Source organism: Pygocentrus nattereri, chromosome 16, assembly GCF_015220715.1.
Source record: "Pygocentrus nattereri isolate fPygNat1 chromosome 16, fPygNat1.pri, whole genome shotgun sequence".
NCBI classification, from domain to species: Eukaryota; Metazoa; Chordata; class Actinopteri; order Characiformes; family Serrasalmidae; genus Pygocentrus; species Pygocentrus nattereri.
In genome coordinates, this window is record NC_051226.1 from 17,809,175 (window position 1) to 17,870,122 (window position 60,948).

General features: G+C 40.8%; 7 protein-coding genes across 7 annotated transcripts in view; 6 read left to right on the forward strand and 1 right to left on the reverse strand.

The window, feature by feature from the left end:
* st14b (ST14 transmembrane serine protease matriptase b) overlaps positions 1 to 2,897 on the reverse strand; it is a 16,874-nt gene extending 13,977 nt beyond the window's left edge. The window contains exons 1-5 of the mRNA XM_017698505.2: positions 2,517 to 2,897; positions 999 to 1,152; positions 777 to 907; positions 582 to 652; positions 266 to 456 (exon numbers count right to left, since the gene is read on the reverse strand). Of these exons, the coding sequence (XP_017553994.1) occupies positions 266 to 456; positions 582 to 652; positions 777 to 907; positions 999 to 1,152; positions 2,517 to 2,561 (592 nt within the window). The 5' untranslated portion in view covers positions 2,562 to 2,897. The remainder of the gene's footprint in view (positions 1 to 265; positions 457 to 581; positions 653 to 776; positions 908 to 998; positions 1,153 to 2,516) is intronic.
* Positions 2,898 to 6,657: 3,760 nt separating this feature from the next.
* Positions 6,658 to 7,629, forward strand: LOC108427897 (odorant receptor 131-2-like). Its single transcript, XM_017698485.1, has one exon. It carries the CDS (start codon positions 6,658 to 6,660, stop codon positions 7,627 to 7,629), a length of 972 nt encoding a protein of 323 aa, XP_017553974.1.
* Positions 7,630 to 12,993: 5,364 nt separating this feature from the next.
* Positions 12,994 to 13,959, forward strand: LOC108427898 (odorant receptor 131-2-like). The gene has a single exon (XM_017698486.1). It carries the CDS (start codon positions 12,994 to 12,996, stop codon positions 13,957 to 13,959), a length of 966 nt encoding a protein of 321 aa, XP_017553975.1.
* Positions 13,960 to 19,743: 5,784 nt separating this feature from the next.
* LOC108427900 (odorant receptor 131-2-like) lies at positions 19,744 to 20,706 on the forward strand. The gene has a single exon (XM_017698487.1). It carries the CDS (start codon positions 19,744 to 19,746, stop codon positions 20,704 to 20,706), a length of 963 nt encoding a protein of 320 aa, XP_017553976.1.
* Positions 20,707 to 30,372: 9,666 nt separating this feature from the next.
* LOC108427901 (odorant receptor 131-2-like) lies at positions 30,373 to 31,326 on the forward strand. Its single transcript, XM_017698488.1, has one exon. The coding sequence runs from the start codon at positions 30,373 to 30,375 to the stop codon at positions 31,324 to 31,326; it is 954 nt and encodes a 317-aa protein (XP_017553977.1).
* Positions 31,327 to 38,615: 7,289 nt separating this feature from the next.
* Positions 38,616 to 47,475, forward strand: LOC108427902 (odorant receptor 131-2-like). Its single transcript, XM_017698489.2, has 2 exons — positions 38,616 to 39,557; positions 47,437 to 47,475. Exons 1-2 carry the CDS (start codon positions 38,616 to 38,618, stop codon positions 47,473 to 47,475), a joined length of 981 nt encoding a protein of 326 aa, XP_017553978.2.
* Positions 47,476 to 56,310: 8,835 nt separating this feature from the next.
* LOC108427918 (odorant receptor 131-2-like) lies at positions 56,311 to 58,559 on the forward strand. Its single transcript, XM_017698506.2, has one exon. The coding sequence runs from the start codon at positions 56,504 to 56,506 to the stop codon at positions 57,455 to 57,457; it is 954 nt and encodes a 317-aa protein (XP_017553995.1). The 5' UTR covers positions 56,311 to 56,503; the 3' UTR covers positions 57,458 to 58,559.
* Positions 58,560 to 60,948: the final 2,389 nt, after the last annotated feature.

Consider the following 60,948-nt stretch of genomic DNA (forward strand, 5'->3'; position numbering starts at 1 on the left):
AAATTGTGATACAAGCTTTAGGAACCTCAAGACATCATGTTGTTGATAACCAGGGTGTTGCCAGGCTTTTCAAATCAGATCTTTAATCACTTTCATAGGTGGTCCCAGATTGCATACATATCTGATATGTAATCGTGTAACCTTAAACTTTAATGAGAATGGTTGGATTATTGGAATTTGTGTTTTTTCACTGCACATACATGCAGCATCCACATAGAGAAAGCAGCTAACTTGAAACCTAATTGCCAGTAAATGCCTTAGGTACCTCCAGACATTATGTTGTCAATAATCAGGATGTTGCCAGGTTTACGGCCCAGACTCAACCTCATGCGGCCTTGCTTGTGCCCCACAGCTTCCTCAATGGAGTTGATGGCCTCTTCCACAGCAGATGACTGAGTCACTGGCACACTGAACTCCGAGAGGTAGTAGGCGATGACATTGTTATCACTGGATTCACTGAAAAGGACAGCAACATTTTGTTACTATTATGACATTTGAAACAGACAATGGAAAAATGCTTAGAAGGAGCTAGAACCAGGTGAATGCCAAATAATAACTGACTCTGAATTTAATTTCCTTACCTGAAGGCTTGAACACTGGACTTGACATAATATCTGGACAGTACTGGGGAATGACTGTATATAACTTTCATCTGAAAGACAAGCGCTTGAAACTTAGAATTATGCTAAGGCAAGTTACTCTGGTACATGATTATAATTACAGGCCTAATAAAAAAGCAAAGCATCGGAATAAAATGTGACAGATAACTAACTCACTTGCTCTGAGACACGGAAGGCCAGCTCTTTGAACTGCTCACTGTTAGAGTTCTCATAATTATCTGAGAATATCTGATTGGAGATCGTCATGGAACCACTGATAACCTTCTTTACTCTGCTGTCTGTCCTTACTACATGAGACAAAAATAAGCATTATTATAAGCTATGTATGAGGAAAAAAATCGGCATTTATTCTGTGGAGTATCAGGTCAGAGTACTCACAATGGAAGTGCCACACTAGCAATCCAATGGTTAGCGCAAGGACTGCTGCTAATATGACCACAACAATCACTATGATGGTTCTGCATGGCAGGTTCTTCTTCTCCATCTTCTTACCCTCAGGTGAAGGGAGAAAAATCTCTGATGGGTCATCATCCTACAGATGTGTCAGAACAGCAAGTGAAATAAGCAAGAACTAAAAAAAACTTTATATGTATATATATATATATATATATATATATAATGTAACAGTATTATGTCAAATTAGTTATTTAACTTCTTAGGTGAGAATTTTGAACATTGCTGTGCAATCACTACATAAACACATAAGCAGTGTGTGAAATCAGAGGTCATTTATAATGTACATAAAGACACAACTATGTCTTCATACTAATGCAAATGGATGCTAATTAACATAATGTCATATACAGCATAATAAGGCACTATGTTCTGAGTCCACGCACGTCCTCCACACCTTTTGAGAAGGCCTTTGGTATGTGAGTTATGAGTCAGTCCTTCAAGTTCAAGATTAAGGCTATTCTGTTGTAAACACCATTGCTTTATATCATATATATCAAAGTAATGAGACAAAATCCACCATTTTTTTCAAAATGTCTGAATAATGCAATTATCAAGATGTAAACAAAGTCATTCAGAGTAGTTTGTTATGGAATGCTCCTACCTCCTACTATTTTTGCCTCTAAAAGCTATAACACAGAAAGTGCTTATGTGAAATAGTTCTGAATATGCTGCCTGATGACTAAGATATTGTTTCATAGTTTTGAACAGTCATCCCTTTAATAACAAGCTTACGTTCCAGTGCTGTGTGTGTGCTGGATGCTATGTATAAATCTATATTACAGAAACTTGACAGTGATGCCATTATAACTGATTCAGTAAACAACCTGAATCACATCAGTTATTCAGCCAATTAGTTTCAACAGTTTAAACTACCTTTTTGTCCAAAATCAAAACAGAGCGAATTATTACACGATACATGTATATGTAGTTTACTATTTAGAAGTGTTTAGATTGTAATAGAATCTGATTTTTCCTACTGTGGAAAGCTAGAACCACTGGAGGCCTTAGGAATATAATCTACAACTAAACTTAGAGTTAAAATACATTTAGAGGGATAAAAATACACCTTAGAAACATATGAATGAAGGGCCATAAAAAAGCAAGTCTGTTTAAAAATCTATGTGTGAAATAATCACAGTGTTCACAATCAATCAGCCACTGAAAAAACAGGTTTAAGTCAATTATGTACTAAGTCAAAAAACAGTACTAGTCCGGTCTTGATACTGCTCTCCAATAACCGTCGGTTGTTAACCTAAAGAGTATACTGTAGACCCCACAATGCTCCCCAACCAACTCTCATATCACAACAACGAACACTTCCACAGTGTAGTCTGAAAATGGGCGTATGGCTTGATAATATTAAGGACTTTAACCTCTACACGCCTTGCCTTCACACGACATGGAGACGGAGTTATGTGTAAGGGACATCACGAATCATACCGGAGGTTTCGGGCTGTTTTGGCCTCCATTCCTCAGCGGCTCCATGTTACTGCCAGGTTGCGGAGACTTTAGGATCCTGTAGCCCGGTACGCCTCAGGCTAGCCGTGTTCTCGGCTTCACAGCGCCATCGAGGCTGTACCGCCGAACTGTGTGCTGGGTGTGCCGTTTAGCCAAGTCCAAACCCAAGTTACTAAACCACTATCACACCTGCTGAAGGAGGGCCTTTAGTCTGTACTGCCGAGGTCAGTCGTCTCATTCACAGGAACTATTTTATGTGGTAAAACACTTTGCTACAAACTCGGGTACAGCAAAGAGCAAAAAGCTAAAAGAGTAGTAGCAGCTACAGGTGGCTCTAGAATAACCTGTAGAACAGGACACTTCCTGAAGCACACCTGCAGGAGAAAGAAGGTGAAAGGCGGGGAAGGCGAGGAGACGTGCCATAAAAGCATGAACCGTTAAAATCAGATGTGTGTAGAGTGGCCTAAACTCACACTCGGATAAAAGTCTTGTTACTTCATTGAAATACTGGGTCCAATGCTGACTTCATTTACAAACGATAACTTGAGTATAAGTGAAAACATGTACCAAAGAAATAAATAGTACAGGAAACAAACGCAGTTCTTGTGATGTACTCTCGGTGTAAAACAAAATAAACACATGAATACATGATAAAGCTCAAAAATCAGACAACTGCCAGTTGCCAAGCAGCACAGATCATGTCACCAACATACCATAATGAAAGTAAACAACTTTACAACTAAATGATTAGATTACCTTTCTCACAAATATACTTGATTAGTAAAAGTATTAATATTTTATGTGCAAATACTCATGAATAATCATGAACAGTGGGACATTATAACACCTTTGTAATGCTCTCATTAAGCCTCAACAAGTCAGTAGTTGGTAATCAACTGACTGCTCATTACTACTTTATAAAGCAATAATTAAACATTTTCCAGAGCACCTATTTTTGTATGATACATCAAAATGTATATATATATGTGTATATACGCGTCATAACCAATTTAGGTGTTCATTATTAAGCTTTATGCAGCCAACAGCTGGTAAGTACCTTAACAGCAACTTAACTGGCTGCCCATTACATTATTAAGCAGTAACTAGGGAGGATAAAGTGTTTGTAATGCTCTTATCAAGCTTTTATAAGAAACCTGTAGGTTCTCATCCTTTGCCCTTCACTACGCTATGTCTCTGAGTTACACATTCTTATGTGTGTACAATACAAATGTCCAAGCAAGAACAAGAAGCTCACATTCTGTTATTCAATCTCCCTTAAAGACACCCCACCCATCCCCCTATCCCACCACAAAAAACATTCACCCACACACACTCAGGCACACACATCCATAGAGAAAGGACTCAGGGTCAAAGGTCCTGACTAACTGTGCTTGCATTCACCCCCTCAAACCATCAACCTTCCGGTTTCCCATGTTTACAGTGAGTAGTCAAAAGCTCAAGCCTGAATGTCCATCAGAAGTACACTTAATGCTCTTGTGTGGAAAGTGAAGCAAACAGACAGCTGTAGAGTAAACATGTTTTTGTTAAATGAGCTTAGCAAAACACACTGGGGAGCATTTAAAAAACACCCCAAAGCATCAGTGTTGAGGCATTAATTATTCAAAGCCTGTCTTGTCTTATGACTTTTTATGGCACATGTCATTATGAAGCAGATAAACAAAGGTCCTCTGTGGAAAAGCCATGACAGTGCAAAGGGGTTTGGTGCCATGGAGCTCTTTCAAAGTTGCTGGAACTTTAACAGGAGACATAGGCTGGCTGACTACACCATTACTCAATGTTGCCTGAGATTTGTTTTCCATATTATTGCAGCTTTGTTTCTCGCTTTAAGTGCATGTACAGGCAGGTTCTATCTCTCCTTGCTTTCCTAACTTCATGTCCACAGAGTCTGAATACATCATAGATTATGTCCCAAAAGAAACTGTGTTTTCACATCAATGACAGGATTAAACACATGATGGACAGAGGATGCATAAATGATTCATGAATGTAGTAATGAGGGCACCAGGGGACAAGGTTGGAGGGACTGCTGATGCACCTGCACCCCAGAGCTTTTGTCTGCCTGTCTTAACTTTACTGACTAACTATTAGGATTCTGTCTCAGGCCTATACTTTAGTCCCTCTGTATGTTGTGTCTTTATATCTGTATTATTAGAAATATATAAATATTAAGAAAAGAAATTGAGTGCTGAATGTAATAAGAAATTCTTCAGTCCTTTTCAGCATAAATAAATGAGCATTTCAGTTCTGAAATATTGGAGCATTGGTGTAATGACAAAGCATTTCATAAAAAACACTAGAGCTCATTTTTAATTATTCTGAATTACATAAAACACAAAATACCAATTAGACAATTACAATAACATACTACAATGGCAACACTGAAATACTTTACATTTTCTCTGTAACACATTCTTTGGAGATTGAAGAGATGAAGCCAATCTTTCACACACCAGAATGAAACTAAAGTAAATCCAGCACAGGCAACCGCTTTGTTTAGAAATTGCAGGCTGAACAATGTAATAGATAAGTGATATATTCAGGTGATTTATGGAGAAGAGTTTTGTTACATGCTAACGTCTTACACTAAGAGAAGGCCATCCACTCTGTGAACACTGGAAAATGGCAGCATACATATTTTCAGCAACAAAAAACCTAATAACTCAATTAAAAAGAGCAACAAGGTCTTACAGTGTCCACAAATTACAGTTCACAAATCTGAAAGCAACAGTGCCTCTAGAACCTTTTAAATAGCCTGGCTTTCATATTAGAACTAGAGTGAAACAATCTAATCAAGTTAAATCATTTAAATCAAATATGTCCAGTGATATTTCTTTGCATGGCATGATAGACATCAGAATGGGAATAATACAGTTGTACAACTGTATATATTGAAATATTTTTTAAGTTTTTGTTGATTTTCAGCTTTTGAAATAGGAGATATGAGGTTTTGTTCTGACAGCAGCTATATATATATACACAAATATATATATATATATATATATATATATATATATATATATATATATATATACACAAATGAAAATTTCCATCAAATAAATTCCAAGATATGTAAAGCGGAAATTCAGTTTGCAGACACATTCAGTGTCCCTGCCCTCTAAAGCAAATATTGCTGTGGCACAACATAAATTTGGTTTCATTTGTATTTTAACCTTTACTGGCATCAAACCAGTAACTGACAGTGGATTTAGCTGCAAGTAACAGCACAGTGCAGCTGTGCTAGAGGCCTTTGAAATGTCAATAAAAAGGGCTGCAAAATGCAAAATTCTCCAAAGCAGAAGTCATATTTTTTACAGCTAGAGAGAAGGCAGAGACAGAGCTAAGACCAGCCCTGACTAGTAGGTGCTAGTCAATCCAAGGAAGATCATTCTTTCAATGGAAATTACTGGAGAATTTTTTCTCCAAATGTTTGCACAGGCCACATTTTCTGTTTTTTCCACTCTGTTACATTCAACAAATAAACAGTAACTGTGTATTAAACTGTGCAGAATTGTGTTCTCTATATAGCATATATTAACTTAACTGTATTATTCCCATTTCAATATCTTTCACGCCATGCAAAAAAAAAAAAATCAATAATAGTCCCATAAAAAATAAAAAATATAGCTTCTAATAGTAAATAATCAAATAATTTAGGCTGGCATCAGTGTAATTAAAAAACTAAGAAAAGCAAAAAGGGCTCCTTGGCAGCACACACACACACACACACACACACATACATGCATGCACTTGTCACATGCATGTCATTCCCCTAAAGAGAAAATGACCCACCCTCTCAAGGCTACATAAGTCCAGGAGTTGGAGGGCTCCTCTCTGTATAGTGGAGAACCACATGCTGCAGCACATGGAAGCATAACAGTCTGTGGCATTTATTCAAACTACAGTGCAGGCATGTCTCTTCAGTCTTCCTTTCCTCTCTTTCTTCTTTTGAATGCAGTTTTTCAAAATATTATTAAATTAATATGTTACTATATACAACTTATATGTTGCAGTCAAATAAGTAAAACACTTGCTGCAGTGCAACTAATTTTGGGGTGATTTGTCATGTGATCTATTGAGACGTACATTTATTTTTCCACAGCGCATGGCGGAGATCAACAACACCAATGACAAGCAGCTGTTTACCTACGAACAGGTCTACAAAGTGGACTTTGATGCTGCCACTGGGTCTAAGATTGCAGTGGTGGTCCTGATGTCTGTGTTCTTTGTCTATATAAATGGCATCATGCTTTTTGCTCTAAGGAGCAAGCCTATATTCCATGAGACGCCTCGGTACATTCTGTTTGCCCACATGTTATTCAATGACTCTGTGCTGCTGCTAGTCACGACTGTAATGTATGCTATGTCTCTTGCTCTTCTTCATATGGCTAAAGGAATCTGCTGGCTGTTAGTCCTGATTTCCTCCTGCACTTTCCAGAATGCACCTCTGACACTGGCTGTGATGTCTCTGGAGCGCTATGTGGCTATCTGTTACCCTCTGAGGCACTCCACTATTGCCACTCAGAAAAACACTGCTATTGCTATAGGAATTCTTTGGTTCCTCAGCTCCCTGAACTTTGTGATAGACATCATATATGAATTCATCACTGATTCCAACCAACTAGTTAAAATCACATTTTGCACAAGAGAAAAACTTTTCATGGCCAAGTGGCAGGCTGACAAGGCTCAAGGATTTGAGATTCTTTATTTTCTCTCAGTGACTGTGATCATCATCTTCACCTACATCAGCATTATGGTCGCAGCCAGGTCTGTGTCCTCCAATAAAGACTCTGCTAAAAAAGCCCACAAGACTGTGCTGCTGCACCTCATTCAGTTGGGCCTGTGTCTCACCTCTTTTCTATATGGCACCATAGAGAGAACACTTTATATGATAAGTGGCAGCAGTAGCTCTCTGTTTATACATCTGCGATATCTGAACTTTCTTATTGTCCTGATCTTGCCCCGCTGCCTGAGCCCTCTCATCTATGGACTGAGAGACGATGCCATACGGCATTTATTCAAATATTATTTCTGCTATGCAACTAGCAAAGTAAAACCTGCAGTCAATGTGTTTTGACTAAAGTGCACAACCAGAATACCAGCTGCCAGCAAGTGACTCACAAATGACTATTCAACTGTGTACAAATACTAGATAAAAAGGGAAACTGTGCTGGAAATTAAAGCAGTTTTAAATTGTTATTTCAATGGTGCCCTCAATAGCTATGCATACTTCCACACAAATACAGTTGGGCAAAGGACAAAACAATGCAAAGTGTCTTAGGAAGGTGTTGGGCTTCCTTGAGCCACCAGAACATCTTCAGAATGCCTTGGCATAGCCCAGAGGTGCACAGCTGAGGTCCTGGTGTGACAGTGTCCAGCACAGCTTGGAGGCTTCACTGATAAAACACACCCATTAAGCTGGCAATTAAGCTGAGTATAATCGGGTGTGTTATACAGATACTACTGTGTAAAAGAGCTCACTATAGGGTCGGGAATTCAGACCTGTACATTTCTATTGGTGAATGTCACACATTCACACACCTATTTGTGAAGAATATTGTGAATAATGATTCATCTGATCATATCAGTTTGTCCACGTCTTTGTAGACCAGTGTCTTTGGTTTTTAAAGCTCTGAAGTCTTAAATATGCATTCATCTTTGTAAGGAGGGGTTTATGCATGGAAGCAACAATATAATATATTTTTCCTAAGTAGATGCTGATGGACTGTTTTTGCTGACACAGTCTGATCACTGTAGCTCCTCTGTTTTTCCTTATGTATTGCACTAATGCACAAGCGTCACAATAATTTAATTTCAAACCTATTTACTGATGCCTTTCCCATAGATCTAAATGCGGGTGTCATTTTAATCCTTGCTCCTAATGAAACACTAGCCAGTTGAGTGGTCTTTGTGACTGAAGCTCAGATCTCAGTAATGAACCCCTTTTCCAGCACATGTTTAGATACATTTGTATTTGTGAATTTTTATATGTAAGAAAGTAAACAAAATGATGTTCAACTCAAAGGTAAAGCTTACTTGGTGTTCTTCTGCTGAATTTCCCATCACCAAGAAAAATTAACATAAAATGAATTAACATCTGAAGATGAAGGCAAATACCACATTTCTTAGATCTTTACATTTTTACAGTTTTAGATACTGAATGTAAAAAAGCATGCTGACTTCTCTTTCACTGTCATCACATTAAAGATCAAGTGTTACTCATTTTGTCACTGGTGACACTCTGCCATGACTCATGACACTCTGCCATGGATCAAATTGACCCAGTGCTTCTCAAAACAGTCCTAGGCCCCACCAGATGGTCTATATTTTTTGCTGTAGCTTAGCTTCTAACCCACCTGAACCAACTGTGGCTGGCAGCAGGCCCACCATACCAGTCAGACCTGTTTTTTGGCATGGCAGTCGAAGACAGCTCTCCAAAGTGCTGACTTGAGCTATCAAATTTCAGCACCTCCGGCTGTGGACAGCTGGCAACAGTGTGGTCTCAGGGGTAGCTCCTGGAATTCCACATGCCTGGCTGCTGCTGATGACATAGCTGGGTTCGCCCACCCAGACAGAGTTTTTGCCATAAAAGTCTCACTCTCTCTCTCTCTCTCTCTCTGTCTCCCACTCTCCATAATCACATTAGATCAAGCTGAACCCTGGACCACATTATCCTAGCTGTGAGATCCCTGCACGTACTTCTGAAACCAATATTCCCTGACTGAAGAGATGGCCCTACTTCCCTTGGAGGCATCTAGACTTCAGAAGACATTAGTTTTTTCAAACTTTGACACACTGTTAAATAAAGAGCGTACTGAGTCTGTGGTCTCCCTCCACTGTGACTGCTCCCACGCAACCCATTAAGTGATAACAGTGAATGCCGAGTACAGATGTTGAAGCAAAAATGTGAGCTGCCTGCTGGCATGAGGACTGGTTTAATAACTGTTACAAGTTTTATGTACCTACACTCAGTGACCATTTTATGAGGTAAGCCAACTATCTGTACACTTTGTATGTTTTTACACATGCAGTTTCACTGGGATTAAAATAGTTCAGATAAATGTCCAGTCAACATCCATTCAACTAAGCACTATCTTTCAGGTGAATCAGCTAACAAATTCATAAATACTACTCAGTGTTTACCTCATGTAGGCCCAGCATCCTGTGACACTAATTGTTTCTGCGAAAAAAGGTTGTGGAAGAGCAGAGACACAATATCATTGCACAACACTAACTGTCCACTGTGATGTTTTTAAACAACAACTGAAACTTTTGATCTGTGAAATAAAATTAAAATGAAATTTGACTAGTGATAAATAACTCTCAACTTCTTTTCCCCACTCACTTTCTAAAATAGCTTTGTCCTCTTTTTTCCAGTGGGGTCTTGAATGTCTTCAATTGTCACTTCAGCACTGAATTTATCTTCACAATCTCAAAACAGCTATCATGTCCTTGGTGAAAAAGAGAAACACTGATGCTTCTGTATTAGTAACAATAGACTTTTCACTAAAATACAAAATATTGTTAAAATACTAGAGTAGGCAAACATTTGTTATTTAAATTTGGCTCTTGAGCCCACCATAGCAGTGAAGCAGCTCTTCTCAAGTACTAAATGATCTGAGAGTTTTAAGAGATTCACATTAAATAAATATTCAAATATATAAATATTCATTTTTATGGTTCTTCTTGCACAGTCCTTAACGCAGTTGGTTTTATTCAACCAGCTCCATAACTGGGTACTCTCTGAATCTGTTTTTAGAATGGTTTAGATCTTACTTAAGTAATTGAGAAAACTACATAACACTGGATGAATGTGCTTTGATGCTCCACTTGTGGAGTCCCACAGGGATTAATGTTGCTATTGCTTTCCTTGCTATTCAATTTATATATATTTTCATTTGCTGAAGTAATTATCAGTACAATATTAGTTTTAGTAACAAACTCTGAGCACATAGCAAAGAGCTATAGTTACTCATTTTCAGTTCTCATGCATGTGAAGCCCAGCATTAAGTTACTCATTGCTGTATTTTCTTTGTTTTTGTTCACTTGTAGTTGACCCAACATCAGGATCTTTGAACCTGAAAACTTTAACCATTTATCTATGATAGACAAGTTCCATGCAATTGATAATTGACATCTTACATTGATTCGCACTATAAATATAACTACTAGTAGCTAATGATCTTGACATTTTAAAAAATAATATGCATGTTATTTTTGCAAATAATCAATCAAAAATATTTGTAAAACATATTAAAACATTTTAAAATTATCTTTGATAAAACATCTGTATTGTAACAAATTTTTGCTGTTATAAATACAGAAGACACTAGCTGATCCTATTTTTAAAGTGGATATTTTTTTAAGTGGATTATTTAGGCTAAAATTTCTGCCCTGAATATATATTTTTTTTATCTGTTTATTTGTTTTGTTATGTACATGAGTGCAAAAATAGGTTTGACAAGTGAGGGGACAGGTTCAAAGATCGTCTTCTGTACTCATATTGTTTTCATAATTTGCAAGGGTACATTTTGGTTTTGATAATGGCCTCTAGTAGAGATGGGCAATATAACAATACTTTATTATTATAATGATACATTTTGTCAACAATATGCTTTTCTGAATGTACTCTGGATAACGTGAATACTGAACACTGAGCAAGTGCATGCTTTGCATAGTTAGTGCTGTTTAACTTTTTAGGGCAGCAAAGTATGTGGAATATTGCTAGTAAGTCAAGTCCCACAGAGTTTTTGATAGCTTTTTAAATGTGGCACTACTAGGCGCTACCCTTAGCCTATGCTATAGCCTGGAGATTTAAACATAAGACTCAGTAAACAAAGTCTGACTACAAAATAACACAACTGCTCTCAGGTCTGTTTATCAGTATACTATGGTCTGCACTATCAAAGGTAGTAGAAAGGTTGAACATCAAAGGATTGCTTTTTCCTTTCTGAGTTTGAGCTCATTAGCTATCAGCAGTACAGTTTCTGTAATCTGACTAGATGTGAATCTTGACTGATGTCATTACTGATGAGTAAAAATATTTAGCTGCTTAAGTATTCAATTTACTAAGACAAAAAATATTTTCTATTTCTGCATAAGAAATGTGTGTTGTCCTAAAATTGCTCATGACCAAGGGTTCCAAATGATTTGTCTTCAGTAATGGACTGAAAGCTGCAAATCTGAGTGGAACTGGAAAGCTATTAGTTTATAGTAAGCAAACTACTACATGCAACAAAGAGCAGGACAAGCAAAAACCCTTAGAAACAGATATTTGGACCAAACCTAATAGTTCAGAGTATCCACTGACATCTTGGGGAAAAGGTACACAGGACAAAATGTTTTGGGTTCAGAAGATTTTTGAATCATAATTTTTTGAAAGCCACTAATGTACTTCATGAGAATGTAAATGTTCAAACCAGAAAACAAAATTTGGCCTTTGCTATGAATTAAAGCAGAATCTGGAATCTGGAATTTGATCTTACTACCACTGCTATGATATAATCAATTTTGTTGCTGCCATGGTGCACATCCAGTGTCTCAGCTGATTAACATTATTTATACATTTATATCTCCTTTAAACACTGATATCAGAAGCTCATAATAATTTATATACATTCTTTATTTATCATCTCTCCACTCTTTTCTGTTCTACCCTTATATGCTCCCTTTGATCCAAATCTTCCAGACTAAAAATAAAATAAAAACAGAGTTTAAGCCCAGTGTTTGTTACAGCATGGATAACTTGCAAAGTAATTCTGTGAACCCACCATTAATATTGAGGTGTAAATTCCCATTTTGGAGCAACATATCGTTGCTGTCGGAAGAAAACCTCATATCTCCATTTTTGCTGTTTTTCAGTTTTTGACATAATGTGAAAATGCCTGTTGCCCTTTACATTGTATGAAAATTTCACGATGAATGCATCAAAACAAACAGGCGAGAGTTGGAAAAAAGTCTGGTTCCATCGACTTACTAAGAACTTTTTCCTGGCCAGCTAAGCGACCCTGTGTTTGTCCCACTGCCACATACTGTATGGGGGAACTTCTTTTGTTATATATTTTATTTTGTTATAGTTGGTTCAAAAAATGATTACAACAATAACAATAATCAGTTTATATTATTATAACATTTTCTACACTTTACAACTTCCTTCAGTTTACACCCCCCCCCCCAAATTGCATAATTCATTATGCCTTCTGGTATCGTGACATGATGTCATGGACAATTTAAAAGACCAGTAGACAACCACCCTGATGATGGGTGCTGGAATGGCTGCTGTTGTCTTTTACTGGACATAACAGATTTAAGAATGTACATGACATGAACATCTACATTATTTTTTTCTGTTCTGTGAATAGGTGCCGGCATTTTGTGGTGTTTCATTCTGTACTGTGTGAATTCCTGTATGAATTATATAAACTAATTATTTTTACAGCTCATGGCAGTTTCTAATGAAAGCACAGTTGAGGTTGTGTTCATACATCAACAAATGTTTACTCTTGTGTTAAATGAGAAAACTATAACAAAATATGTTGTTGTGATGTTGCTGCCTTCATTTTTTATATATGTGAATGGTGTAATGCTCTTTGCTCTTAGGAGTAAGCGTGTTTTTAAAGAGTCTCCACGCTACATTCTTTTTGCTCACATGCTTTTTACTGACTCAGTTCATCTGTTTTTCTCATCTATGCTGTATTGTTTTGCTCTGGTCTTACTTAAAGTAGTCACAGCTGGCTGTGCCATTATAGTTTTTGTTTCAGGAACAACTTTCTTTATCGCACCTTTAAACCTGGCTGTGATGTCATTAGAGCGTTATGTGGCCATACACTTTCCTTTAAGACACACAGAAATAGCCACTCGGAAAAGGACTTATATTGCTATTATATTAATCTGGTGTATTAGCTCTATAAATGTCATGTTTGACGTTTTACTTGGAGTAGTAATGGATCGTAACTTTTTAACCTCACTGGTGTTTTGCACAAGGGAGAGGCTCTTCATAAAACCATGGCAACTTGATGTATACTATGGCTTTAATACATTTTACCTTGTGTCAGTGACGCTGATCATCATCTTCACCTACATCAGCATTATGATCACAGCCAGGTCTGTGTCCTCCAATAAAGACTCTGCTAAGAAAGCTTACAGGACTGTGCTGCTGCACTTCATTCAGCTATGCTTGTGTCTCACTGCGTTTCTCTACAGCACCATAGAGCGAGCTGCGGCCATGCTGGGGAGCACCACTCTCTTCTTGGATCTGCGCTACTTGAGTTATTTGTTTATCCTGGTTCTGCCCCGCTGCCTGAGCCCACTCATCTATGGGCTGAGAGACGAGGCCTTGAGACCCTTGTTTATTTACTATTTCCATTATGGCAAAGGCAAAATTAGGCCAGTTGTCAATGTACAGTGAATTTAGTCGCATGCTTAAGCAAATATTAGCATGTCTGATGACATCATTAAAGTTCATTAAACTGAAATAAATAAAGAACAAATGCATTTAATTCATGTAATGAATTAAATGCATTTGTAATTCATGTAATTCACATGTCTCCCTTGATTGTGATTTTGGTTCAGCTGTGTCAGACACAACGAGACCTACAGAAATATATAAAAAAATTAAATGACAGGATTAGATATGATAATTGAAATATAATAATTACATAAATATATACACACACCTGAGAAAGTTTGCACTAAAAAGCTGTTTATCTGGGCAGTGAGTGTTTATTTGCTCAGAAAAAAACAACAATTAGGATAAACACACAAAATTAGTTGTTTTGCATTTGTCATGGTTTTAATTTCAAAGGTCTTCTTATGACTTGCCCGCTATTAATTGTTATAATTATTATCCAAAACTTGGTTTGACTCAGTGGCTCATTATGTTAAATCATGTGTGCTGCATCACAAATCTATGTGATGATTAAAGTGGTAAGGTGGAATAAATTTAAATGGTAAGGGTTGCGTCAGGAAGGGCATTTGGCGTAAAACTTGTACCAAAACTATCATGCGGATCACAAATACGATTGCCATACCGGATCGGTCGAGGCCCGGGTTAACAACGACCGCCTCCGGTGCTGTTGACCAGCAGGGTGCCGGTGGAAATTGGACTACTGTAAGTCGAAGACCATCAAAGAGGAGAGGAGGAAGGCGGGTTAGAAGACAGTGAGAGAGAAGGAAAGGCAGGAGTGTGGAGGTTAGAGTAGGGACTCTGAACATAGGGACAATGACTGGTAAAGGCAGAGAGCTTGCAGACATGATGGAGAGAAGGAAGGTAGATATTCTGTGTGTCCAGGAGACCAGATGGAAAGGAAGCAAGGCCAGGAACAGTGGAGGTGGATTCAAACTGTTCTATCATGGTGTAGAGAGGAAGAGAAATGGAGTAGGGATAATCCTAAAGGGAAAGGTGTTCTGCATGTAAAGAAAGTGTCAGACAGGATCATGAGCCTGAAGTAGGAGGTTGATGGTGTGATTTTGAATGTGGTCAGTTCATATGCACCACAGGTTGGTTGTCAGTTAGAGGTGAAAGAGGAATTTTGGAGTAAGATGGATGAAGTGTTGATAGGATGCCAAGAGAGGAACTGTGGTACTGTATGAGGAAGTCAGGTGTAGCTGAAAAGTATGCTAGGGTGGTGCAGAACATGAATGAGGATAGTGAGACAGTGGTGAGGTGTGCAGTTGGAGTGACAAACGGTTTCAAGGTGAAGGTAGGGTTACATCAGGGATCAGCTTTGAGCCCCTTCTTGTTTGCAATGGTGATGGAAAGGTTGACAGATGAGGTCAGGCAGGAGGCTCCATGGACCATGATGTTTGCAGATGACATTGTAATCTGTGGTGAGAGTAGAGAGCAGATGGAAGAGAATCTGGAGAGGTGGAGGTTTACACTGGAGAGGAGAGGAATGAAGGTCAGTAGAGACAAGACGGAACACATGTGTGTGAATGAGAGGGAGGCAAGTGGAAAGGTGAAGATGGACGTAAAGGATGACTTCAAATATCTAGATATATATCTATATCTAAAACCATCCAGAGCAATGGACAGTACAGAAAAGAGGTGAAGAAGAGGGTGCAGGCAGGATGGAGTGGGTGGAGACAGATGTCAGGGCTGATGTGTGACAGAAGGATAGCAGCAAGAGTGAAAGGGAAGGTTTACAAGACAGTAGTGCGTCCTGCTATGATGTATGGTTTGGAGACTGTGGCTCTGTCTAAAAGACAGGAGGCTGAGCTGGAGGTGGCGGAGATGAAGATGCTGAGATTTTCGTTGGGAGTGACAAGGATGGACAAGATTAGAAATGAGCAGATCAGAGGGACAGTGAAGGTGGAGCAGTTTGGAGATAAAGCCAGAGAGGCCAGGTTGAGATGGTTTGGACATGTGTTGAGGAGGAATAGTGGGTATATTGGTCAAAGAATGTTGGAGATGGAGCTGCCGGGTAGAAGGAGAAGAGGTAGACCTCAGAGAAGGTTTATGGATGTAGTGAAGGTGGACATGGAGATGGTTGGTGTAAAAGTAGAGGAGGCAGTGGATAGGGCAAGATGGAGGCAGATGATCCGCTGTGGCGACCCCTAAAGGGAGCAGCTGTAAGAAGAAGAAGAAGAAGAAGAAGAAGATGTTCCGTTTTTGTTATTTGTACTAATAACTAATTTTCCTGTATTAGATTAACCCAGCATGTGTTTTGTCCAATAGTGACTTAGGTGTGTGAATATGTAAATATCTTAGGTCTGAATATGTAGGAGCCAGATTTCAGTTTAAATTTATTTTCCTTGAGAGATGCTTATTTTAATTTAGATTCAATGGCCTTTCACTCAAGGCTCTTATTTTGACACTTGCCACATGATACATACATCATTGCTTAAACATGGACGCTGGGAATAAACATTTTTTTACCACTTATGCTTAACCTTCTACAAATTCACCTTCATTTGTCATTTTGGAAACTTTGTACATTTGGAATCTGCACTTCAGAAACTTTTTGGTTACTTTGAACCTTTAAGCAATTTTGATTAAACCACTGTGTAATGCCTGTCCGTGTTAATGTTAATGTTAATGTGTCATACTAATGAGAAGATCTACATTCTCATATAAAGAACCTTGTGAGACATACTAAGTCATAATTAGAAGATATTGTGTCATAATTATGAAATTCTCTCATTATAAACAGACATTTCATTATTATTAGATTGCATAGACTGTATGTTAGAAATTTTGCCAGAAATAACCAGGCCTATTCTGTCAATAATAACTCCTCTCTTAGCCTTGGATACAAAAGTTTTAAACTAGCAGCAATTAGACCGCTGATTAAAACAGTTAAGCTCAATCTCTTTCTGCCCAATTGCAGTTTTGATGACATACAAAGCAAAGTGGACAGTCACAAACAACATATTCTTTTTCTATGAAGCTTCAGTCTTTATCAGTTCTGGCAGATGTACAGTAGCCTGTGTACTTCTAATGTGCTCACTCTTTACAGTGAAAGAACAAGATGTATCTTTGGGCCAACTGTTGGAGAGTTGGCCGTATCGTACCAGAGATAGACATGCCTCCTGTGACAACCAAGGGTGACAACAATTCCCACAAGCGCTGCTACACTTAAAGGCATGTTAATTACCTTCACACTTGAGGAAAAGGCACAAACAATGCTTGATACTACGCTTCTCTTTGTCTCTAGTGACGAAGTTGATTCCATGGTGCGCTTGTGCACTTGTGATCAAAACATAAACATTTCTTGTGTTATGAGTGAGAGAGAGAGAGAGAGAGAGAGAGAGAGAGAGTTTGTGTTAATCTCAAATGATCAGAAGTCTGTGTGTAGGTGTGCCAATCAGTCCTGAATGCCATTTCTGGGTTGTGTACACGTGCAGAACCTGCTTTCCATACTTAAGCATTTTATCTTTAAAATCTTCTAAAATCTATTTTTACAGCACGCCCATGAATGTTGCACAATGCATATCAGACTGAATGCTTGAATTCAACAGACTGAGAATATCCTGAGATCCAGCCATTTCTTTTTAACCTCTGTAGAATACGATAATTTTGTAGCTGAACTTAAAAGGCCATTTATGTTACTTTCTTAGAACACTACCTGTTTCGCATAATGTAATACACATTGTTTTGAAAGCCTTACACCAACAAAAAAAATCTGACCACATGACACATATGGCAATCTTTGTCACAATACAAACAACACAAAATGCACTGAACAACCACTTTAGATTTGCAAATCATAAAGTTTCTACCACACTAAATCGCATATGATGTAGAGAACTGTAAAATAGAAGGAAATATGCAGCAATACAGCGTTACAGAATGTGGAGTGTACACAAATTGTTCTTAAAAAGTACGAACCATAACCGTGTTTGCGTTTACATTAGTTCCAGCTTTCACCACTTAACACTGGGCAAAATCAGTGTACTCAACAAAGATGCTTCACAACAGACTTCATCAAACATCTTCACCACAACTGAACAGAGATGCAGCACTAATAAGCCAGTGTGGAAACCTTGGAGTTGGCTGAAGTGCCACCAAGTGCCAGTGCTGAGAAGGTAGGTAACTGGGCCCAGTTAATGAGTGATATGGAAAAGAAGGGGCCAGTATAAGGCTATTTTGTTGTGCTTGTGAGGGCTTTGGACCCAAAACCAGTCTGAGACAGTAATGCTTGGCACCATGTCTGGTTTTGACTGGTGAAAATGCAGTTTTATCTGCCTCTGCCAGCAGTTAACCAAGGCTCTGATTGTACAGGAAAGCATGAATGCTGTTGAGGGCTTGTCAGCCTCAGGGTGGTGAAACACAGTGTGAATATAGAAGACGTCCTCTTTAGCAAGGTAGGCATTGAATTCTGCAGAGGCCATTTGAGGGTTGTTGTCTGGTGTGGTATCTTAGGGAGCATGAGAAAAGAGAGTCCAGAAAGTTAATGAAGACCTGGTAAATCACCTACCATTTGTGGCAGGTCATAGATGGCCACCAAAAAGCAGTGGTGGTGGGGCACTCTATGTGTGTCCTTATATGCAAACATCACAAATGCAAGTGTATTTGTAGTTTGAAGGAATAGTAATGAATCTGGGACACATTTGGGGTGAGGGCCTGTATTTCCTGGTTCTGTATGTACCTCTGTAACTACTAATTTCACCTATGATATATGTAACCAGTAATTTCTCTTATATTTATGATTCATATAGCCAGTTGCACTACTTGTATCCTCATGATATATATATCATGTCACTGGTCTTTGGGTACAAGTAAGGTAACAAATCAGCTACTCCTTACACTCTGTGTATCTTGTTTATCTCTACCGAAGCCTATAACTTTTGTAAGCACTGAATGGAGGCTAATTTACATTATTTTGACTAACTACTTATCGGAAGTGGAACAAATAGTAACAAATAATATTTACTCTCATTATCATACTCAATGAAATTTTTCCTTGTAATGGTACTATTTGGAGTTAAAGTTTAATACTCTGAGTTAATTTAGTACCTTATACTAACCTATTCAAATTAAGTATAGCAAACATTAGATAACTAGTTAACATTAGCTAGATTAGTCATTAGCTAAAATTAGCTAACTGTATAGGCTCATATTCATCTGGTTATCTTATGCTACTGAATAAAAAAACTACACAGCCTTTCAGGGATTCTAAACTACTTTATTGGTAACAGATATACTAGGAAGACTTATAGAATCAACTAACCATGAAATCCATGTAGTTTATGTAAACCTTTTTCCTTGTACAGTTCACAGAAAGTTGTGTAATGTAACCAATGTATGTATGTATGTATGCATGTAACCAAGTCTACCCAGAAGCATTTTTAGGTTGTTATTGTGGATATACAAAGAAGTACCAGTGAGATACATGGAAGTGATGAGCAACAGGAGAGGGGTGGTCAGGAGAGGGGTTTGATTGCCATTTCCCTGCTATTATGTCATCATCTCACACTCTGTATCCCAGGATGCTGTGATGTCACTGTGGAATATAAAAGATACAGAAATCCTTGTTGTCACACAGAGTTTGAAGACCTCAAATGATAACTTCTTTAACTTGTTTCACTCATGAGGGATGATTTGTGGGAGATAGACACAAACTCATTGGAGACTTACATAAACTGGCTTGAATATAACAATTTCTTTCTGGTTGTACATTTAGTGCTTACAGTGCCTTCTATAACTTTCAAATGTCTTCTCTGTTGATGAATTAGCTTTGCTTGAAATTCAATGGCAGGCATTAATGTAAGCACAGTAGATGCTTTTATTTTTCAGTCCTTCAGTAAAGTGGAACTGGATGGAGGGAGTATCACTAAGTTGGTGGTAGCAACACTGCTAACTCTGTTATTTGTACATGTAAACTGTGTCATGCTGTATGCTCTTATGAGTAAGCGTGTTTTTAAAGAATCTCCACGCTACATTCTCTTTGCCCACATGCTTTTCAATGACTCTGTACATCTCATTCTGACTTCTTTATTGTTTCTCTTTGCCTTTGCCTTCCTCAAGCTGGCCAAAGCTGTTTGTTCACTCCTCATCTTTTTCAGTACTGCAACATTTCGCATTGCACCTTTAAACCTGGCTGTGATGTCAATGGAGCGTTATGTGGCCATATGCTTTCCTCTAAGACACGCAGAAATAGCCACTCAGAAAAGGACTTGGGTTGCCATCAGCTTTATTTGGTTCTTTGGCTCTGTGAACATTTTGAGTGACATAATTTTTGCAGCAGTAATGGATCCTAACTTCTTCTATGTACAGATGTATTGTACTCGTGAGCAGATCTTCATAAAACCATGGCAGCTTGATATGTACAATGGCTTCAACGCATTTTACTTTGTGTCAGTAACAGTGATCATCATCTTCACTTACATTAGCATTGTGATCACAGCCAGGTCCATGTCCTCCAATAAAGACTCTGATAAGAAAGCCCACAGGACTGTGCTCCTGCACCTCATTCAGCTGGGCCTGTGTCTCAACTCTTTGCTGTATGGCACGCTTGAGAGAGCACTTGTAATGACAAGTAATAACAACTTTATTATTTTACACATACGCTATCTGAATTATATATGTGTCCTGATCCTGCCCCGTTGCCTGAGCCCTCTTATCTATGGGCTGAGAGATGAGGCTGTGCGACCCTTATTCACAAATTACTTCTGTTATTGCTCAAAAAAGTTCCACACTACAGTGAATATGTAGGTAAAATATTTTATTTCTGTGAATATATTATTTTATGCAAGCCTTTATTGGATTATATGTAATACTCATGAAATGTCTGTTTATCCTGGGGTGTTAAAGTGTAGCAATTTTTTAAAGCTAAGTTATTTAATTATTTGTTTGTAAGAAAGCAAAGCATATCTTTTCAGGTTAGCTTTCTAGAACAACCTTGAGCTACCTGGACTGTTGAAAATAGTTTTTCAGTTCTTAATCGCCAATCTTGAAGCCTTGAAGAACACTCCATCAATGTTAAAGAAGAATGAAATTGTTCAGAAAAAGCAGGAAAGTCTTGTGGACAATTAGAAAAGATACCATAGACTTATGTGGCTGCAGTTTATAAATATATTCATTTTGATTCATGTGTATGTTCAATTATGAGTTATATACAATGCACTTTAACTTTGTTGTGTGCTGAGGTGATGAAGTCTATTCTATGTTCTTCATGTGATTTCATGAAAGTGTTATCAAGGAAGAAAATAGATTTTAAAGGTTGAGGGCCATTTGACTTCACTTTTAACTCAAGGCTTGAGCTGTGCTAATATTACATAATGCAATTCCCAAACTCCCAATTTGTAACAGGATGTAGCCATAATTATGACAGTAATTTCTTACTCTGTGGAATTGAGGTGGAGGTTGATATAAATATATTACTTATAAATACGTCCAGTGAAATTAAATATGTGCATATAATTACTTTTGGTATATAATTACTTTGGCTGTCACTGTAGCATCTTGTTGTTTTTATTTATTTATTTATTTGGCTTTGCTAAATAGATGCTGTAGTAAAATTTCATTGAACAATTGAAATGACAGGCAAAAATGAAACAATCAGGACAACCCAATTCTCCTTTTAAAATGGTTTTAATGAATGATTTTTGTGGCTATTCTCAACTTACTGAGATCTTGTTTTTATGACATTACGTGCACGTTCACCTGCCTTCAAATTTAGGATCATCAGGACGTATACTAATATACTGGTGATATGACATCAAACACGTGACACGTTAAACTCTCTCCTATAAAAGTATCCAGCTATTCAAAACAAGATCAGTAACACAATTTTCCTATTCATCTGGCAGTCAATTGGAAACCACGGTAAATTCTGAAAGACAACCACAAACGTGACATTTATTTTTTTATATTCTCCTTGTGAAGAATCTTCAGTCTTCTACATGTGTGAAAAACAGTGGCTCCATTTAATTTTTTTTTTAAAACTTGCCCTTGCCCACTTTGACTCACCACTTGGGTGTGTGTCACACCTATGTTACATAAGTGGCCACTCACGGCAGAATGTGAGTAAAGGACAGCAAGGAGCACACTATTTAAACCGATTGCACTTACCCATGAAACAAGTCCAGTCACTCCAACAAAGCAGGAGGTCACCTGATGAAGTGTTTGAAGGAGAATGTACCTGTGCAAGATCTTTGTGACACAGAAAATCCTAAGCAAGAGAGTACAGATTTGACCGTTTTTAAATATATAAACTAGTGAGTTCTGCCACCCTTAGCTGTTAATTTCCATTTTTGACACATTTCCATGACTCCTCATATCAAAACTGCATACATGTTTTAGTGAATGTTGGGAATACCTCTTCTGTGGTGTCTGGAGAGCTACGCTGATACTACCCAGGTCGTCTCTTCTAGCCAGTTTAGTTTAGCTAAAGGGATCCAAACACCACAGCGCATGTCTGATTCAACTAACAGCTCTTCACACATACAGATGATAAAAACTGATATCAGGGAGAGTAAAGTTGCAAAATCAGTACAGGATCAGTCCTAGTGACTGTTTAGCAGCCCAAGAAAGTCACAGACCAATCTCTTGCGTTGTAAATATCCCCACGTGATGCTACTCAGCCAATCAGATCTGTGCATTACGATGAGCACTGAGACTCGAGGAGTGACGAACACACAGGGGAGGAACGAGGAGGGAAACAGCAGTCAGAGAAGAAAGTGAGTCAGATTATTTTACATGCCGTGCTCTAAAAGAGAAAACTGGTAATAAATGTTGTTGAAATATTACTGAATTGGACTTGAATTTGACATTCAGTTGTTGGCTGTACATGATGTTCATATAACAACTAGGCAACTTCGGTAAACAGTATATGGCACTGAATCATGATGCAAGTTAGACATAATGATGTTTTGGACCTTTGCTTGAGGAAATTCTCCAACTGGACCTTATTGAATTTTAATTAAATACCCCTGTTCTAGACACTCGTTTGTGTAGTTTGCCTCAGTATTTCCTCAGAGAACCATTTGGCTCAATAGTGGAAAAGAGGTCAGTGACTGCAGGCCAACAAGCAGGAGAAAAAAGAGGTAGTACTTTACACACAACACTACCACTTGTTGGTTTACCATGAAAGCTTTGGCCTGACTCTACTGTAACATAGGAACTGGAGCCAGACACTCTGACTTATGTTATATAAATGTTTTTAAAAAATCTATTACAGTACATAACATGTTACAAATTAGGTTTTAGGTTTTAAGTATGCAGTAATGCAGAACATTTATAACCTTGAGAGAACATAGAAAACAAATAAATAAAGTGGAGTCAAGGAGGAGGCAAGTGTTTATTTGTAAAAATATTAGGCATATACATTACCCGTATTCATTCAGCCCAATGTGGTTAAATGATTTAGGGTTCTTCATTGGATGTGACAATAGTACAAAAAGCAGAGATTAATAAAACAATATACAGTAAGTTGTAAAGCCAATTTAAGAACTACTAAGATAAATAAGATACTATTTAAGTTAAGAACTTTGAGCAGCTTTATCTGCAGGGCTGGAGTGTAAAAAAGTTGATTGTTTAATAGAGAAAGAAGTTGCCAGTTAGAAAAAAGGGATTGTCACAATGTGGAGTGTTTCCTTGGACAGCCTGAAAATTGTTTTAAGTTTAGTATAGGATTCCATAGGTCTGGAGGCCTATGTACTGCAAGAACTCTTTGAGTGCTTCCTAAGCACATTTAAGTGTGTTGAAATGTTAAATACATGAAAACATGAAGTTTGGTTTTCCAGTTCTGGTTCTTAATTGATTTTAATCTGTTCAGAAAAACTGTCCTTAAAGGTACAACATAATTGTTAAATGGGTGCAATTTTCCTGCATTGAATTACATTTATTCTCGTAACGGTACATCAGTACATTTTCCCTTGTAACAGCACTTTTTAAGTAGAATTAAATCATGGCACTTTTCATTTTACTTGAATTAATTTCTATTGAAGTAGTTTTACTTTGCTACTTTACTTTGTAATAGTGTTACAGCGTAAAACTGAATATCCTTTTCAGCTCATAAAACAAAATGAACAAATCTTAGTTTAATTTAAAAGATTCAGTTCTGAAAGCCAGGCAAGAAAAAGAGCAGCTCCAATCAAGAGACAGAAAGAACATTACCAGCACACATGAACATATTTTGTTCAAACTGTCATCTTTATTTGTTTTCAAATTCCATCCATCCATCCATCCATCCATTATCTTCCGCTTCTCCGGGGTTCGGGTCGCGGGGGCAGCATCCTAAGCAATGAAGCCCAGACCTCCCTTTCCCCAGCCACTTCCACCAGCTCTCCAAGGGGGATTCCGAGGCGCTCCCAGGCCAGCTGGGCGATATAGTCGCGCCAGCGTGTCCTGGGCCTTCCCCGGGGTCTCCTCCCAGGTGGACTCGCCTGTGACACCTCCCGAGGGAGGCGTCCAGGAGGCATCCTAACCAGATGCCCGAACCACCTCAGCTGGCTCCTCTCGACGTGAAGAAGCAGCGGCTCTACTCCGAGTCCCTCCCGGATGACTAAACTTCTCACCCTATCTCTAAGGGAGAGTCCAGACACCCTGCGGAGGAAACTCATTTCGGCCGCTTGTATTCGCGATCTTATTCTTTCGGTCATTACCCAAAGCTCATGAATATAGGTGAGGGTGGGAACGTAGATCGACCGGTAAATCGAGAGCCTTGCCTTATGGCTCAGCTCTTTCTTTACCACAACAGACCGGTAAAGAGCCCGCATCACTGCTGACCCAGCACCAATCCGCCTGTCAATCTCCCGCTCCCTTGTACCATCACTCGTGAACAAGACCCCGAGATACTTGAACTCCTCCACTTGAGGCAAGAGCCAGAGAGGGCTCTCCACCCTTTTCCGCCTGAGAACCATGGTCTCGGATTTAGAGGTACTGATTCTCATCCCAGCCGCTTCACACTCGGCTGCAAACCGATCCAGCGAAAGCTGAAGTCGCGGCCTGATGTCCCCAATAGGACCACATCATCTGCAAACAGCAGCGATGTGACCCTGAGGTCACCAAACCGGACACCCTCCATCCGTTGTCTGCGCCTAGAAATTCTATCCATAAAAATTATGAATAGAATTGGTGACAAAGGGCAGCCCTGACGGAGTCCAACTCTCACTGGGAACAAGTCTGGCTTACTGCCAGCTATGCGAACCAAACTCCAGCTTTGTTTGTACAGGGCCTGAATGGCTCGTAGCAAAGAGCCATGTACCCCGTACTCCCGAAGCACCTCCCACAGAATACCCCGGGGAACACAGTCGAATGCCTTCTCCAGATCCACAAAGCACATGTGGACTGGTTGGGAAAACTCCCATGAACCCTCCAGAATCCTGGAGAGGGTGAAGAGCTGGTCCAGTGTTCCACGACCAGGGCGGAACCCGCACTGTTGCTCCTGGATCCGAGGTTCGACTATAAGCTGGACTCTCTTCTCCAGTACCCCTGCATAAACCTTGCCAGGGAGGCTGAGGAGTGTGATTCCCCTGTAGTTGGAACACACCCTCCGGTCCCCTTTTTTAAAAAGAGGCACCACCACCCCACTCTGCCAATCCAGTGGCACCGCCCCCGATGTCCACGCAATGTTGAAAAGGCGTGTCAGCCAAGACAGCCCCACAACATCCAGAGCCTTGAGGAACTCAGGGCGGATCTCATCCACCCCTGGAGCCTTGCCACCAAGGAGCTTCTTAACTACCTTAGCGACTTCGGCCTCAGTAATGGACAAGCCTATTCCCGTGTCCCCAGACTCTGCCTCCTCACTGGAGAACATGTTGGTGGGATTGAGAAGGTCCTCAAAGTATTCCTTCCACCGCCCAATGACGTCTTCAGTCGAAGTCAGCAGCACACCATCTCCACTATATACAGTGCTAGTGGCACACTGCTTTCCCCTTCTGAGTCGCCTGACGGTTTGCCAGAATCTTTTCGGAGCCGACTTAAAGTCACTTTCCAAGGCCTCACCAAACTCCTCCCATACACGGGTTTTTGCCTTGGCGACTACTGAAGCTGCAGATCGCTTGGCCTGTCGATACCTGCCAGCTGCCTCTGGTGTCCCAAAGGCCAACCATGCCCGGTAGGACTCCTTCTTCAGCTTGACGGCATCTCTCACCTGGGGTGTCCACCACCGGGTTCGAGGATTACCGCCCCGACAGGCACCAACTACCTTACGGCCACAGCTACAGTCAGCCGCTTCAGCAATGGAGGAACGGAACATGGCCCATTCTGAGTCAATGTCCCCCACCTCCCCCGATATCTGGTCAAAGTTCTGACAGAGGTGTGAGTTGAAGATCAATCTGACAGGTTCTTCTGCTAGACGTTCCCAGCAAACCCTCACTATACGTTTGGGCTTGCCTGGTCTGACCGGCATCTTCCCCCACCACCTGATCCAACTCACCACCAGGTGGTGATCAGTTGACAGCTCAGCTCCTCTCTTTACCCGAGTGTCCAAAACACATGGCCGCAAGTCCGATGACACGACTACAAAGTCAATCATTGAACTGCGGCCTAGGGTGTCCTGGTGCCATGTGCACTTATGGACATCCTTGTGTTCAAGCATGGTGTTCGTGATGGACAAACTGTGGTTTGCGCAGAAGTCCAAAAACTGAACACCACTCGGGTTCAGATCAGAGAGGCCATTCCTCCCAATCACACCCCTCCAGGTCTCACTGTCATTGCCCACGTGAGCGTTGAAGTCCCCCAGTAGGACAATAGAGTCTCCAGGAGGAGCACTTTCAAGCACCCTTCCCAAGGACTCTAAGAAGGCTGGGTACTCTGAACTGCTGTTCGGTGCATAAGCACAGACAACAGTCAGGACCCGTTCCCCAACCCGAAGGCATAGGGAAGCTACCCTCTCGTCCACCGGAGAAAACCCCAACATACAGGCACCGAGTCGAGGGGCTATGAGAAAGCCCACACCTGCCCGCCGCCTCTCACCATGGGCAACTCCAGAAAAGAATAAAGTCCAGCCCCTCTCAAGGAGATTGGACCCAGAGCCCAAGCTGTGTGTTGAGGTGAGCCCGACTATATCTAGCCGGTATCTCTCAACCTCGCGCACCAACTCAGGCTCCTTCCCCGCCAGTGAGGTAACGTTCCAAGTTCCAAAAGCCAGTTTCAGCAACCGAGGATCAGAACACCAAGGCCCACGCCTTCGGACACTGCCCGATCCACAACGCACCGAATCCCTACTACTGCCCCTCCCATTGGTGGTGGGTCGATGGGAGCGGGGACTCATGTAACTCCTTTGGGCTGGGCCCAGCCGGGCACCATGAGTAAATGCCCGGCCACCAGACGCTCGCTGGCGAGCCCCTCCCCCAGGCCTGGCTCCAGGGTGGGGCCCCGGTAACCCTGTTCCAGGCAGGGTACACAAGTCCCGTTTTTGTGTCTTCATAGGGGTTATTATGGATCACACTTTGTCTGACCTGTCACCTAGGACCAGTTTGCCATGGGAGACCCTACCAGGAGCTTTTGCTCCAGACAACATAGCTCCTAAGATCATTCAAGCACGCAAACCCCTCCACCACGATAAGGTGGTGATCCAAGGAGAGGTTGTTTTCAAATTAAGTAATGAAAATGACATTTCACCTCCGCATTTAACCCATCCGTGAAGTGAAACACCACATACACTCTAGAGAGCACACACACACTAGGGTGCAGTGACCACACTTGCCCAGAGCAGTGGGCAGCCCAATCCGCAGTGCCTGGGGAGCAGTTGGGGGTTAGGTGTCTTGCTCAAGGACACCTCAGTCATGTGCTGTTGGCCCTGGGGAACGAACCGGCAACCTTCCGGTCACGAGGTTGGTTCCCTAACCTCCAGCCCATGACTGCCCCCCATGTGATGTGGTTGCATACACTTTGTTATAAGTGTTGGTTAGCTATTTTAGTTAACATACACTATATTGCCAAAAGTATTCAGTCACCCATTCCAATCATTGAAGTCAGGTGTTCCAATCACTTCCATAGCCACAGGTATGTAAAACCAAGCACCTAGGCATGCAGACTGCTTCTACAAACATTTGTGGAAAAATGGGTAACTCTCAGGAGCTCAGTGAATTCCAGCATGGTACCGAGATAGGATACCTGTGCAACAAGTCCAGTTGTGAAATTTCTTCACTACTAAATATTCCACAGTCAACTGTCAGTGGATTTATAACAAAGTGGAAATGATTGGGAATGACAGCAACTCTGCCATGAAGTGGTAGTCCACATAAAATGATAGAGCAGGGTCAGCAGATGCTGAGGTGCATAGTGCAGAGAGATTGCCAACTTTCTGCAGCGTCAATTGTCAACCATACTTCATGTGGCCTTCAGATTAGCTCAAGAACAGTGTAGAGAGCTTCACGGAATGGGTTTCCATGGCCGAGCAGCCGTAACCAAGCCCTACTTCACCAAATTCAATTCAAATGCAATTCAAAGTGCTGAATGCAGTGATGTAAAGCACCGCCACTGGACTCTAGAGGTGTGGAGACTTCTTCTCTGGAGTGACAAATCACGCTTCTCCATCTGGCAATGCAATGGATGAGTCTTGGTTTGGCAATTGCCAGGAGAATGGTACTTGACTGACTGCATTGTGCCAAGTGTAAAGCTTGGTGGAGGGGGCTGTAGGGTTGTTTTTCAGGAGTTGGGCTCGCCCTCTTAGTTCCAGTGAAAGGAACTCCAACTTTGTGGGAACAGTTTGGGGACGGCCTTCCTGTTCCAACATGACTGTGCACCAGTGCACAAAGCAAGGTCCATAAAGACATGGATGAGTGAGTTTGGTGTAGAAGAACTTGACTAGCCTGCACAGAGTCCTGACCTCAACCCGATAACACACCTTTGGGATGAATTAGAGCAAAGTGTGAGCCAGGCCTTCTCATCAAACATCAAAACAAGTTATACGTAAGCTTCCTGTCTGTCTCTTGGCCCTGGGTCTCGAAGCAGGCCTGCTTTTCCCTCTGGAAAAACAGGAGAGCCAGCTGTTGGGTCTACCGCAAAAGGAAGAGCGCTTAAACAATTTCTCCAAACAGTGAGGACTGCATGGCGATATTTGTCCATTTGTTGACACACTGGTTTGGTATGACTGGCTCTCTACCTTGAATGTGACCCTCAACCATGCCCCCTTCTCCACAAGCTGTTACTTTACTTTAGAGTCTGTCTTTACACACTATGCAATGATTTTAAAATAGTTAATAAATATTGATGGCATTTCTTCTAAAGATGTTTTATGTGTTCTTAATAGTGAAGAGATGTAAAGTGCAAATTTTAATTACATGTCTGTGATTTATTACATTATAGAAAAATTGTTATATTATCATGGTCTACAAGTGTATTTTACAAACAAAACAATTTAGAATTTTAGAAACACAGGGCTTAAATACAACAGGGATAACAAGGGACAGGTGGAAAACAGGTGCAGACAATTAGGGGAGGAGTAACCAAACAAGGGGCAGGACTTGAAAACCAAAACAAAGGCACATGGCTTACCAAAACAAAGGAGCACATGGAGTAGTAGGAGGAGCCAACCGTGACAGGTGTGTTTACCTCACTTTGTTATATCACCTTTCATTTTAATCTCATTTTTTTAATTGTAATTTGGGTCTGACTGTCAAAGAGTCAGTAACATTTCTCAATGTGAGCAGAGCCTCCTGCACTGCCAGCATTAGTTGTTTGTTCATTAGCGTAGCAGCTACACTCAGCTTACGTCACCAGGTATCAGCAGGTATTGCATCTTGATATTGATGATTTTTACAAATACAAGTAAATGAGCATAGTATCAGCCCAATGCCAGTATTGGTATCTATGCATCCCTACCATATATTTAACACAGTAGCATGACAGTTTCTTATTCAATGCCATCTGAGGGCTTGAAAGTCACACACATTCAACAGTGGTTTCCATCCCTTCACTGCATGGACTGAGATTCCTCTGCATTTCCTAAATATTTTCACAATATTATGTATTGTAGATGGTGAAAGACCTACATTAACAACAATCAACAAACAGGACATATAAAGGGAGTATGAGAAAGCAAATGAGAAGGCAGGTTTGTGTGTGTGTGTGTGTGTGTGTGTGTGTGTGTGTGTGTGTGTGTGTGAGAGAGAGAGAGAGAGAGAGAGAGAATGATGCTCACTCTACTTCTCTCATGTGATGTCACTGTACAGTATATAAGTCACAGATATCTGTATCGCTGCTCTAAGCTTGAAGGTTTCACAAGGTGTAACTTCTCTTCTTTAACCAATCAGAGATTAATATAAGATTGATTTTTATAAGGTATACACACATAGTCAACATATTGAAGGTGCTTTCAAATTGTACACTTAGCCTTTACAAGGCTGCTTTTAACCCTCAAGTGTATTTTCTGATCATTATTTCAGTATACTGTTATATATTGTTCCTTTTTGTTTTTGCAGTCAAGCAATGGCAAGCACTAATATAAGCACTGTGAATGGTTTTATATCTCAGAATTTAATCAAATCAGAACTGGATGGAGGGAGTATAACAAAGTTGGTAATAGCAGTACTACTGCCTCTGTCTTCTGTGTATGTAAATTGTATCATGCTATATTCTCTTCAGAGTAAGCGTGTTCTTAAAGAATCTCCACGCTACATTCTCTTTGCCCATATGCTTTTCAATGATTCTGTAAATCTCATTCTCACATCTCTGATGTATGTCCTGGCACTGGCCTTCCTCAAGCTGGCTAAAGCTGTATGTTCACTCATCCTGTTTATATCTACTACAACATTTCTCAATGCACCTTTAAACCTGGCTGTGATGTCACTGGAGCGTTACGTGGCTATATGCTTTCCTCTAAGACACGCAGAAATAGCCACTCAGAAAAGGACTTACATTGCCATTTGCTTTGTTTGGTTATTTGGCTCTGCAAATATTTTGACTGACATCATTTTTGCAGCAGTGATGGATCCTAATTTCTTCTACATGCAGATGTATTGCTCTCGTGAGCAGATCTTCATAAAACCATGGCAGCTTGATTTATACAATGGATGCAACATCTTTTACTTTGTTTCTGTAACGGTCATCATCATCTTCACCTACATCAGCATTATGATCACAGCCAGGTCCATGTCCTCCAATAAAGACTCTGCTAAGAAAGCCCACAGGACTGTGCTGCTGCACCTCATTCAGCTGGGCCTGTGTCTCACCTCTTTTGTATATGGTTCTATAGAGAGAGCACTTTATTTGATGGCTGGAAGTGATAATGTTGTCTTTAAAACTATGAGATATGTGAATTTTCTCTTTGTTTTGATTCTGCCCCGCTGCCTGAGCCCTCTCATCTATGGGCTTAGAGATGATGCTGTAAGACCTTTATTCAAATATTATTTCTGCTATGGTTCTACCAAAGCAGGGCACTGAGGAAAAAATGTTTAATGACAAGTAACAAAGTAACAGAGATTTAATTGAGGCTCTGAATTACATGTTTGCTCTCACTGTGCTCTGCTGCATATGCCCACTCAGTTAGGAGCATAGAGATGAGGCCGTGTGATCCTTGCATAGAAGAATGCATTTTGTTTATGCCCATGTATGATGTTTTCCAAATCTTAATAGATTATATGCTATGAAATATATATGTGCTATAGTCACCCTGGGGATTTTTCTAGCTGTTGTGATTATCATAACATCAAATACACTGCTCAAAAAAAATAAAGGGAACACTCAAATAACACATCCTAGATCTGAATGAATGAAATATTCTCATTTAATACTTTTTCTGTACAAAGTTGAATGTGCTGACAACAAAATCACACATAAATCATTAATGGAAATCAAATTTATTAACCAATGGAGGCCTGGATTTGGAGTCACACACAAAATTAAAGTGGAAAAACACACTACAGGCTGATCCAACTTTGATGTAATGTCCTTAAAACAAGTTCAAATGAGGCTCAGTATTGTGTGTGGCCTCCCTACAACACCTGGGCATGCTCCTGATGAGGTGGCGGATGGTCTCCTGAGGGATCTCCTCCCAAACCTGGACTAAAGCATCTGCCAACTCCTGGACAGTCTGTGGTGCAAAGTGGCATTGGTGGATGGAGCGAGACATGATGTCCCAGATGTGCTCAATCGGATTCAGGTCTGGGGAATGGGCGGGCCAGTCCATAGCTTCAATGCCTTCATCTTGTAGGAACTGCTGACACACTCCAGCCACATGAGGTCTAGCATTGTCCTGCATTAGGAGGAACCCAGGGCCAACCGCACCAGCATATGGTCTCACAAGGGGTCTGAGGATCTCATCTCAGTACCTAATGGCAGTCAGGCTACGTCTGGCGAGCACATGGAGGGCTGTGCGGCACTCCAAAGAAATGCCACCCCACACCATTACTGACCCACTGCCAAACCGGTCATGCTGAAGGATGTTGCAGGCAGCAGATCGCTCTCCACAGTGTCTCCAGACTCTGTCACGTCTGTCACATGTGCTCAGTGTGAACCTGCTTTCATCTGTGAAGAGCGCAGGGCGCCAGTGGCAAATTTGCCAATCCTGGTGTTCTCTGGCAAATGCCAAGCGTCCTGCATGGTGTTGAGCTGTGAGTTGTGTGGATGTCAGGCCCTAACACCATCCTCATGGAGTCGGTTTCTAACCATTTGTGCAGACACATGCACATTTGTGGCCTGCTGGAGGTCATTTTGCAGGGCTCTGCTCCTCCTGTTCCTCCTTGCACAAAGGCGGAGGTAGCTGTCCTGCTGCTGGATTGTTGCCCTCCTACGGCCTCCTCCACGTCTCCTGGTGTACTGGCCTGTCTCCTGGTAGCGCCTCCAGCCTCTGGACACTACGCTGACAGACACATCAAACCTTCTTGCCACAGCTTGCATTGATGTGCCATCCTGGATGAGCTGCACTACCTGAGCCACTTGTGTGGGTTGTAGAGTCCGTCTCATGCTACCACGAGTGTGAAAGCACCACCAACATTCAAAAGTGACCAAAACATCAGCCAGAAAGCAGAAAGGTACTGAGAAGTGGTCTGTGGTCCCCACCTGCAGAACCACTCCTTTATTGAGTGTGTCTTGCTAATAATTTCCACCTGTTGTCTATTCCATTTGCACAACAACTGTGAAATTGATTGTCAATCAGTGTTGCTTCCTAAGTGGACAGTTTGATTTCACAGAAGTTTGATTTATTTGAAGTTATATTGTGTTGTTTAAGTGTTCCCTTTATTTTTTTCAGCAGTGTATATATACATACATATATATATATATATATATATATATATATATATATATATATATATATATATATATATATATATATATATATTACATCCTCTCTCATTTGAATTACATTTTTTTAATTGCTTAGTAACTCAGGATACTAATTGTTGCAGTTTTGCAAGTGGAATCTTTGCGTGTTCTTGCTTGACAAGACTTCAGCTGCTCAGCAATCTGTGGTCGGCATTATCTGATATTCCTCTTCATGATTTGACATTTCGATAGGAGACAGATCTGGACTGTGGGAAGGCCTGTCAAGCACATGCACTCTGAGACTCCATGCCTTTCTTGTAGGATATGCAGAATGAGGCTTGGTATTGTTTTGCTGAAACAAGCAAAATACACTGAGGAAATGCTGAGATACTGAGCAGTGCTGCTAACTCTGTGGACTGAATCTTAAAGCCAGACATGGATTTATGCGATAGGATAATATTAGATCTGTCTCCAAAAAATCACTGTATTACCTATTTTTTAGTCAAACATAGTAAATCGACATATTATTGTTGTCGAAAGAAAATCTTGTATTTGCAAAATGGAAACTTTACAGGAGAAAGAAAAAACTTACTTTATTTTTAATGTAAGTCAATGGAACCAAACCAAACAGGGCTCCTCGACGAGCTCCTGGTGGCCGGGCTTTTATCCATGGGTCAGGCTCAGCCCGAAAGAGCTACATGGGACCACTCTCCCATGGACTCACCACCCAGGGGAGAGGCACTTATGCGGGTCTGGTGCAATGTGGACTGGGTGGCGGCCGAAGGCGGGGGAAACTGGCTCTCGGAACATGTGAGGGAACAAGGCCGGGACCTCTCTCTGGACCAGTTTGCAGCCGAGTGTGAAGCGGCTGGGATGAAAATCAGCACCTCTAAATTGGAGACCATGGTCCTAAGTCAGAAAAGTGTGGAATGCTCTGTCCAGGTCAGGAGTAAATTCTTGGCCTAAGCGGAGGAGTTTAAATATCTTGGGATTTTGTTCACGAGTGAAGAAAGGATGGAGCGAGAGGTTGACAGGCAGATTAGTACGGCGTCTGCAATAATGCGGACCCTATACTGGTCCATCATGGTCAATCTACATTCTGACTCTCACCTATGGATTATATCTTTTGACTGGGGGAGAGGGAGGCCTGGGCCTCTATGCTTAGGCTGCTGCCCCCGCAACCTGGACTCGGATAAGCAGTTGAGGATGGATGGTTGGATGGATTTTGAGCTGTTTCTTTTGGTCCATTCATTGTGAAATTTACACACAATGTAAAGAGCAACAGGTATTTTCAAATTATGTCAGAAACTGAAAAACTACAAAAATGGAGATATGGGGGTTTCTTCCAAAAACAGAGAGATACAGAGTTTTCACTTTTGTTTTGCTAGCCTACGTCTCCACTCGTATTTGGGAAGTGTCTGTGATCAGGCTAAGATCACACAGTGGATGCCTGGTGGGAATCTGCAAAGGCTAATTTTTTTTTTATTGACCAGTAACGTGAGCCTGAGTGTCGCAGGGTCGCAGGGCACTTCTCTGTATGAGCAGAGCCTCCTTTACTGCCAGCGTGAGTTGTTTGTCAGCATATCATCTACGCTCAGCTTATGTCACCAGGTATCAGCAAGCATTGCATCTTGGTATTGGTGATTTTTATGAGTGCAAGTAAATGAGCATGGTATCAACCTGATATGTGTATTGGTATCTATACATCCCCACCTAAGCCCATATATTTAATACAGTAGCATGATGGTTTCTTATGCAATGCCATCTGAGACATGATGCAATTTTGGATTTAGAAATGTTTTTTTTTGTACAGTTTGAAAATTCTCTCACAAAGTTGGACACAAAGTGGTGAGCCATGATCAATATTACGTTTAGTGGATGCCCCTTTTATACCCAATTGTGATACCTTCACACACACACACACACACACACACACACACACACACACACACACACACACACACACACATCTAAGCCACTTATCCTTCTGGGTCATGGGGGGAGCTGGAGCCTGTCCCAGCAGTCATTGGGTGGAAGGCAGGATACACCCTGGACAGGTATGATACCTTCACCAGTTACCAATTTACCTGCTTTGGGGAATGTTTCAAAGAGGTATAAATTCAATTATAATTTTTTTAGTCTCATTTTGCACCATCCCAATTTTTTTTGTGTACAGGGCACTAAGAAAACTTTTTATGACAAGTAACAGAAAGTAATAGAGATTCAATTGAGGCTCTGAACTACATGTTTGCTCTCACTTTGCTCTGCCTATGCCCACTCAGTTAGGAGCATAGAGATGAAGCGGTGTAACCCTTGCATAGATGAATGCATTTTGTTTATGTCCGTGTATGATGTTTTATAAACCTTAGTAGATTATATGCTAAATGATATATATGTGCTGTAGTCACCCTGAGGATTTTTTCCAGCTGTAGTGATTGTCAGAACACAGCAGGTTCTTGAAGACTGTAACATGGAGCGATGAGGAGAAAATGTGCGGAGAAAAGCAAGATTTATTAAGGGCAAATCCAGGGTCATCGTCATAACAGTCCAGGTTCAATGAGCCAACACAGAGAGCAGGAGGGACAGACATACAGTGGGTTGCAAAAGTATTCAGCCCCCTTGAACTTTTCAACCTTTTGCCACATTTCAGGCTTCAAACATAAAGATATGAAATTGACATTTTTTGTGAAGAGTCAACAACAAGTGGGACACAATCGTGAAGTGGAACGAAATTTGTTGGATATTTTAAACTTTTTTTAGAAATAAAAAACTGAAAAGTGGGGCGTGCAATATTATTCAGCCCCCTTGCTTTAATACTTTGTAGCGCCACCTTTTGCTGTGATTACAGCTGCAAGTGGCTTGGGGTACGTCTCTGTCAGTCTTGCACATCGAGAGACTGAAATTTTTGCCCATTCTTCCTTGCAAAACAGCTCGAGCTCAGTGAAGTTGGATGGAGAGCGTTTGTGAACAGCAGTTTTCAGCTCTTTCCACAGATTCTCGATTGGATTCAGGTCTGGACTTTGACTTGGCCATTCTAACACCTGGATACGTTTATTTGTGAACCATTCCATTGTAGATGTTGCTTTATGTTTTGGATCATTGTCTTGTTGGAAGATAAATCTCCGTCCCAGTCTCAGGTCTTTTGCAGACTCCAACAGGTTTTCTTCCAGAATGGTCCTGTATTTGGCTCCATCCATCTTCCCATCAATATTAACCATCTTCCCTGTCCCTGCTGAAGAAAAGCAGGCCCAAACCATGATGCTGCCACCACCATGTTTGACAGTGGGGATGGTGTGTTCAGGGTGATGAGCTGTATTGCTTTTACGCCAAACATAAGTTCGATTTTGGTTTCATCTGACCAGAGCACCTTCTTCCACATGTTTGGTGTGTCTCCCAGGTGGCTTGTGGCAAACATTAAATGAGACTTTTTATGGATATCTTTGAGAAATGGCTTTTTCTTGCCACTCTTCCATAAAGCCCAGATTTGTGCAGTGTACCACTGATCGTTGTCCTATGGACAAAGTCTCCCACCTCAGCTGTAGATCTCTGCAGTTCATCCAGAGTGATCATGGGCCTCTTGGCTGCATCTATGATCAGTCTTCTCCTTGTTTGAGCTGAAAGTTTAGAGGGACGGCCGGGTCTTGGTAGATTTGCAGTGGTCTGATGCTCCTTCCATTTCAATATGATCGCTTGCACAGTGCTCCTTGAGATGTTTAAAGCTTGGGAAATCTTTTTCTATCCAAATCCGGCTTTAAACCTCTCCACAACAGTATCTCGGACCTGCCTGGTGTGTTCCTTGGTCTTCATGATGCTCTCTGCGCTTTAAACAGAACTCTGAGACTATCACAGAGCAGGTGCATTTATACGGAGACTTGATTACACACAGGTGGATTCTATTTATCATCATCAGTCATTTAGGTCAACATTGGATCATTCAGAGATCCTCACTGAACTTCTGGAGTGAGTTTGCTGCACTGAAAGTAAAGGGGCCGAATAATATTGCACGCCCCACTTTTCAGTTTTTTATTTCTAAAAAAAGTTTAAAATATCCAATAAATTTCGTTCCACTTCACAATTGTGTCCCACTTGTTGTTGATTCTTCACAAAAAATTACAATTTCATATCTTTATGTTTGAAGCCTGAAATGTGGCAAAAGGTTGAAAAGTTCAAGGGGGCTGAATACTTTTGCAACCCACTGTAATGAAAATGAACATGTTAAACAAACAGGGCTGGAAGATCAAACATCAAACAGCATAAACCATACATACAAAGACCAGCACAGACCAGGGCAAACACGGGACTTATATAGCACAAGGGATCGCAAGACACAGGTGGAAAACAGGTGGAAACAATCAGGGGCAGAGTCACGAAACAAAGGGGCAGGACAATGAAGTATCAAAACAAAGAAGCACGTAGATGACTGGGAAATAACACAAGGCACATGGAGGAGTGGGAGAGGCCAATCGTGATAAAAACAAGCTTTTCAGGAGAATTGACAGTGCAATTATGAACTACTTTATATGTATATACACTCACTGGCCACTTTATTCGGTACAGTTAGGTACCTCTTCTGTTGTTTGTTAACACTCGCTGGAGGGATTATATCTCCAAGTTAGCCTGGGAGCGGCTTGGGGTCCCCAGGAAAGAGATGGAGGAAGTGGCGGGGGCAGGGTCGTCTGGGATTCTCTGCTCTCCCAACTGCTACTGGGACCCTATCTGGACTAAGCAATTAATGATGAATGATGATGGTTTTAGTATATTTTTGACGAAGTGCACAATTTTATTACATTTCTTGGAGTTAGTAAATAATTGGGAAATTATAACATTCTTTCTACAAATATTTATATCAGGTGCATTTCTTTAACAAGTTCAATTATGAATTTATTAAAATAAATAGATGAATATAATTTTGTATCTTGTATTAATTATTAAAGTTGAAGTGAATTCTAAAATTTTCCTTTGAAATCTTTGTGCTGGAATATTAAAAAAAAACATAACATGTAAAAGAAGTTTGAGACAGCAAATGAGAAGGCAGGAGTGAGTGTGTGTGTGTGTGTGTGTGTGTGTGTGTGTGTGTGTGTGTGTGTGTGTGTGTGTGTAAAAATGATAGAGAAGAGGGAGAGGACTAACAGGACGTTTCTTGCTCTGCCTCTTTGATTATAGTCACTACAGTATAAAAGTCATAGAAATCTGTATCACTGTTCAGATCTTGAAGGCTTTACAAGGTGCAACATCTTTAACTAATCTAGGATCAATGGAAAGCTGAGTTGTATTGAATATACACAAACTACAGACCGCACATACACAGGGTGTTCAAAATGTACATTTAGCCTTCACAAGGCTGCTTATGCTTATGCTTACACTCAACTGTATTTTCTGTTCATTATTTTATTTCTTGTTCACTGACCTAACAAGAGTTTTAGTTAAAGTATTGTTATATATTATTACTTTTTTTCTGTGATCAGTCAATGGCAGGCACTAATGAAAGCACTTCAAGTGTTTTTATTTATCAGAATTTAATCAAAACGGAACTGGATGTAGGGAGTATAACAAGGCTAGTGGTAACAACACTCACTACTCTGTTTTTTGTGTATATAAATTGCATCATGCTATATGCTCTTAAAAGTAAGCGTGTTTTTAAAGAATCTCCACGCTACATTCTCTTTGCCCACATGCTTTTTAATGACTCTGCTCATCTCATTCTCTCCACTATGATGTATGTCCTGGCACTGACCTTCCTCAAGCTGGCTAAAGCGGTATGTTCGCTTATCATGTTAATATCTACTACAACATTTCTCAATGCACCTTTAAACCTGGCTGTGATGTCACTGGAGCGTTACGTGGCCATACGCTTTCCTCTAAGACACGCAGAAATAGCCACTCAGAAAAGGACTTACATTGCCATTTGCTTTGTTTGGTTATTTGGCTCTGCAAACATTTTCACTGACATCATTTTTGCAGCAGTAATGGATCCTAACTTCTTCTACATGCAGATGTATTGCTTTCGTGATCAGATCTTCATAAAACCATGGCAGCTTGATTTATACAATGGATGCAACATCTTTTACTTTGTGTCTGTAACGGCCATCATCATCTTCACCTACATCAGCATTATGATCACAGCCAGGTCCATGTCCTCCAATAAAGACTCTGCTAAGAAAGCCCACAGGACTGTGCTGCTGCACCTCATTCAGCTGGGCCTGTGTCTCACCTCTTTTGTATATGGTTCTATAGAGAGAGCACTTTCTTTGATTGCTGGTAGTGATACTGCTCTCTTTAAACACCTGAAATATGTGAATTTTCTCTTTGTTCTGATTGTGCCACGCTGTCTGAGCCCTCTCATCTATGGGCTTAGAAATGATGCTGTAAGACCTTTATTCAAATATTATTTCTGCTGTGGATCTACAAAAGTAGGGCACTAATGAGAAAGCTTGTAATAAAAAAGTTTGCAAGTAACATAAAGTAATAGAAGTTGAAAGTAATAGAAGTCTCATTGTGCTCAGTTAGGAGCATAGAGATGAGGCTGTGTGACTCTGGCATGTATTAATGCATTTTGTTTATGCCCATGTATGATGTATTGCAACACTTTATTAGATTATATGATATAACCATATATACATGCTATATTCATCCTGGGAATGTTTTCTAGCTGTAGTGATTGTCACAGCATGACAGGTTCTTCAAGACTGGCTTTAATAATTTTTCAAAAAATGTAATAACGTTTTTTTGCACTAGGATAAACCTCAACATTATAATAATACAATGTTTGTAAACAATGCAATAACAATAATGTAATACATTTTTTAAATGGATAACGGTGCTACATTGTCTGATAATGTAAGGCCATGTTCATATATAAAGTCTATATTCTCCAATTTGTGCTATATTCAGAGTTGAGTTAAACCCATGTATTGTTCTGCAATAATACACATCAGTATTCAGACTCAAGCATTGCTCAGACAGATGTGCACAGTGGGAGGCGTTTATGCACAAGAGAAATGAGTTTTCCACTATTCAGACTTTGACCTTTTGCTTTCCTCCAACAGAAACACTATACAATTGCATTTACTGTCAGTTATACATATAAATATAACATACATAATCATTTAAATAAATACTTTAATATGCTCAAATGAAAAAAAAAGTAAAATTTGTAAGATTTGTTAAATACTACTCACAACTTATTTTAACTATATCATTATATTAGAATTCCAAAAACACAGTTCTGGCTTTGTGTCATTATTAATGGAATATAAGGCTCATAGCTCACTACATATAGTTAATAATATTTGCTGATTGATTTACAGTTTTTGTCAATGCAAAATGTAAAATAAACAGTGTTTTCTAAAAACACAGCAATTGTGGCTGAATTAAACCAGTGTGTTGTAATTTAGATGTGCTTTATTACAGCTTTTTCAGCCAATAATCAGAATTATTATTTATTTTATCAGTTTTAAGTAGATTAAAAAGTTAGATTAAGTGAGTTTGAGATAATAGTACAGAACAGTGGCCAGTCAATGAGTGAGCACTTCATGAGGACTTGAGGCCCATGAGGACCTGTATGGGAAGGCAGATGTTCCTGCCATCCATGAGTCTCAAAGTTATGGGTGAAATAATTCCAGCTGTAGGTAAAATACTGTGGTGCTAGCATTGCACCACTGGGTGTGCATCTTCACAGAAGAAAGCAACAACAAGAGCTTCTAGCTCAATGGTCACATGTTTGTGATCAAAGTGAGCCACATGGTTATGTAATGTTCAACTGTGGTCAACAGCTTGAAGAGGATTGATTTCTGTCAAGCTCTGTTTGCCTATGATGAGGATGAAAGCTAATGAATTATCACAAAAGCCTTTGTGGTGCGCTGATGACCCACTACTGGTTTAAGGGATTGATTGATTGATTTATTGATTTACAAGATATTTATGTTAAAAAAAGTGATGCTTGGAATTTACTTGATTTATTTGAATAATTTATAAACACAGATTGTCTTTCATTTTAACTGCATTTGATTGTAACTGTATTGATGCAATGTATTTTATTCTAGTGGATATGCAGTACATATTTTAATCAACTAATTTCAATGCACCACTTTTTCCAGTATAGTGTTAAATGTAATCAAAGGAAGGACTTATCAGTTTGCCACTTATCAGGGTGACATTCTCAAGTGATGGATGTAGTAGGCTCACTCCCAAGATCTCATAAAGGCAACTGCTACATCCTTGTAATCTGCAATTATGCAACCCAATAACCTGAAGCCTTTCCACTGAAGACAGTAAAATCAAGGCAAATTGTAAATGCTCTAATTCAACTGATATCATGTGTAGGCATCCCTAATGACATTCTGACAGTCCAGGACTCAAATTTTGCATCCAGACTTTAAATAGAGGTGCTAAAACTCTATACCTTTTAACAGAGGTGCTAAAACAGGCATCAAGGGTACCAGGACTACTCCATATTACCCCAGACTGACAGACTGGTGGAGCAATTCAATCAAACATGCTGCATAAGTTTGTGTCAGACACAGATTCCAACTGGGGTGACTGTATTTCCTATTTGCCTACCGAGATGTACCCCAACAGTCAAGTGGCTTCTCACCTTTCCAGCTGATGTATGGGAGAGAGGTGTGTTGCCCCCTGGATGGGCTCAAAGAGGCATGGAAAGGAGATAAGCCAGAACAAAAGATGAACATCCTGACATATGTGCTGAAATGCATGAGAAGATGCAGCAGCTCAGAAAAGAGGTGTAGCAAAACATGACAACAGCTCAGAAACAACAGAAGAGATGGTATGATGCGATAGCCAAAGACTGAAAAGTGAAGGTTGCTGATAAAGTTCTCATATAACTACCCACATCCAACACAAGCCTGCTAGCAAAATGGCAGAGGCTGTATGAGGTCAAGAGGAGAGTGGGCCAAACTACATATGAACTCCTGCTTCCAGACCATATAAAGAAGTTGCAGACCTTTCACTTTAATATGCTGAGATGCTGGAGAGCCAAACCGTTGTTTCGGAGCAAATGTGGATCAGAGCGGTAGAGGAGGAGGAAGAGACTATAGAGCAGTATTTCCTAGCAAGAGATGAGACAACTGTGCACCCAACGCTGTTGCATCTACTATCACAAAGACAAAATGAGAACAAGCTATCCCAGAATGCCTGTTCAGTGAAGAGCCAGGAAGAACAGATTGAGCACACGATGAAGCTGAACCAGACAGAACCCACCAAGCAGTCCAACTGCAGGGTGCCAGTACGCATAATACCGGAGCTCAAAAATGAAGTGGAGACCATGCTACAATTAGGGGTCATTGAGGCTTCAAGGAACAAATGGTGCAGCCCAGTAGTGCTGGTTCCAAAGAAAACTGGTGGATTGAGATTCTGTGTGGTCTTTTCTAAGCTGAACACTGCCTCTGCATTCAATCCTTACCCAATACCAAGAGCAGACGAAATGAATGAACCACCCTGGACATGAGTAAATTATATTGGCAGAGAAGGAGGCCAGAGAATTAACAGCATTCATAGCACCAAGTTGTCTTTACTATTTTAAGGTCATGCCATTTGGCCTTCAGGGGGCAGCAGTGATCTTCCAAGATTTTGCAGCTGCATATATTGATGATATCATGATCTACAGTAACTCATGGATGGAGCATGTAAGACATGTGAAGTTGGTACTGGAGAGACTACAGTAAGTGGGCCTAATTGTTAATCCTACAAAGTGTAGCATTGCACAACTTGAAGTGTCCTACCTGGGGTGTTAAGACATCAGGTGGACAACATGGAGGCAATCTAACACAACCCAGTGCCAACAACCAAGAATAGAGTGAGATCTTTTCTAGGCTTGGTTGGAAGGCTCAGACGGTTCATAACTGACTTCTCCAGTACAGCAGCAGCATTAACAGAATTGAAAAAGAAAGAGCATCCACAGAGAGTTAAACGGATGGCAGAATGAGAGCAGGCTTTTCAAGATCTGAAGGCATGTTTATGATCAGCCACATTGTTGAAAAGCCTGGTGTGGGACAAGCCGTTCAGGGTACAGACAGACGCATCTGGGGCAGGATTTAGAGCCACTCTTCTACAGGGAAAAGGGAACAAAGAACATCCAATCCTGTACATTAGTAAGATGTTATTTGCAGTCAAGAAGTAGAATAGATGAATGTAAATCAGAACTATTACCCAACTGTGTTTGCACACAGAAGAATTAGACCTTCGCATTTAACCCATCTGTGCAGTGAAACACCCACATACATGCACACTAGTGAACACACACAGCAGGGGGTAGTGAGCACGCTTGCCTAGAGCGGTGGCCAGCCCTATCCACACCGCCTGGGGAGCAATTGGGGGTTGGGTGTCTTGCTGTTCACCTTGGAAACAGACCATTGTACTCTTTAGTGGATGAGGAGGATGAATGATACCAATGCAAAAATTACAAGGTGTTACTTTTTTCTGTAACCCATTAGGTTTGAGGTACAGTACTAAAAAGGGGCACAGAATGTCACAGCAGACTTTCTTTTAAGAGATTCTGAGAAGCATGAGGTGGGGTGTATGTGATGACGGTAGCTAGTCTAGCATATCATGAACAGCCATGGACAAAGATTGAAAGAGTCAAAGGTATGACTGAGCCTTTTATTTTAAATAATGTAAAGAGACAGTTACTTACCTGTTTCCTGGAGAGAGTGATGGCATGGGTCATTCGGGTCCTCTTGTAGGTCTATGGGCCTGGGAGGGACACAGTTGGTGAGCATGTTGATCTGGCAAAAGAAAAACAAAAACTGTTAACAATCTAATTAATTGATCTAAATCTACATTGAACATGTGCCATGAATGACAATCTGCAAAACATATATACTTGAACTAAATGCTGACTATGTTTGTGTTTTGAACTGGAATGTGACTATTTTGCTTTAAGAATACTTGAATGTAATTGTGGTTTAGTCCAATGGGAGGGAATATAGGTATTTAAAGAGAAGCCAAGGGAAGCTAGGGGGAAGGCCCTGTTCAGGTATTGAACTGATGCAAGTAAGACGACTAGGACTAAGTCTCGCTGCCGACTTGCACCCTGAGGTAGAGAGGGAAAACAAGTGAGAAAGTCTAGGAAGGGTAATAAAAGTGCCTGTCATGTTTTAATAAATAGTTGTGTGCAAGTGCTACTGGTGAAGGATATTTTATGGTACTGCTTGTATTTTTGATGATGTGTGTGCAATAAAGAAACGGGGAAAGCGAACCAATTTACCAGCCTTCTGCCCAAGCTTCTTCTAAACAAGGCAACCTCCAGTCCACTTTGAGTCCAAACTACTACAAATACAATTTTGATAAATAAGATTAATAGAATGAATAACTCTGTTGTTTCTAATATACCACCATTAAGAAAGTCCTATACCACATTTTAGAAAGAAAAATAAACAAAAACAAAAAATTGCAATTATGCTTCTTGGGGCGAATTTAAATTAAACTTTCTGCATTCCTTTTTAAGAAGAAAAAAATGTTCAGGTCAGCAAAACAGTCTAAGTCAAGTTTCTCAAAAAAAAAGAAAAACAAATTGTTTAAGTGACTGCCTCCTTATAGGGCTAAATTGCTTACATTTTTTGTTGGGTTTTTACTCAGTTCACCCCATTTGGTCATTCTCCCCCTATTACATAGTACCACCTGTCTGGGAGAGTTACAGACTTTTTTCAGTCTTCTGACCACAGAGAGCAGAGTCATCACCTGGACTCAAAGTCATCTTCTCTTGGCAGGTAGAGAGCTACACTGCCCAAAAGCCAGTTGCTTAAATGTCTATGTTAAAGAAATATACAAATATATAAAAAATATCACAATGGATGATATTCATTAAAAAAGAGATTTTAACATTAGTGTGTGGAACACCTGGTACTAGGGCATCCCATGTTGGCTGGCTACTCAAACACTGGCTTGCTGCTAACTCATTCACTATAGCATTTCTGATTGGTTTAACAGTTGCTTCTTTCTAGTTGGGTAATGTGGTTTTCGACACATTAACAGAGAGCTCCTACATCTTCTCTTTAGTCTTCAGTTTGAGAAATGAATAAGAATTCACTCTCTATCAAATTCTTGGATAATTGGGCAAGTTTTCAGAGTTACAAATATGATAAACCATTTTGTAATTTTTTCAGCTGTATCCTATGCATAGTTACAGTTGCAAGACTATGATGGACTAACCTGGTGAACCAATTTGCTACCGCACCACCCTGGGGCAGACCAGTGCTATAACACTAGTTAAGAGTTAAGAATGTCAAAGAGAGAAGTTTGCTGTTTTGTGGAAAAAGCAGCTAAACAATTGTCTTTCCCTAAAATTATATTTGAACACCTATATAGTCATAACATCATAATAAGTATATTTTCAGGGACCTTCCAGAAATTTGATTTTGAGACATTCAGGTGGTCCAAGACCTCATTTTAGAAGCCCTGGACCCCGCAGGACCTCCTGCATTCCACACTGTGGTTAATGTTTGTAAGTTTATATCACTGATGATCCTTGTTTCAGGCTGCACCGATTCCTGCTACATCAAAGAAGCCTTGTAGAACAGCTACCGTACTTAGTAATACGTCATCCATTTGGAATTGAAACAAAATTGAAAAAATGATCAACTTGTAAATTTAAGGAACTCCCAATAATCTGTGTTGAGCAGAAGACTGAAAAAAATGCCGTGATGGCTGAATACTGAATGCACTTACCTTGATGTATGCATGAATGTATGCATTTACAATAGATAAAAATGAACAAATTTAAATTCATTCAGAACAAGTTTAGAATATATGTTGATAAGACACATAGCCAGCTGCTTTTGTCATTTTTATTTCAGTCACTGTTCCTCGCTGTAAATGGCTGGCAAGTTTCTTCATGTAATTCTTCTGTTGTTGCATGAAAATTCACTTCTTTCTGAAGTTACAAAATTCTTATTATTTTGGCTCTCATCACCTGCTTCAGTCTACTGTTGCTACTATCATCCCTCTGGCCTCTCATGAACTAAGCCAACATTTTGCCACATATTAGCAATAAAGTTTTATTTGACCATAAAGCGGGTAGCTGTGTGATTTTCAATTAATGTAATGTAAATTGGCACAAAATACATGCACTGGTCCTGTAGCAAAGGCTCCGGTGTTTCAATATTGGGTGCCTATCTCTTTAACGCTCGTGCAGCAGAGTCCCGAAATTACGTAGGCAGACGGAGAGAGGACGAGAGAAAGAAGCGGGAGCTTGGACGCTGCGTATACCGCCTTATAGTCCAGTCATACTCCCCTCCAGTGTTCCCCCTGCCTCCTCATGAAGTTCAGCTTATGATGTTCCGAGCATTGAGTTGGTGATGACAAGTAAGTTGCTGTTATATCGGCTTTCAATATTCGCTCCTTATGAGAGTTAAGCTCGAATTACGTGATGAAAGAGAAGAAATGAGCAACATTGCGATGAAGTTCTTGTCACTGAGTACTGAGGAATAGTGTTGGTTTCTTCGAGGGCTGTACTCGCCCTTTCTGCGAGTTATCACGAGCTGTTCATGCTGCAGGAATGTTGCCGTTCTGTGCGGAAAATGGCCGTCGCACATGGACATTATAATGCAATACCCGAGTTCGCCAGACGGGTCGCCAGACCCTCAAGAATGCTCATATGCTAGTGTGCTTATTTTCTAGAGAGAAAATGTGTCGTATTTGCTACCCCAGGCCATTATTCCTGCTAGAACTGAATATTATATTGTTTAATGCTTCTATTCCTTATTAAATGATTACGCTCATGCTCTGATTCAATCGTTCTGAATATTTCTATTAGAATAGAGGCTCTTTGCTATTTCAGACTGTGGACAATGCTGAATGTCAAGCTGTACTGACAAGTACTGTGGATCATAATACAGTTAGTAGAAGAATTTACTTCTCCTCGTCTTCTTCCTGTGTCCTGACCAATGCACCGTCCTGTTTACTGCAAACCCTTAAACAAGCTAGCCCTACCTACTTAGCTCCTCCCCAACAATTTGGTCCTTCGAGCCAGATGCAGTATTGAAGATGGAGTGTGACGAGGAGATGTACCCTGCTGTGAGGCCTAAACAGCAAACGCGCCGACCTACCCGATTACAAGATTTCGAAGTGGACTATGGGGGATACAGTAAAAGAAACCAGACACAGAGCGGCCCACCTACTCTCACCACTGAGAGAGTGGTGTTGCCAGCATGGGAGGGTCTAGAGTCAATTACACCCTTCCACGTAGCCCAGCCTCACCATGGTAGCCTTTATGGGATGGCGTGACACGAGATCCCTTAGCTTGACTCAAGCCCCCTCTGCGGAGAGATCTGGAAGGTAAAGCCCTATCTGAGCCTGCCCCTTCATACCCTGTGAGCAGGGACCTTCGTGCCCGTGAGGAGATCTGGGATATACAGGAGGAGAATACTAGGCTTCTCCAGTCACAACAGGCCCTTCAGGCCGGCATAAAGGAGCTTAATGAGGCATGAAGTGAAATTAAAGAGCTGATTGCAGTGGCCCGCTCACTCCGAGCAGAAATTAGTCAATGTAACAATCCAGTCCCAGCTGGTAGTAGCTATAAGCCCCGACAAGTTCGTATTGCAGTCACAGAGAGCTTCACTGCTAAAGCATAACTGAAGTAGGGGGAAGAGGACTGGCCTGATCCTAAAGCATGGCCTGAACCTGAGGAAAACCTGGATAAGGGCATATGCAACCTCAAGCTCGATAAGCAAGCATTAAGTGATAGCAAAGTCTGTTCTCCCCCTGACGATTCAGTGTCACTGCCCTGGAGGCTCCCAACAGTGATACAACAGTATTCCCTGGGCCCAGTTATCGCTCCTAACAGAGGAGCCTCACCTCACGCCCAGTTACCATCCTCTCAGCCACACTTACACCCAGCCTCAGTTCAAGCAGAAATAATGCACCCCACATCAGGCCCAACCAACCATCCCACAGCAGCCAGCGGGGAGGCCCCCTAACCGTCCTATGCTTTCTTTTGCATCTGAACGAGGGTATAGAGGTCCCCAACCTACTATTCCAAAGCTTATTCATCCTGATCCCAATGAATTTGCGAGAATCCGCATGGCTCTAGGAAACTTGCTCTCACCTGACGCTACAGAGCTCTTCAAGTATCAGATACTTGTGGACCATTTAAAGCTGGATGAAGCTAGACTTATAGCTGATGTGTACTTAAATTCACCAGCCCCCTACACTGATACTTTGACTGCCCTACACGATAAGTTCATGTCAGCCTTACCAGCTAGCCTTGCAGAAAATGGCAGCTGTGTTAGAAGCTCCAGAAATCAAGTGTGGGGATATCAGGGCATTTCAGAGGTTCTCTCTCCAGATCCAGTCACTAGTGGGCCTGTTGCAGACCTTGGGCCCTAAAGGGGAAATTGAGCTGAACTGTGGATCACACGTGGCACAACTCTTGAGTAAGCTTCCAGCCGAACAGCGAACTGAGTTTCGCTGGCAACAGTCCAAGCAGCCTGGGGCTACTCACAACCTATACGATCTGTCAGAATGGCTCCGCTATGAGTCATGGTGTCAGAGCTTCGACAGTCCAGCCATTGGGAGATCCAGTAAGGAAAGGCAGAACCCAAAGATTGACAGTCGCCCTGGAAGACAGACAGTGACGGTCCTGCATGGTGTTGGAGAACCTTCATAGACCACCCTCTAGCCACAAAATTCTTCCATAAAACTTCCATGAAGGGGAAGGCCAAGACTAAAGCCTACTGTGCCTAATGTGAGAGCACTGAGCACTATTTCAGTCAGTGCACCAAACTCTCACCAAACACTCCAAAGACCAGCTTAAAGAGTGGATCCAAGCTAATAAACGCTGCTAGAAAAGCGCACGTGTTCATCTGGCAGCCCAGTGCTGCCTGAAGAAACCCTGCAACCTTTGTTAGGGAACACATGTCCTGGCTCTTCATGGGCTAAACACTAGGACTGGGGAGAGTCACGTTGATGTGAGAGCCAAGGAAGAGAGCTGCTTGACCAACTCCACCTCTGAATCCTTCTACCTTGACCGACCTGATGCTGGGAATTGTGTCCTGCTGAAAGTTGTACCAGTGCTCATACACTGTGGGAGTCGGACCCTGGACACCTTCACAATCCTTGATGATGGGTCTGAGAGGTCTATGCTTTTGCCAGGTGCAGCTAAGTCTCTTGGCATGAGAGGCACTCCTGAAGCCCTCCCTCTGTGTACAGTTCACCAGGACATTCAGGTGCTTCATGGACACACAGTGTCCTTCCATGTCTCGCCAGTGGCCACCCCTCAGACTAGCTATGAGATTAAGGGCGCCTTCACAGCAGGCTGCCTCAGTCTAGGCCAGCACACTTACCCTATTGAACGCCTTCAAAGGAAATTCAGACACCTGCAAGGTCTTCCCATACCTGCCTTACGGGATGCTAAGCCATCACTCCTCATCGGCTCAGATCAGCCTCACCTTATAACTCCTGTAGAATCAGTCAGACTCGGCCAGCCTGGTGGACCAGCAGCAGTTCGCACCTAGCTTTGGTGGACTCTTCAGAGACCCATCCGTGACATGGGGCATCCAAATCACCCTACCCAGTGTTTGCACGTCTCGTCTCCACCACCCACGGATGATACATACAGGCATGTTGAAAGGCTCTAGAAAGTAGACACCATACCTCAGCGGCATGATAGGGAGGCTTGAAGCCAAGAAGAATACAAGCTCCTGGCAGCAGATTAAGCAACTCCTTGAGGTGATGGGTTTCTCACCTTAGCACCTGTTATGGACGAGTCCATGAATCTCATAAGGGTAGATGGTTGGCTCAGATGCCTGTAGGGTCTGGACAGCTCAACATTACATCCTGTTGTCCTGGACGCTTCACACCCAATCACACGCCTGCTCATCCAGAAGTATGACAGTGACCTGCATCATCCTGGTCCAGAGCATGTTTTGGCAGAATTGTAGAGGATGTACTGGATTATTCATGGATGGGAGGCGTTTCAAAAATACGAATGAGCTTGTCTCAAATGCCAGCACTAGAGAGCTCAGCCATCCCTAAAATGGCTGATCTTCCTGCTGCCCATCTACGACTATACAAGCCAGCTTTCTACTCCACTGGAATGGATTGCTTTGGGCCTGTGCTTGTTAAGGTGGGCAGACGACATTAGAAACATTGAGGAATTATCTTTAAGTCTCTGACCACCAAGGCAGTACACCTGGATATCCCCAGTACACCTGCATAAAGTTTTTGGACTTCTGTGCAAACCACAGTTTGTCCATCACGAACACCATGTTTGAACACAAGGATGTCCATAAGGCACCAGGACACCCTAGGCCGCAGTTCAATGATTGGCTTTGTAGTCGTGTCATCGGACTTGCGGCCGTGTGTTTTGGACACTTGGGTAAAGAGAGGAGCTGAGCTGTCAACTGATCGCCACCTGGTGGTGAGTTGGATCAGGTGGTGGGGGAAGATGCCGGTCAGACCAGGCGAGCCCAAACATATAGTGAGGGTTTGCTGGGAACGTCTGGCAGAAGAACCTATCACATTGATCTTCAACTCACACCTCCATCAGAACTTTGACCAGATATCGGGGGAGGTGGGGGACATTGACTCAGAATGGGCCATGTTCTGCTCCTCCGTTGTTGAAGCGGCTGACTGTAGCTGTGGCCATAAGGTAGTTGGTGCCTGTCGGGGCGGTAATCCTGGATCCTGGACCTGCATGGTTGGCCTGTGGGATACCAGAGGTAGCTGGCAGGTTTCGACAGGCCAAGCGATCTGCAGCTTCAGTAGTCGCCAAGGCAAAAACCTGTGTGTGGGAGGAGTTTGGTGAGGCCTTGGAAAGAGACTTTAAGTCGGCTCCGAAAAGATTCTGGCAAACCGTCAGGCGACTCAGAAGGGGAAAGCAGTGTGCCACTAGCACTGTATATAGTGGAGATGGTGTGCTGTTGACTTTGACTGAAGACGTCATTGGGCGGTGGAAGGAATACTTTGAGGACCTTCTCAATCCCACCGACATGTTCTCCAGTGAGGAGGCAGAGTCTGGGGACACGGGAATAGGCTTGTCCATTACTGAGGCCGAAGTCGCTAAGGTAGTTAAGAAGCTCCTTGGTGGCAAGGCTCCAGGGGTGGATGAGATCCGCCCTGAGTTCCTCAAGGCTCTGGATGTTGTGAGGCTGTCTTGGCTGACACGCCTTTTTAACATTGCATGGACATCGGGGGCAGAGCCACTGGATTGGCAGACTGGGGTGGTGGTGCCTCTTTTTAAAAAAGGGGACCAGAGGGTGTGTTCCAACTACAGGGGAATCACACTCCTCAGTCTCCCTGGTAAGGTCTATGCAGGGGTACTGGAGAAGAGAGTCCGGCTTATAGTCGAAACTCGGTGCCTTCACTAATGCACCACTATACCATCATGAATACTGGCTTTTGAGCTGAGCGCTGATAACAAGCTGAGTGGTCTTTAGTGGAGGACACAGTGACTATGATTTCCAAAAAGAATTTCAATTTTAAATGAGCTTGGGCCCAGAGAAGTTGGCAGCATTTCTGGATCTGGTTTACGTACAGTTTCTTCTTTGCGTTTTAGAGTTTTTGCTTACTGTTTTTTGAGCTTGTCCCTTGCATACAGAAATTTCTCCAGATTCTCTTAAACTTTTAATGTTACTATTTACCGAAGATGAAAACCAATGTGTTCTTGGCATTAAATTAAAAAAAAGTGCATATATTTTTCAGAAAACAAAAAAAAAAACAATTCTCAAGTTCAACATAGAGGGGACTAAACAGCCCTTTCTTGTCCTCAGTTTCATATGACCTTGGAATTTGCAGTGCTATAAGGCGCAGTCCCAAGCTTTTTGGTCTTTGGTCTTTGTGTATTTCTTATTTACAGTTCACTATTACTTCCCTTGCATGTGTTATATGCTTAAGCCATGCTTTATGAGAGTTAACAACAATTCAGAATAAATTTGTAGTAATGTAATAGGGTATAACATCATCAGTAAAAATACTTTTACATCATCACTGAAGACACTGTATTACATTATTGGGAAACCCATTACATTTAGGATTGTGCTGATATTGCATCAGTATTGGCGGTGATACAGGCACTTAAACACAGGATTGGTGTAGGCAATGGGGATACAGATACCTATGACCAATATAGATACCTATGACTTGTATACACGTGCCAGTAGATGGTCCTTAACAAAATGTTTACGGTGTGGGCTGGCAAGCAGCAGTAAGTGTGCTCATGGCAACACCATGCCAGTATTTTGTGGGTATGGTAGTGGGCGATATAGTAATTAGAATTCTTCCTAAGGTATTTATTTCACTGATATGTAACAAATAAAACAAACAAACAAAAAAACAATGTACACAGTGTAAAACATGCTAAAGGGAGCACCTTACTTGAATGGCTGAACCAGGCTTCTGTCAGTAATCATTCATTCCCACTATGTAGTAACTTACAGTCTGGGTTAATGTTAGTCCAGGTTGTTATACAGGCAGTAGAGAGACACATGGAAGGAATTTCTTGTCTTTTGGGATAATGATAGCTTTTAGACTCGGTTTAGCCTTTAGCATAGCATCCTCTTAGCCAGGCCTGTATCTACTGGCCCCACCTGTGGTGCACCTCCATCAGTCAGCTGTATCATGCAGCAGAGGTATCTAGTGGCCTGTTGCTTCAAGCAAGCTAAGAAATGTATGATTTGAAGCTACTGTTAGTGTGAATGACTAATATTTACTGAACTCCAAGTCTGATGCTCAGAGTTTAAGCAAGAGTGTATGGGATGCACATATGAAAAAATGAGCAAGAAATAAGTATACTTATAAGTAACTATATTTTAAACATATTATACAGTTGCATAAATTGTAAGCCAGTACGGTTAGATAGTTGGATTGTGTTAGTACCGATATTAGTTCTTAGGTTTGACCTCAAGGATCAGGTATAGGGAGAGAAAAAATTATTTTAGCAATTTGTCCAAATACCTATTTGAGGTGTATGTCTTTAACATATTAACTTCAATGATGAATTTATTAGAACAGTACATAAATACAGTAGAATTCTGTATCTTGTATTAATGATTCAAGGACTAAAGTGAATCCTAACATTTATTGACATAACCTGATAGACAGACAGACAGACAGACAGATAGATAGATAGATAGATAGAACATTATTGATCCCTAAGGGAAATTTCAGTGTTTCAGTAGCAAGACATATAATTACACATAAACTTACATAAATTATGCAGAAAAATAGAAATAAACCTAGACATAAGTTAAAGTACAAGAGGATTAAAGTATAAAAGTATATACATATTCACATGGCATATGAGACACATTCACTGTATTTACAGACAGCAGGCACTGAGTGGTATGAGGTAGGCTAACAGCACTTATTAAAGACATGACTAACGAGTTGCATCAATATTGTCATGAAAAGTGTCATTACAGTAATAGTTGTGATATATTGCACAGTGTGTATTAATCAAAGAGGAGATACAGTGATGTGGTTCAGCACAGTTCAGACAGCAGGAGATCAGTACCTTCTCTGCAGTAAGGAGAATTGTTGTGGAGCCTTATAGCAGTAGGTAAGAAAGATCTCACACGGTGCTCTGGATGGTCAGATGGTCACTGAATGTGCTTCTCCGTTCATCAGTGTAGCATGCAGAGGGTGTGAGGTGTTGTCCAAGATGATTAACAGCTTGTTGAGCATCTTCTGTTCTGCCACAACCTCCAAAGAGTCCAGCTTGACTCCTACAACAGAGCCAGCCTTCCTAATAAGTTTGTTGATTTTGTTCCAAGCACTTTTGTTAATGCTGCTGCCCTAGCACACAACATCATGGAATAGAGTACTCACTACAACAGACTGGTCCAGCAGAATGCATACAACAGAATGTCCAAAGGAGTTTAGTGCACACACCAAAAGACCTCAGCCTCCTCAGGAAGAAGAGACGGCTTTGGCCTCTCTTGTACACCGCAAGGCTGTTACAGCTCCAGTCCAGCTTGTTGTCCAAGTGCACACCCAGATATTTGTATGTCCCAACCACTTCCACATCAACACCATCAACTGTGACTGCTGACAAGACAGGTTTGGACTTCCTAAAGTCCAGCACCATCTCCTTAGTCTTAGGGATGTTCAGCTGCAGCTGATTCAGCTAACACCAATCAACAAAGTCCTTCACCAGCTTCCTGTATTCCTCCTCCTTACCATTCCTTGTGCACCTGACAATGGCCGTGTCATCTGAGAATTTCTGCAGATGACACAACTCTGTGTTGTACCTGAAGTCAGAGGTGTACATGTTGAACAGGAATGGAGCTAAAACAGTCCCCCGGGGTGCACCAACACTGCACACAGCCTTGTCTGAGACACAGCCCTGCAGTCGCACATACTGAGGTTGTCCAGTCAGATAATCCATTGTCCATGAGATGTTGGATTTATCCACCTCCATCAGCTGTAGTTTCTCCCCTAACAGCACAGGCTGTATGGTGTTGAATGCACTGGATAAATCGAAGAACATGATCCTCACAGTGCTGCCTGATGTATCCAGGTGAGAGTAGTTTCAGCACCCTGGGTTCAATGCCATCAGGTCCTGCTGCTTTGCTCTGCTTGAGTTTTTTCAGTTCAACCTTCACCTGATTAGCAGTAAATGTAACATCACTGCGCCTTCCAGATGTGGGAAGAGGGTGAGAGGTGTCCGTTGCAGACAGTGGTTGCTGATGGTCACGGGTGTGAATGGCTGTGGTGGGGGGAGGTGAGGCTATAGATGGCCCATGGTTTAATTGTATAGGAGAGTTAATCTGCGTAGGAGACGGACACAGTGGCGCAGAAGAGGAGCTGTTGTTAAACAGCACAAAGAACTGGTTCAACTCATTTGCTCATTCATGCTTTCCCTCAGCTGGAATAGGGCTGCGTTGGTTGAACCAGTGATGTCTTTTAGGCCTCTCCAGACATCACAAGTGTTATTCAGCTGTAGTTTTTTTTCCAGCTTGCATTTGTACTCCTCTTTGGCCTTCTTAATTGGTTTTAAGCTCCTTTTGTACCTTCTTCAGTTCCTCCCTATCTCCTGCCACAAATGCTCTTTTCTTCTGGTTCAGTCCTGGATGGTACAACAGAGCCCACTCGGAAATTGATGTAGTCAGTGATGCATGATGTTACTGCATCAATGTGCTCACCATGTGGTTCACACAGGACATCCTATTGTGTAGCCTCCAGACAGCCCCTCAGTGATTCTACAGCCTCAGGTGACCACTTCCTCACTGTCCTTGTGGTCACTGCCTGTCTCTGAACCAGGGGGTTTCTGCCTTGCCGCTTACTTGCAGAGATTTCTCCAGGTTCTCTGAATCTTTTGATGATATTATGGGTTGTAGATGATGAAATCCCTAAATTCCTTGCAATTGCACATTGAGAAATGTTGTTCTTAAACTGTTGGACTGTTTGCTCACGCAGTTGTTCACAAAGTGGTGAACCTCACCCCATTCTTGCTTATGAACGACTGAGCCTTTCAGGGATGCTCCCTTTATACCCATATACCAAGTCATGGCACTTACCTGTTTCCAATTAACCTGTTCACCTGTGGAATGTTCCAAAAAGGTGTTTTTTGAGCATTCCTCAACTTTCCCAATCTTTTGTTGCCCCTGTTCCAACTTCTTTGGAACGTGTTGCAGGCATCAAATTCAAAATGAGTGAATATTTGCAAAAAACAATAAAGTTTATCTGTTTGAACATTAAATATCTTGTCTTTGTAGTGTATTCAATTAAATATAGGTTGAAAAGGATTTGCAAATCATCGTATTCTGTTTTTATTTATGTTTTACACAACGTCCCAACTTCATTGGAATTGGGGTTGTACCAAGAGTTCAGATGAACCAGGTTCATATGGTCTGAACGGCCCAGTGGAGGGAGTCAATGTCAATTCCTTGACATTGACATACAGCAGGTCCAGGGTCTTGTTCTCTCTCGTTTTGAAGTCCACAAACTGGCTGAAAGTGAATGCACTGGGGTTTTGCACCCTCCAAGTGGTCGGTGGTCAGTTATCAGAAGGTGGGATGTACACAGTACAGGGTGTGTAAGACATGGAAAGGAAAGAGAGAGGACTAGCAAATCCTCTCTTGCTCTGCCTCCCTGATGTTGTGATGTCACTGTACAGCATAAAAGTCACAGAAATCTGTGTCACTGCGCAGAGCTTGAAGGCTTTACAAGATGCAACTTCTCTGCTTTACTCCATCAAGGATCAAAGTAAGCTTGATTTTTATAGGCTATACACAAAACTACTGACTGTACGGGGGTGTTTTCGAATTGTACACTTGGCCTTTACCAGGTTGCTTCTAACTCTCAAATGTATTTTTTGTTTATTTTAGTTCTTGCTACCTGACTTTACAGGCTTTTAGTTAAAACAGTGTTACTTATTGTTCCTTTTTGTTTCTATAATCTGTCAATGGCAGGCACTAATGAAAGCACTGAAAATGTTTTCATTTCTCAGAGTGTAGTCAAATCGGAACTGGATGCAGGGTATATAACAAAGTTGGTAATAGCAGTACTTCTGCCTCTGTTTTCTGTGTATGTAAATTGCATCATGCTGTATGCTCTTATGAGTAAGAGTGTTCTTAAAGAATCTCCACGTTACATTCTCTTTGCACACATGCTTTTCAATGACTCTGTTCATCTCATTCTCACCTCTTTGTTTTATGCCCTGGCCGTGGCCTTCCTCAAGCTGGCTAAAGCCGTCTGTTCGCTCATCCTGTTTTTGTCTACTACAACATTTCTCAATGCACCTTTAAACCTGGCTGTGATGTCACTGGAGCGTTACGTGGCCATACGCTTTCCTCTAAGACATGCAGAAATAGCCACTCTGAAAAGGACTTACATTGCCATTTGCTTTGTTTGGTTATTTGGCTCTTTGAATATTTTGACTGACATCATTTTTGCAGCAGTGATGGATCCTAACTTCTTCTACATGCAGATGTATTGCTCTCGTGAACAGATCTTCATAAAACCATGGCAGCTTGATTTATACAATGGATGCAATGTGTTTTACTTTGTGTCTGTAACGGCCATCATCATCTTCACCTACATCAGCATTATGATCACAGCCAGGTCCATGTCCTCCAATAAAGACTCTGCTAAGAAAGCTCACAGGACTGTACTACTGCACTTCATTCAACTGGGCCTGTGTCTCACCTCTTTTGTATACGGCTCTATAGAGAGAGCACTTTATTTGATGGCTGGAAGTGATACGGCTCTCTTTAAACACCTGAGATATCTTAATTTTCTCATTGTTCTGGTTCTGCCCCGCTGCCTGAGCCCTCTCATCTATGGGCTTAGAGATGATGCTGTAAGACTGTTATTCAAATATTATTTCTGCTATCGTTCTACTAAAGCAGGGCACTAAAGGGAAAACTTGTAATGACAAGTAACTGAAAGTAATAGTGCAAGAATTGAAAGCTTCTATCTGAACTAAATATTCATTCATAATGTGCTCTGCTGCCTGTGCCCACTCAGAAGCATAGAGACAAAGCTATATGACTCTTGAATAGATGAACGCATTTTGTTTATGTCCATGTATAATGTTTTGCAAATCTTCGGTAGATTATATGCTATAACCAAACATACATGCTGTATTCATCCTTTCCAGCTGTAGTGATTGTCACAACATGACAGGTTCTTGAAGGAGAGCTTTACAGTGTACTACTTGAAGAACTGACATTCTGTAGAACCCAGTAATATAGTAATTTCCCAAAAATGTAATGATTCCCTTATATGTAATACAATTTTACAGTTGAATAAAAATCAATAATGTTATTACTTGGCCCATTTCCGAAAATATGTTGGGATGCTGAGCAAAATGTAAATATAAACAAAATGCAATGAAGTACAAATCATTTTAGCTCTATATTTAATTGAAAATACTACAAAGACATCAATGTTGAAACTGAGAGATTTTATTGTTTTTTAAAATATATATGTAGATTTTGAATTTGATGCCAACTTCATGTTCCAAAAAGTTGGGACCGGGCATGTTTACCACGGTGTTTCATTACCTCTTCTTTTAACAACACTCTGCAAGCGTTTGGGTACTGAAGAGACTAACTGCTGTAGTTTTGAAAGTGAAATGTTTTCCCGTTCTTGTTTGATATAGGATTTTAGCTGCTTAACAGTTCGGGATCTACTTTGTCGCATTTTCATATCTGTATATGTAGTGTTGCATTGTCATATCTGGATTAATGGTGCCTTCACAGATGTGCACATCACTCATGCCGTGTGCACTAATGCACCCCTATACCATGATGAATACTGACTTTTGAACTGTGCCCTGATTTCCAAAAAGAATTTTAAATGCTGATTCGTCAGACCACAGGACACTTTTCCACTTCCCTTCAGTCCATTTTAAACGAGCTTGTGCTTAGAGAAGGTCGCAGTGTTTTTGGATCCTGTTTATATATTGTTTCTTCTTTGCTTTTTTAATTTTTAACTTGCATTTGTGTTTTCACAGACCGTGGTTTCAGAAGTGTTTCAGAGCCCATGCAGTGATTTCCACTACAGATTCATGTCTGTTTTTAATGCAGTGTTGCAAGAAGGCCCAAAGATCACAGAGAGCAAATGCTGGTTTTTGGCCTTGTCCCTTATAAACAAAGATTTCTCCAGATTCTCTGAATCTTTTAATGTTATTATGTATTGTAGACAATGAGAAGCAGAAATTAATTGCTATTTTATGTTGAGAAATATTATTTGCTTGTGCAGTCTTTTACAGAGTGGTGTGAACCCGTCCTCATCTTTACTTCTGAAAGACTCAGCCTCTCTGGGATGCTTTTTATACCCAATCATGTTACAGACCTGTTGCCAATGAACCACCAGGTGTTTTTTTTTTTGGTGCGTTATGTTGGCATCAAATTCAAACTGGGCATATATTTAAAAAAAAAAAAAACAATAAAATTTCTCTGTTTCAACATTTGATTTGTTGTCTTTGTACTATTTTCCATGTAATATAGGGTTTAAATTATTTTCATATCATTGCATTTTGTTTTTATTTACATTTTGTCCCAACTTTTTTGGAAATGCACTTGTAATAATATGTCTGAACTGATAATGTGACAATATTTTTTACTAAAAAGGCTACATTTTATTATACTTTTCAGTATAATAACAGTATAGTTTTTTAGGTTATACATTGCATTATTGGGAATGGGAAGTATTTTATGATGATGATACTACTTTGTCTGATAATCTAAGACCATGTTCATGTTTAGTTTATACTCTGAAATAATGTACAACACAAGGTATTCAGACATTCACACTTAATGATAGATTCATTGGCACAATGGGAGGAGTAGAAAGCAATGGCCAGGGTGGAAGAGCTTCTCAAAAAGCTCAATGGCTACATGTTTGTGATCAAGGCAAGCCACATAGTTACATGGTGGTCAACAACTTGAAAAAAGTTTGGGCTGTGTCAAGCTCTTTTCGCCCATGATATACCACGTGATTACAGCTAATGAATTGTCACAACGACCCACTCGAGGATAAGAGATTGATTGAATGATTGACTGATCGACTGAGATAGCAGATCTGTACACTGAAAAAAGTGATTTACTGCATTTATTTGGTTCAAAAATTCCTAGATAAGCACAGTTGTGTCTTTTAGTGTAACTGCTTTTGATTGTAACTGTATTGATGTTATATATTTTGTTGTGGAAATGCTGGATACATGTGTATTTGTATTTATATACAAGTGAATTTGATGCATCACTTTTTTCACTGTACAGTGTTATAAGGGATCAAAGGAAGGTTTATCATGACTATGTAACAGATTTTTTCATGTTACTTTTGCATCATTTATGTATTTTTACTTTTTTTTTATTTGAAAATGTCATTTAAAAATAATATGCCTATACAACATTTTGGAAAGAAAAAAAACTACTTTTCAGTCTTCTGACAATGGAGGGCTGAGTCATCACCGAGATTCCAACTTGATCTCCTGATGATCAGGCAGTTAGAGAGCTAAACCACTCAGGAGCCACAAAGTTGCTTAAATGTCTGTGTTAAAGAGAGAAAGAAAATGAACTTAGACAGGTCTCATATGTGCTTAGTTCTTCATACTCTGGCAGGGAGTACTGCCTGTGCTTAGATAAAGAACAGGTACCTGTGACATGAGTGTAACTAAACTAAAGAACAGGAGAGCCCTTCAGAAAGTCATCAGCACAGCCCAGAAGATCATCGGCTGCTCTCTGCCCTCCTTAGAGGAGATTTTCATGTTCTGCTGCCTCAGCAGGTCAACTAACATACTGAAAGACCCATCCCATCCTGGTCATCATCTGTTCTACCTGTTACCCTCAGGCAGATGCTATAGGTCCATCACATCACAGACAACAGACCTAAGAACAGTTTCTACCCCAGTACAATAAGATAACTGAACACTGCCCAATGCTGACATTGTACAGTGCCATCCAGGCACAAACATCAGAGGAATAGTGTCTACCTGAAGCTATCCAAAACATATTCATGGGATATAAAAAGATTTGTACATTCATCTGCACTTTATATTTATTTATTATTTGTAATATGATAATAATTATTATTAAACAAATATTTCAATAATATTTTGATCATTTTAATTTGTTTTGCTTTTTTATCATATTAAATTATATAGTCTTTTCTTTAATATCTTGCATTTTATATTAGCTTATATTTTTGCATTATTTTTGTTGCCCAGTTTAGTTGTACTCTGTGCAATGACAAAGTTTCTTGGATCTTGAATCTCCAATAGCCTGGTTTATGGATGGGTAATATGACAAAATATCATATCACAATACTTATAGGCATTTTCATGATGCATGAACCATGATATTTTGCCATATAGACACAATTCACTAGTAGTGTCTTATTTGA

Bases quoted from the DNA above. Each gene is read 5' to 3' on its own strand.
- LOC108427898 (XM_017698486.1), top strand. From the start codon at position 12,994: ATGGCAGTTTCTAATGAAAGCACAGTTGAGGTTGTGTTCATACATCAA.
- LOC108427900 (XM_017698487.1), top strand. From the start codon at position 19,744: ATGGCAGGCATTAATGTAAGCACAGTAGATGCTTTTATTTTTCAGTCC.
- LOC108427901 (XM_017698488.1), top strand. From the start codon at position 30,373: ATGGCAAGCACTAATATAAGCACTGTGAATGGTTTTATATCTCAGAAT.
- LOC108427918 (XM_017698506.2), top strand. From the start codon at position 56,504: ATGGCAGGCACTAATGAAAGCACTGAAAATGTTTTCATTTCTCAGAGT.
- LOC108427902 (XM_017698489.2), top strand. From the start codon at position 38,616: ATGGCAGGCACTAATGAAAGCACTTCAAGTGTTTTTATTTATCAGAAT. The intron at 39,558-47,436 runs GTAGGGCACTAA...GAGATCTGGAAG, and splicing joins TCTGCTGTGGATCTACAAAA to GTAAAGCCCTATCTGAGCCT.
- LOC108427897 (XM_017698485.1), top strand. From the start codon at position 6,658: ATGGCGGAGATCAACAACACCAATGACAAGCAGCTGTTTACCTACGAA.